The sequence below is a fragment of the Pimephales promelas genome, chromosome 2 (genome assembly GCF_988280905.1).
Source record: "Pimephales promelas chromosome 2, fPimPro1.hap1.1, whole genome shotgun sequence".
In the NCBI taxonomy this organism is placed as follows: domain Eukaryota; kingdom Metazoa; phylum Chordata; class Actinopteri; order Cypriniformes; family Leuciscidae; genus Pimephales; species Pimephales promelas.
In genome coordinates this window covers 48,400,980-48,473,068 of record NC_142770.1, presented here as the reverse complement: position 1 = coordinate 48,473,068, position 72,089 = coordinate 48,400,980, and the positions used below count along the sequence as shown (strand labels likewise).

Genomic DNA, 72,089 nt, shown 5'->3' with positions numbered 1-72,089 from the left:
GAGTGAATAAGTGCTTCCGCAAACAAACAAGCTGCAAGAAAAGGGGGCGTTTTGAGGTTTGAAATTCACCACTCACAACCATAAACACAACAAATGTGGTGACGTAATGGAGGTGCAACCAATAACGTTAGTGTATTGCTTCAAGCGCGAGAAAAATACTTTAAAATTACAGCATTCCCGAAGCAAAGAGAACAGTTCGAGGTTTGGAAACAGTTTTCTTCTGTTCACCTTATTTTGCACGACAACAAGGGTGACGCCATTGCGTTCGTTTTGTCATCTTACTCCCGTCTGAGAAAGACTTCAACTTCCGGCTCATGAGAGGGATGAGATTCTGCGCTAGTTGAAACGAACGGTAAAATGTGTCAAGTATTAAATGTTCAGTTAGGTGCTGCCATAACAGTTGGATTAAGAGGAGAGATCAATTGGACCAACTACGGTGTAACGAACATAATGTGAGGCGGTCAGATTGTTGTTGTGGTGCACTTTACGATTTAGCTACACCCACCACAGACGAGGAGCACCGGAGGCAATGGCGGAAGGCACTACATTTGGAAGCATAGGCTTGAAAGTGCCCAACTGAGGCTAAACACGGAAACGATTCTGATGAGAAAACGCAAAAGTGGCGTTGCGTCATCTTTTTTTTTTATTCTGCGTTTAGACGAGCGTTTTGTGTGAGAAATCCGCGTGCAAATGGAGACGCAAAAGTGTGTGAAATTCAATGTAGTATGCACTTCAGGCGGCTAGGAGTGCATACTACAACACCACAAAGTCCACGCGCCTGCGTACAACTTTCACCGTCAAGCAAACTTTTGCGTTTTTACCGTTTACACGGGTAAGATTTAAGATTTCCACTCTGGAGGGTGGTTTCACTTTTTTTGCTTTTTTGAGCCTCAAAAACGCCATCGCCGTGTAAACGAAAGGCACATCCGATAAAATATTTTTACGTTTTCACCCGCGAGCGTTCTCGTGTTAACAGGGCCTAAGGACGGGAATCCGATTGAGGAACACCCCAGAAATGGCTCGGCTACGATGTTCCGATAAAGAAGTCACGCCGGGTGTTGAATATTGTCAGATTCAGGTAAGCTAACTTGCCTAACTGTTATGTGCTTGTTTGCCTAACTTTAGATTCGTGAAGTCCGTTCTATGAATGCTTTTAAGATCAGTAACAAGCCGTAAACAAAATACAATGAATCTTGCATGATTACCATTGCCCACATATACATGTTATTTATTTAACTTTGTGATATTGACCTAAGAGTCTGAAAGAATGAATGAATGAATATTCACGGTAGTACAAGATAGTATGGTAACTTACATTAGTCTTACAATAGCTCACATTACTGCTATTGCACATTACGAGATGTAAACAACACTGGTCCAGATGCACTTCCTGTTTCAGTTTGTAAAAGGCTTCTTAATTTCAAATGTAAAGAAAATATCTTGAATATGTTTGTTTAACTTTTTGATTCAGTTGTTCTGTTGGTTGTACTTTAACCCAACGTTTATACAGTGTTAAAACTGAAACAGGAAGTGCTTCTGGACCAGTGTTGTTTACATCTTGTGAAATGGTCTATACAGAGATTGCTGATGCTAGCAGGCCAGCTAGCTACATCTCTCATTCAGATATTGATATTGACTTATGGCGAGTTAGGAGATTGTGTATTGTTTCGTTTTTAATTAATGTATCTTTCTCACACACTGTTCTGTGTAACTATGGGTGCCATCATCAATGAATTCTCCATGATCTATTTTAAGTAGCTACTAATGTAAAAAATGTTTATGGTTATAATATTTCCATAGATGCATCAATGAGAGTCAGTAATGCAGTGGATAACTATGAGGATGATCACATCCACATGCCCCACAGCTGTGATGCAGAAGCACAATGGGAGGATCAATCTGTCTTTGGCCACAACCTGATCTTCTCAGAGAGACTCTCCAGCGTCTTGATGCTCTTTAGCGAAAGTATGAGCAGCACAGACTAACGTTACATGAAGAATCTTACAACGCTTCGAAAAGAATAAAAAAGGCACATGACGTGAACATTGCGGTAAGTCCAATTATTGTTCTATAACGTGGCTGTAAGCCATAGTTCGGTTACAATTATTGTTTTGTCTCTTGCGGTTACTGTGATGTTCAGCTTATTCCAACTGAAAATTCAGTTTTGTGGTTCTTGAAGATTGTGAATCAATTTAATTGCTTTTTAATTTCAAACTTTACAGGAATCTGTAAGGCGCCTCCATAATTCAGAGAACAACCCACACAAATACGTTCCACAAACCAGGTAAGACTGTTTCTTATATACTATAGCCTAAATGTTAGTTTAATCTACTACTCTATGGATTTGGAATGCCAAAAGTGAATTTCAGTAATGATACTTGCAACTTTCCCCCCCAGAATAAATTCATCACATAACCTGGCTGTGACCACTTACCTCTTCGAAGAATTAAGGTCAACTTTTACAGACGTTGACCCTGAATGTGTAAAAGGTAATCTTAAAGATGTTGTAATCATTTTATTGTCCTCTGTTTTACTTATTTTTATTGCCATTACATTTATTTATGATATATTTAGCAGGTTGGAAGATGTATTTTGATTACTTGCCATGGCAACAAATGGCTCTAGCACGGAAGTATACGTCCACAACATACATCCGATTTGGTATCATTCCGGATGTATGCGGATATATACAAACCCATGGAATTTGACATATCCGGCCACTATACTCCTGGATTCTTCCGAATTTCAGCAGTGTATACAGGAGTATACTGGTCCGGATACACCTATTTTCATGCAGTGTGACTCGATGTGACTGGTTGCAATTTTCATACTAATCCAAATGAGTGACAAAACAACGCAAACGTTTTCCTGTTTACATGTTGTGATTTGTATAGTCACAGAATGTACAAATAACAAAGTCAAATGAGACACAGACATCTTTTAACCGTATAAAACCTGGGAACTATTCTCTGAAGGCGAAGCACTGCTACTTTGACGGAGTGATAACCGCATCACCTGAGACACGCCGTGGTGAGGAGCAGTGTTTGCTCAGAGTTTGGGTAACAATTTATAAATAGTAAAAGCGTAGTTTACAGTCATGGGTTTTCGCTCTATTGTAAATAGCTGCGACAGTAAACAGGGGAGGTAATACCATGTTTCACAGAATGGCTAACTTACTTACTCTGGATATTGATCCAAACACACCTAAATAGATTATCAAGGGACATTATGTTTGCTCAGTACATTTCAATGAGGAATGTATATTTTGAAAAAAAAAAATGGAATTTGCCACACGGACCATAATGTGCTGAAGGATACGGCCATCCCATCGATAGCACAGACAGGACAAGTGGATCACCTGCGGCTGAGGTAAGTGTTCCGTTATGTCAATCAATGAAACATGGTACTGTATTACCTGGTCTCCCCTGTTTATTGTCACAGCTCATACAATAAAGCAAACACCCATGATAAACTATGCTTTTCTATCTAACGTGAGTAATTGCTGACTCTTTACTCTTTACTCCAACACTGAGTGAACTATCTTCTCCTCGTCACGGTGCGTCTCAGGTGATGGTTATCACTCTGCCCAAGTAGCAGTGCTTCGCCTTCAGAAAATATAGTATTTATACAGTTAAAAGATGTCTGTGTATCATATGGCCTTGATATTTGTACAGTCTGTGGCTATACAAACCACAACATGTAAATAGGAAAACGTTTGCGTTATTTTGTCACTCATTTGTATTAGTATGAAAGCTGCAACCATTCACATCCAGTCTTTGTGCTAAGCTAGTGTAACCTGGCCAATACATTCAATATATTTTGAATTCAAATACTAATGACTACGCCACCTCGGGAGTTTCACCCAAGGAAGTCAAGGAACACAGGTTCGGTGGTGCAGTAAACAAAAAAACAGAGTCGCTTGGTACAATAAATAGATTAGTGTTTTTATTTGATTAAGAAATTCATTCCACTGGCATCAGGGAAGCACAATATAAATGACACTTTTATTTAAAGAGTAAAGTTAGCATTAAGTTAAGAACACGGCCTTTCTCCGGACACACTGGATCCAAACACAAGATCACATCAAATTCCAGATGGAAAAAAATATATACTGTAGTTCCCAAACAAAAACAAACAGAGAAAATAATTATAAAAGAAATATAACCATTACAAGGCGTACATTACCTTGGGGGTGGCAGCCTAGCAAAAAAATCAAATGTGCTCTCAACCACTTCAGTGTGCAAAGCAAACAAAAAGGGAAAGACGTGTTCCACCCTGGTGCTCCACACTCACGACAAATGTGTTCACCCAAGTGTCTAGCCTCCCCCTCGGCGCACTCAACCTTGACTGGAACCAAAAAAACAAAAAAAATTAGTGGGAACAGTACAGTTTACAAAGTTGCCACAACATTCAGGTAGACAGAATTATGAAATGGTTGACAGAATTAGTGGATACACAATTAATCCGCCTATCTCGTCAATATTGCGGTCCACTAAATACGAGTGCAGTCGGTAATTAGACAGAACACGATGGTGTATTTACACCACACGGCCAACGGCCCCGTCGCACTAGTCAACCTCGATGTTGAAATGGCATAACCAAAAAGAAACGAAACAACAGAAACCCCAAAAAACTACTAAATTCACATCACACCAAACCAAATCATGAAAAACAGCAGCACGACCTGAGTTGACCTCCATGTGGTATGCAGAGACTGCAAGATAAAACAAAACCATCAGGCAATGATTTATTCAAAGACAATACCAAGCCTTCTCTAAATTATACATACCACAAAAGAATTACACGTGCATCGCGTTGTCAGGATGCATTCGTGGCTGTTCTGATAAAACACACAAACCCCCGTTAAACTCGACTACGACGTAGAAGGCACACCACGACATATTGCGATAGCCGACATACCTTAAGCTTTCAGGTGAGTGCTTGACGCAACTCCGAGGGCACGCCGTCACACAGCTACAAGCAGTCACTTCAAAAATAAAACAAAAACTCTAAGCATTTAAAAACCACACTAGCCGAGCACAACTTCTGTCACCTACCCCAGCTACAGTGATGCGAAGAACCGGATGAGGGGCGGGGAATGACGCAGCCTACGTTCTAGGGCTTCCCATCTACGCACTTAAATACACTGCACCCATTTACTTCGTCCAACCCCTCTCATATAAAGGTCATGACGCCACCGGTGGATAAGGATTCCCCTCCTACTACATTCCACCCCCCCCCTTCTTTTATCGGCGCCCCGACGATAAGCTGATTCAAACAGGAAAAGTAGAGATGGAATTAATGGCCAACCTAGCATTTAATCTGGCTAACGCCAGGGCCTAAACAAAACCGGAACTACCTGAGACGCAGCCCTGGAAGAGCAAACAGTCCCTCTTGCGCCCCCCTGTGCCGTCTGAGGAAGATGGTACAAATTGGAATGTTGTCCCGCAGTCAAGCGAGCCGTCCGTCGTAAGGATGGTCGAGTCTCCTCAGGCACGGTTGGACCTGGATGGTCAATTGGAGCAGTAGGAGGGGTCAATGGCCTTGCCTCCCGGGCGGCTGGCATCACCGGAGGCAGCCTTTCGACCTCTGTTACTGTCGACCGATTACAAGAATCTCTCATAGGGCCAGCACTTGAACTGGGATCATCCGAACGTGCAGGCAATACCAGCCACAAATCCTCCTCATTCACATCCTCCTGAGATGGCTCCAGTGGTGCAGATGGTTGGTCCTGAGAGGTGTTCTGGGGCTCTGGCTGTAGTTGTGCTTTCAACATTGTCCGATGTACATGTCGTACCTTCCCAAGATCATTCACGGGTGCGATTGTGTACACCACACCTTTATCTTTGGGTACCCTCAGCACCTGATAATCCACAGAGCTCCACAGATCTTGAATTTTGTTTCGGCCCCTTACTCCAACATTACGCAGGTAAACGCGCTGACCCTCAGATAGAGGCATTTCCTTCACCCTCTTGTCGTGATAGTCCTTGCGACGTGCAGCAGCACTTGCCAGTCTTTCTCTAGCCCCCTCAAATGCGACCTGCAGTCGACTCTCATGTTCCTGAATCCAGTCATGCACTGTACCGGTCCCGGACTCCCGTACTCTGCCCAACAAGAAGTCTACTGGTAGTTGGGGATCTTGACCAAACATCAAGAAGTGTGGAGACTCCCCAGTCGACTGATGTGGAGTAGTGTTGTAACAAAAGACTAGCTGAGGAAGGCAGGATGCCCAGTCTCTTTTTCTTGAAGCAGGTAGGGTGTGCAGCAGGTTATGCATTGTCCTATTGAAACGCTCGCATTGACCGTTGCCAGCGGGGTGGTACGGTGTGGTTCGTGACCGTGTAACTCCATACAGATGGCAAAGTTGTTGAATTAGGTTGCCCTCAAAACTACGACCCTGGTCGGAGTGGAGCCGGCTAGGTACTCCGAACTTGTAAAACCACTCGGTCACGAGAACCTGGGCCACCGTAGAGGCCCTCTGGTCCCGGGTGGGTATGGCCACTGTAAACTTACTAAAAATGTCTGTCATGACAAGTACATTTTCTAGGCCGTTATTTGAGGGCTCCAACACGGTAAAGTCCATGGCCAAAATCTCATTGGGCCGTGAAGCCAACAGATGTCCCATGAAGCTAGGGGCAGAGGGGTTTATATGCTTCGCCACCTGACACCTCTCGCACTCCTGGCACCAGCGCTTTACCTCTGCTGCCATTCCGGGCCAAAAGCAGCGTTGACGGACCAACTCCATTGTCCGTTCCACCCCCTGATGCCCATGATCATTGTGTAGCTGGGTAAGTACCTCTTGCTTCAACGCTGCTGGTAGGACTACTTGAAACACCTCCTCACCCCCATTAGGTCGAAAAGTGCGACGGTGTAAGACCCCATCAATCTCCACCAGACGATCCCAGTGCCGTAATAACGCCAACGCCTGGGAGGATAGTGCTTGACGCATCGTTAAACCAGGGTAACTCTTCTGTTTTCGAAGGGTCCAAATCGCTTGAATAACAGGGTCTGACCACTGGAGAGAACATATATCAGAGGCAGAGTGATGGGGTAGGGCGAAGATGACCGTTTGAGTTACCTGAGATGATGGTATCACTCCGGTCTGTTGGAGTAATTCTGGAACAGAGGTGGTGATGTTCTCTGGTTGATACTGTCGGGATAACGCATCCGCGTTCCTGTTTACTCTGGACTTACTTACCGGTATCGAATCTCATAGTCAAAACAGGCCAATTGGGCCACCCATCGCTGCTCCGTGGCCCCCAACTTAGCCGAGGCAAGATGACTCAAGGGATTATTATCGGTGTAGATGATACACTTTTGCCCTAAGAGATACTCACGGAACTTCTCAGTGACTGCCCATTTCAGGGCCAGAAACTCTAATTTCATTGAACTATAATTAAGCATGTTACGTTCAGGGGGACGAAGACCACGACTTGCGTAGGCTATTGGCCGGACCTTGCCGTCCTGTTCTTGCGACAAGACTGCTCCCAGGCCACTATGACTAGCGTCTATTTCCAGGATGAAGGGTAGTGTGAAATTGGCATATGCTAATACTGGGCTGGAGGTAAGTTTAGCTTTCAATTCCTCGAAGCTCCGCTCACAGGCTTCTGTCCAGGCCTCCGCCAATCCTTGTCCGGTCCTTTTCCGGGCCTTGGTACCAGTCAACTCTGCTACTAACGGGGAATGACGCAGCCTACGTTCTAGGGCTTCCCATCTACGCACTTAAATACACTGCACCCATTTACTTCGTCCAACCCCTCTCCTACTACACTAGGCTAGCGGTGGCTGCGTCAAACAGACTTATAGCACGCACGGAGATGAAAAAGGTATGTATGGACTTATCTAACTCTGGGGGATAAGGTGAATAGGCTAAAGTACCAAAAAGTCGGAGTGTTCCTTTAATAGATTTCCCGCAGTCTATGTCGTAGAGTAAAGATGAAGAAAATTCACTCACAGTTCTTGAATGGAAAACGTTCAGATAATCTATAGGCTACTGAAAGCAGATTTTGTTTGTTGTTTGTTATGTTTCTATGCTCCTCTTTATTATTTGCTACTTGCTTAAATGTTTTGAAATTATATTAGTTTAAAATTGTTAACATACTGTTTTAATTATTTTTTAGAAAATGTGTAATTATTTAAAAAAGTAGGCCTACTTAAGTGTGGGGTGGTTTGAGTATGTATAGAATCGTTCTTATCCTTACAGATGTGTTGCCATGGTCTGATCAAACATACTGTGGATCACACATATTTTTGTGTGGTATTGAAGCTAACCCAATTTCTGTGCCTTTACACTGGGTTCACTTGCGTTCTGATTTGGTTTCAGGTCAGTTCCGTGTTGCGGTGGTGCCTACATTGGCAGTGGAAGGGGTAGCATTATTATTAGGAAACGACATTGCTGGAGGTAAGGTGTCCCCAGCACTAGAAGTAACAGACAGACCTCAGTCTAATGTCTCTGACAATGTTCTATTTCAGAAGTACCCTCAAGTGTTCCCTGCATGCGTTTTAAAACGGGCACAGGCTCGTATGCAGGGGGATACAGTGAATCTATCTGACTCTATTCTTGAACGGGTTGAACCTGTAGTTGTAGAACCTAAACCAGAGGAGTTACTTTCTGTGCAGGCTTAGAAAAGGGGGTGCAGAGTCGCTCCCCAGTTAGATGTGTTGTCATCCATCACACCAGAGAAGCTGATTGAGTGGCAAAAAGAGGATGTCAGTCTTAAAGGGTTAGTTCACCCAAAAATGAAAATTAAGTCATTAATTACTCACCCCCATGCTGTACCAACCCCGTAAGACCTTCGTTCGTCTTCGGAACACAAATGAAGATATTTTTGATTAAATTTGAGAGCTGTATAACTACCACATTGGCTCCTAAGGGACTGCCTCTTGACGGCCCAAAAAGTCAATGAAGAAAATGTTTAAATATCCCAAGTGACTACCGTGGCTCAACTATATGTTTATCAAGCGACGCGAATACTTTTTGTGCGAAAAAACAAACAAAAATAACGAGTTTATTCGACTATTTCTTTTCTTCCTTGTAGGCCAGACTGAGACTTCCTTATAGATTTCCACGACGCATGCGCGAGAATTGCGATCTAAGCAGATCGCAAATCTCGCGCATGCGTCGTGGAAATCTAAGGAATTCTCGTTCTGGCCTACAAGGAAGAAAAGAAATAGTCGAATAAACTCGTTATTTTTGTTTGTTTTTTCGCACAAAAAGTATTCACGTCGCTTGATAAACATATAGTTGAGCCACGGTAGTCACTTGGGATATTTAAACATTTTCTTCATTGACTTTCTGGGCCGTCAAGAGGCAGTCCCTTAGGAGCCAATGTGGTAGTTATACAGCTCTCAAATTTAATCAAAAATATCTTCATTTGTGTTCCGAAGACGAACGAAGGTCTTACGGGGTTGGTACAGCATGGGGGTGAGTAATTAATGACTTAATTTTCATTTTTGGGTGAACTAACCCTTTAATAAATGTTTTGATTCTGTGGTCTCTCTCGAAAAGGCAAAAGTACAGGGGGCTGCTTACCTTGTGGACGCTGGTGTTCTAATGCGCAAATGGACTGCACATAATACCGGTGAAGACTGGGATACAGTTTGGCAGGTAGTCGTTCCATCTCCACTACGACAGCAAGTATTGTCACTGGCTCATAACCCTGCATGGTCCGGACATTTAGGGGTAACTAAAACTTACAACAGAGTCCTCCGACATTTCTTCTGGCCAGGATTAAAATCGGACATTGTGAAATACTGTAAAACCTGTCATGTCTGCCAACTTGCAGGAAAAGTGAACCAACCTGTTCCTTGTGTGCCACTTCAACCGATTCCCGTGATTGGAGAACCGTTTGAGCGGGTGATTGTTGATTGTGTGGGTCCATTGCCAAAAACTCGAACAGGTAACCAGTTTCTGCTTACCATTATGTGCAGTGCCACTCGGTATCCAGAGGCTATTCCTCTCCGGACAATTACAGCTAAGACGATTATAAAGAGTCTGATCAAGTTCTTTTCCACCTTTGGTCTCCCCAGAGTGATCCAGACGGATCAAGGAACTAATTTTATGTCCAAACTGTTTTCTTCTGCATTAAAAACATTGTCCATATCGCATCAGGTCTCCAGCGCTTACCATCCAGAGAGTCAGGGGGCTCTTGAACGCTGGCACCAGACCCTCAAAACTATGCTGAGGAAGTATTGCATGGAGACAGGTGCTGATTGGGATGAGGGTGTGCCCTTTGTTTTGTTTGCTGTAAGGGAAACGGTGCAGGAATCTTTAGGGTTCAGCCCAGCTGACCTCGTGTTCGGACATACACCTAGGGGTCCGTTAAAAGTGTTAAAGGAGCATGTTTTATCTGATGCGCCTAGCAGTGCCCCTAAAAATGTGTTGCACTTTGTAAGTCAGATGCGAGAGAGGCTGCATGCTGCCCGCATGCTAGCTCAGGAGTCTCTCTCTTCTTCTCAGTCTCGTATGAAAAGACAGTATGACAAACAAGCAAAAGACCGTGCGTTTTTGCCAGGGGATCAAGTACTGGTTTTGTTACCAATTCCAGGTTCATCATTGTCTGCCAGTTTTTCTGGGCCATATGTTGTAGAGCACAAAGTTAGTGATACTAACTACATTATTAAAACACCAGATCGCAGGCGCTCTTCTCGTTTGTGTCATGTTAACATGCTGAAGGCCTATCATGTGCGTAATTCTTCCGACACTCCCTCTAGTGTTCCAGTCCAGTCTGTAGGATCCAGCGTGGTGTTGGTGGTACCTGTGCCTACTGTGGACCTAGAGAACAATGATGGTTTGGAATTGCGTCTCTCATTACAACAGTGTAAACGACTTAGTAATTCAGAGATGCTACAAAACTTGCCTTCGTTGATGGAACATTTGGATGGTAGTCAAAAAGATGATCTTGTGTCTCTAATACAGTCTTTTCTTACTGTGTTTCAGGATGTACCTAAGAGCATGTCTGTTTTGATGCACGATGTGGATGTTGGCAGTACAACTCCTATTCGCCAACATCCCTATCGGGTAAATATAAAAAAACGTGAGTTAATGAAAGAAGAGGTTGACTATTTGTTAAAACATGACATGGCAAAACATAGTCACAGTGCTTGGAGCTCTCCGTGTATTTTAGTTCCAAAACCGGACGGCACGTCCCGTCTATGCACAGATTACCGTCGAGTCAATGCAGTATCGGTGCCAGATTCTTATCCGCTGCCCAGGATAGAAGACTGTATTGACCGGATTGGTTCGGCTGTTTTTGTAAGTAAACTTGATTTACTTAAAGGTTATTGGCAGGTGCCTTTAACCCCACGTGCTTCTGATATTTCGGCTTTTGTGACTCCCGATACTTTTGTACAGTATACGGTTATGGCGTTTGGAATGTGCAATGCACCCGCTGCATTTCAGCGTTTAGTTAACATTGTGTTTGATGGCGTCCCTAACTGTACAGCTTACCTTGACGATGTAGTAGTATACTCACCCACATGGGATGAACATCTATCCACGTTGAGGTTGGTGTTCCAACGGTTGGAGAACGCTTCGCTAACCCTCAACTTGGCTAAGTGTGAATTCGGTAAGGCTACTATAACATATCTGGGGAAACAGGTGGGTCGTGGGCAAGTGCGTCCTATTGCTAGCAAGGTGGAAGCTATTGCTAGCTATCCTACCCCTAAGACACGTCGTCAGTTACGTCGTTTTCTTGGAATGGTGGGTTATTACCGGACTTTTTGTAAAAACTTTTCAACGGTAGTAGCACCCCTAACCACTTTGCTTAGTCCAAAAATATCTTTTAAATGGTCTGCAGAGTGTAACTCTGCTTTTGAGTCCGCAAAAGCACTGCTTTGTAACGCCCCTGTGTTAACCGCTCCTAATTTTGACAAACCTTTCAAATTGGAGGTAGACGCCAGTATGGTGGGGGCTGGGGCAGTCCTTGTACAGGAAGATGAGGATGGTGTAGATCGGCCAATTAGTTTTTTTTCCAGGAAGTTCAATCCATGCCAGTCTCGGTATTCTACTATTGAACAAGAAACGCTTGCTTTATTGTTGGCCTTACAGTTTTTTGAGGTATATGTTGGTTCTAGTGTTGAGCCTGTAAAAGTATTCACAGACCATAATCCTCTTACATTCCTCGAAAGAATGTACAATCAGAACCGTCGTCTTATGCGGTGGGCTCTGATTCTACAGGGATATAATGTCTGCATCACTCATGTCAAAGGAACATCTAACGTTGTTGCTGACGCATTGTCCCGTGTGTACCAAGACTAAATGATGTGCAAATGGTGGTTTGCACAACTTTTGGGAGGTGGCATGTTACGTCCCCAGAGAACTGGGTACGTATTATAGTGATTTTATTTTCTGGCATTGCTTGTGGTTCTTGTGTTTTTCTTCCTACAGGTAAGATGGCTTCTGTAACCATTCCAGCAGCTGATTGGTGGTTTAATGGCAGATTGGATCTTGGAACTCCTCCTACTCGTCAGTGGCTGCAGCTGGCTGGGCTCTTTAAAAAGCCTAGTTTTAGATCTGTTCTTTCTCTGCTCTGGGCTTTGCACACTGTTCCTACTGTTGGTGTGGTTGGTATCCCTTTTTGGGGAACCTTGTGATTTGTAGATAACTTTATTGTTGTCTATTTTGAGATTAGGATTGGAACATTTGACAATGCTTTTGATAATGTTGTAATCTGATTTGTTAGCTAGTAACACACTAGTTTTGTGTTCCACTTTTGGAACTTGAGCAGCAGGACTGAGTTTGTTGTTTGTGAATTATTATTATTATTATTTGTGTTAACTTCTCTTTTCTTGTTCTTTGTTTTATAGGGAGTTGGGGGAGTAGATTTAGAGCTACCCCGGGGAATACATCACCCGTTGGCATACTTCTCTGTCTATAAACACCAGTTAGACCTGGGCGGACCACCATCTGTAATTTTGGTTAGGGCGCCTTGATTGTGTGACAGATAGGTGATGTGTATAATTAGTGTAGGTTAGGGGTGGGGTATTTTTGTTTATTTCTTTTCTTTGGTTCGTCCAGCTCTCCCCTTTCTCCCTTAAATTTGTTTATCATTTACATTATTACCGTGACAAAAATAAAGAAACACAGTTTGTACGGTATTTGGAATTTGTCTCCTTTTCTCGCACCACGACTCCATTCCTCTTTTGCTGGCATTTGTGGGTCTGAGCAGAGGGTTCTCAGGTTCCCCTCCCTTTCAGGGGGCTGGAACGTAACAGCAGGATACAGGTGAAACTCAAAATTAGAACATTGTGCAAAGTTATAATTTTGATGATTATGGGTTACAGCTTATGAAAACCCCAAATTTAAAATGTCTGAAAATTAGAATATTACATAGTCTAATCATGCATATGTATATGTAAATATATTAGTTTCACCTTTTAATTTGAATTACTGAAATACATGAACTGTTGCACGATATTCAAATTTTCAGAGTTTCACCTGATTTGTCACACACATTGAGGGATTGTATTAACCAAATTAAAAGTTTACACACAAACATAAACAAACACAATACATCCCTTCCTTTGAAATTAAAAAAAAATGATGAAATGTAAAAGGCAATAAAAACTGGCACATAACCTCACAGAGTCGCAATGTGCTGAATTAGAATCACTTAAAAAAGATTGGATTTTAGTGATTCAAAATGCTGATAACGGTGGAGCACAGGTAATATTAGATCAACATGATTATGAGTCTGAAATTCGGAGACAACTCTCCAATACAGTGTTCTATGAGAAGTTGAAGAGCAACCCTGTATCCCAATTTAAAACATCTCTAGATGACTCACTAAACCACCTTTTAGAGTTGGGACTGTTGACTAAAGTTGAAGTAGATTATATGTTGAACATCCCATTACAACGGTTTTATACACGCTTCCTAAAATTCCTAAAGTTTATAAAGACTTTCCCCTTGAGAGGCAGTTGGTTCACTCACAGAAAGATTTCAGCCTTTGTCAATTTCTTTTTTTCAACCTTTAGTCTCATAATGTATGGCCCTCTTATATCAGAGACACTATGGACTTCATTGAACTCTGAAACTCTATTTCTGTTACATTAAATAACTCTTCTGTTCTTTTTTGTGACCTTGGGTGTTGAATCTTTATATACAAATGTATCATTCCAGGGTGAACTAGAAGCCACAAAACATTTGCTCGATGTTCTAATTGAATTGACCAAATTGGTGTTGTCATATAATTATTTTTTATTTGGGTCTGATTTTTATATACAGATTTCTGCTGACATTATGGGTTTGAAATTTGCCACCAGTTTGCATCCCTGTTTTGGGGTATGTTTGAACGATGCTTTGTGCAGCCAGATTGTAACCCTTTCTTAAGACATATTGTACTATGTATGGAAACAAAACATTGATGATGTTTTTATGCTATGTAATGTGAGACTTAGTTAGAATTGTTAGATTTTCATAGACTGGTTAATGATATGTATTGTTACGTACCCTAATGGCATAGAGGAATGAGGATTTCTTTTCTTTTCTTTTTTTTAGATGTGTTCATGTATCAGGTTTTGAAACCAGCTATCATAAACCTTCTTATTAATACACTTTTACATCCTGCATCACTAAAACGTTCCTTATATATCTTTCATTTTAGTCGTATAAGTTGTATTTTCTGTAGAGACAAACACTTCCAACATCAAGCAGCATTTTTTTATCAGATAGGTTTAGAGCAAGAGCATATAAGAAAGAGTGGATTTAGTCTGCTGCAAGTCATTTTATGAATATGTCACAATGTGAGTGTCTGGTTAAAAGGCATCTTGGACCATCGAGTGAAATTATATATTCAATATACACCACTGGCAAAAGACATAGAAGGTGTTTTTCTTTAAACTTTAGCAAATTGTGGACACATACCCTAATCTCAAGAAATGCTCTGAAAAACCACTGTGTGTGGTATGCAAGAGATCACCTAATCTTCGCAATATTTTAGTTTGAGTGGATTTAACCCCTCCCTCACATTATGATTCACCACGGCAACAACACCCGACAAAAACACGTCCACATATGGTGCGTTCAAGTCATCTCTTAATGTCGTAAAGATCTCATCTCAAAACCTCAGTTTTTGGAACCGAAAGTTGAGGTTCTCAACTTATCTTTACTTACTTATCCTTAAACATAACCGGGTAAGTCACATAGCCTGCTTTCTGAAATACCCCCAGCCCCTGCTCTATGCTCCTATAATCCCTAATGTACAATGTAGCTTTCATATTGTGGTTATAAGAATATGTTGTGGTTATGAAGTTATGATAAATTTGTATATTCCAGCAAGATATTTTGCTGTATTTCCAAGTTAAAGGAACATAATCATAAAAAGCTTCTGCAAAATTAAAACAGCTGTCACCATTATGTTCTGTTGGCTTACTCATTGCTTTAAGTTGTTTTTATTCTCATGTATTCCAGAAAGAAAACAGTACATGTTCATGTTGGTTTATGTATGTTTATTTAACCATTTTATTGTAATCACGTAATTAATACAATCAACTGTAAATTTCAATAAGGTACAAAGATATTTATACTCCATATCAACAGTTTCTGGCTATTTGTTGATTTTATACCAAACCTTTATAAACACCTATGTGTGATGATAGTATGCATTATATCCCCATCTAAAGCAGTCTCTAGAACTTGTTAGAACAGCAGAATGACATTATTTAGATATTATGGCTATTAGTATAATCACAAAAGCATCCATGAAATTCAACATAGCCATGCTATTCCACAATATCCCCCTCAAGTTGGTCCTGTATTACATGCACTAAGAACATTTTTAAACTTTAAAAGTTAGTAAAGGAAAAAAAATAGTACTACTACATTATAAAATTAGAATTAGTCAGACTTAAAAGCATACAAAACTTTTCCCTTTAAAAAAGTGAAATAAGAATAGTATGTTGTCCTGAAAAAGGTTATTTAGTATAGTTTTAGTAACTGAAAAATAACTGAAAGTACTTAAACAATATTCAACATGCAAAACACAACAATGGTAACAATTAAATTTAATCTAATGTAAATTATCAAGTATAATCAATTGCAGGATACAGGTGAAACTCAAAATTAGAACATTGTGCAAAGTTATAATTTTGATGATTATGGGTTACAGCTTATGAAAACCCCAAATTTGAAATGTCTGAAAATTAGAATATTACATAGTCTAATCATGCATATGTATATGTAAATATATTAGTTTCACCTTTTAATTTGAATTACTGAAATACATGAACTGTTGCACGATATTCAAATTTTCAGAGTTTCACCTGATTTGTCACACACATTGAGGGATTGTATTAACCAAATTAAAAGTTTACACACAAACATAAACAAACACAGTACATCCCTTCCTTTGCAATGAAAAAAAAAACCCTCAGCTTTCTTGTTGCATCACTGCATTAATAGGAAATGAATTACAATAATATATGAAATAAAGTGTCAGACCAAATGAAACACCGATCACCATAATAGTGAGTTCAAACAAAAACCTTGGAAAACCAACATCCATTTATGAAGTCAGCTCATGTGATGTTCTTTAAAATTTTCATTTGTATTGACAATTGAACATTTAAAATGACTTTGTAAAATTATTGAATCCAGAAGTGGAGGAAATAAGTGAAATGTCTATTAAGAATTGCCCCGCCTCAAACATCTTTTTTTTTTCTTAACAAAATGGCTCAAGGCATAGTATTGGAATAGTACAGATTACTAGATTTTTAATTGTTATATCAGCATATATATCACATCTTCTGAAGGAGACCTGTCTCCAAAGCACAACATATGCTAATGATGTTCTATTTTGATTGTTTCAGCAGGTTTGCAGCATTAACTCATTGCATTATCCGTCTTTTTTTCTGGAAATATTTGATGTACTATCCCAGTCAATTTTCTTCTTTTGCTCTCTTCTTGATCTTTTCCAGTGCTTCAGCCTTTTTAGGCTCATTTATTTCCTCCATCTTCTCAATCAGAAAATCAATGTGCTGAATTGTGTTCAGAGAAACAGCATTGAGTGCGATCATCTCCAGAGTTTCCACACAGTTAAAAGCTTCCATTACCAGCTTTATTTTCTCAATCTGTAATTCCTGCAGTTCTTCTTTCAGCTTCTGGACCACAGACACACTGCCCCCAATCTTCCCATCATATTCCTTCTTTAAATCTTCATATGTCCTCGTCTCCTTCTTTGTCTTTGTTACATATATTTTTGCTTCTTTGACATGTTTGGTGTAGTGGCATTTCTTTGTGCACACTGTACAGTGATTATCTTTCATCACACTACACCACGAGAGATCTTTGACCCACCAGCAGTCTGGATAATGACAGTTCTCCTCACAGACACTGCAGCACATCGCCTCATATGCCACAGCAGGATCAATATCAACCTTCTCTTGATAGGACACTTCAACTTCATACTCAAAGTTCTTATTGTTCTTGACATATTTCTGGTTCTGATTCAGAGCTTCCTGAGTTTGTTTCAGCTCATTTTGTTTTTGTTCCATCATTTGAACTCGTGATTGGAGATTGGAGATGTTTGAGGTCAACTGCTTCCGTTTTTGTAAAACATGCTGAGTCATCACTAAGGATTTTGGTTTTATGTTTTCAAGAAACTTGAACAATCCTCCCATTCCTCTAAAACTGAGATTCCATGATTGTTCATGGATCATTTCATATTCTTCATCAGCAGAGTCTGCCTGACAATTGTCGAACAAGAAAAACACTGGCTTACTCTTGTCATTCACTGCACACTTGATTTTAGCCTCTTTAACAGCTGTCAGGGCATCTCTTGGTGGCATTCCATTTGAGTGTGTGAAGAGCAAAACAATGTTTTCAGCAATATCTCTTCCAAATAAGGACTGAACAGCATCAAATATGTATTGTTGAAACTCTGAGAGTCGATTTTGTGCTGCTTTAATCACCAGACACACTGCATCTACTTCATTGATCCCTTCTTTGGATCTACTTAAACTAAGCAAACTCATGGCAATATTTTTATCTTTCTCAACTCCACGTGTGTCTCCGTATCCTGGACTGTCGATGATTGTTAGATCAGTTTGACTCTCTTGTAGATAAAACCCATAAACAGTGATGCTGGAGGTCTGACTGTGAACTGATGTTCGGTCACTCTGATCATCTGTGATCTCAAACCAAACCTTGTCTTTTCTCTGAACACCCAACATGTAGTTGATCATCGTGTTGATTAGGGTTGTTTTTCCAGTTCCTGATTCTCCCACCATCAGAATGGTTTTATGGGTTTTTTTTGTGTCTCTCTCACCAAAGGTAATTTTCCTGTACGGTTCAGATTCATCCAATCTGTCTGAACTTTTTTGCAGATGATATTGAGCTGGATTTCCATCTTTAATTAAGATGGCTTTCTTGATGACTTCCATTTTGTTCAATTCTTGACTTAAACTAGTCATTTTTCCCCTCTGTAATGTTATAACAGAAAAACATGTTATTTTAAACTGCTTGTAATATGTTATGGCTGTACATATATTTCTTTTATCAAACAACTTTAATTCACATTAACATTGTATGTTAACACATCAAGCATTTACCATACAGCATGAAGTTGAGGACATTGGAAAAATGAATATTATTTTAATATCAAAAATGGGTTCGAAAAATGGGCGAGACAAGGCAGGCAAAAACATAGTTTTTTTTTTTTTTTTTCACTGGTCAATTTTGAGATTTTGGGCTATTCTTCAATAACATGCCTTTCAGACTTATGCTGAAAAAAAAGTCTAAAATACACATTTAGGTCTTTATTTTACTACACTTTGTCTGTTTGCGTGTGTAGATTTTGCCTAAACTCATCAAAAGTTGGCATTCTAAATCATAACATCGCTGTCCCTGCCATCACATATACCGTTAGAAAGCTCTCCCTCTCATTTGTAATGCTGTCGGATCCAAATATGGAACAGGTAATTTCCTGTTTATCAGCAACCAATCATGAAGTAAAATGGGTGTTCCGGGCAAGATGGCGGAGTGAGTGCATGTGCGTGATGGAGCTGTTCACCCTAAGACATGCATATTAGTGAATCATAGTTACTTTAGATTTGTTTTTGGAGATACATTAACACTGAGTTGAGTGCACCGTCTCTATTTATTGTTAAACTTGTATCATGTAAAATTTTCGCTTCTTAACGTCACACGTGAGGAAAACCTCGGCTAATGGCTTACCTAGCTAGCAAACCACTACTTCAGCAGCATGCAGGTACCGATAGACAATCCGCTTGTCAACAACCTACACGACTACTGTATGGCGGATGTTTCCGGTGATCTCCCTCGGGGACCCAGATTTCCCCTCTCTCCCCATAACTCCTTCCTCAACTCCCTCCAAAAAAAATGAAGCCGCGGTGCTCCGTGGATCTAGACAGTGCAGATATTGTGCAAAGAATCTCAGTCATCTTCAACACGAGAATCGACTCTCTGGAAAAGAGTAAGGAGAAAATGATTTCCAACAATACTCTAAAGATTGAGGGGCTAAAGAAGACTGTTGATTTTGCCTGCGCTGAGATTCGTGAAGTGAAAGGTAAAGTGACACACATTGATGACCGAGTCAACATGGCAGAGAAAAAGACGATCCTTCTGGAACAACGAATCACTGAGCTGGAAAACTATTCGTGACGTTGGAACCTGCGTCTCTACGGTATGGCTGAAAACGTAGCAGATCAAAACGTCCACCAAGAGGTTATACACATCTGCCAGTCAATCCTACCGGAGCACAAGGCCAAACTCCCTGATGTTATTGACTCAGTGCATCGTCTGGGACAACTAAAGAAAGGTACCACCGAGCCTCGAGGGATAATTCTACAGTTTAGTGCTCGTATTTACCGCGACACTGTATGGAAGGCTGCAAAGAAGTCCACCTTCCTGCAAAACAACAAGCTACGTTTTGCCGAAGACCTGTCCCCAGCCGTCAGAGAGCGAAGAATGGTGTTGTGGCCACAGGTGGCTAAAGCGCGAGAACAAGGGAAGGCTGCTTACTTCGTGGGTGGTCGTGCTTTTGCCAACGGGGCTGAACTTTTTCCAGTTACCTGAAAGTGGTAAACGTCACACCTGTTAACATGTGCCTTAAGTCGAGTTAAGCCATAATATCCTTAATACTTGTCATCCACTCTGTTTTTCTAAGGGAAAAAATGTGCACTTTATAAGAATTTTGAGCACTTTAATGACACTCAACTTAACATACCTTCAAGACAACTTTTATTACTCCTGTTCAATTTATTCAATATTCAATATTCTGTAGGCTAACATTTTATGTCTACTGATTGCTAATAACTTTGTGTTAAGTTGTCGTCTGAAAACCTAGATATCTCTTTAGTTTTCACTGTATCACTAAGTTTCGTTTTGCACCTTTCATTTAAGTTAAGTGGTGCAGCTCCTTACAGTATGGTTAAAGTTTAATTTAATCCAAACTTTACTTTTTGCATTGTTCTATTTGTTGTTGTTAATACGTCTTTATCTATCATTACTCTTAATGCCAGGGGGATAAGGAATATTGTTAAGCGCAAGGCGTTATTTTTGTTTGTCAAGCAGCACAAATCTGATTTCTGTTTCATTCAAGAGTCACACTCAGTTCCGGAAGATGGTAGATTATGGAGATCCCAGTGGGGAAATGATCTGTGGCAGGCTCACGGGTCTGAACATTCTGCTGGTGTTGCGACTCTAAAATATAACTTTCCAGGAACTATTCTTCTATCTGTCACTGATACTTCAGGTCATTTTATTTTTCAAGTATTAACCATTGAAAATTTTACATTGATAGTTATCAACATATATGGTTATAATTCTAACCATGAGACGACATATTGCATGAGACTTTAGAGAAACATATACAAAATTCCCTTAATAACTTTCCAAATTCAGGTATAGTAATAGGGGGGGATTTTAACATGATTCTGGATCACAATATTGACTGTTGGCCTCCACGTGTTTCCACTGCAGTAAATGCTAATTTAACTTTATTTATGCAAAAATTTAATTTGGTTGATGTATGGAGATTTAACAATCCTGACATAAATGCTTTTACTTGGAGTAATAGAAGTGCCACCAGACGTTCACGATTGGACTACTGGTTAGTTTCTGATCATTTGAATATTGATAAAATCTCAGTTAATATCATCACAACCCCATTAACAGATCATAATGCTGTCTACATATCTATCCCATTACAATCTGCCCCTTCCTCAAGATGTAGGAATGCCTACTGGAAATTAAACAGTTCGCTTCTAAAACGTGATGAGGTAAAATCAGACATTAAAAAAATAATATTGAAATTCTGGAATAAAGCAATATCCGAGGGTGCTTTTGGTAGCAATTGGGAACTTCTGAAATTTAAAGCTGGCCAATATTTTAGGTATATTGGTAGTATGTTATCTAAAATCGTAAATTGAAGGAAGAAAGAGTGGTCTCTAATATATTTACCTTTTACCAGAAGGACCCTGCAGATATATCAGAAGAGGAACGGTTAACTTTAATTTCGGAACAACTTAAATTAAATGAGATTTACTCCAACAAAGCAAAAGGTGCCTTTATAAGGTCAAGAAAAAGATGGATGGAAGAAGGGGAGCAGAACTCTGCCTATTTTTTCGGCTTAGAAAGATATCATGGGAAACTTAATTTAATCAACTTAATATTAATAATACTGTAACTGATAATCCAAAAAATATAGCTTTTTTTCTGTGCGGAATTCTATAGAAATCTATACAAATCCAAATATTGCCATCAATCATCCACTAAATTCTTGAACTCTCTGATCGTCACTCCGATCTCTCAAGATGATAGGAAACTCTGCGATGACCCTATAACTTTGCAGGAAATTACTTTTGCAATTGAACATTGTAAAAATAACAAATCTCCTGGAGTTGATGGCCTGTCTGCAGAATTTTATCAGGCTTTTACACAAGACTTAGCGCCCTTTCTGCTTGAAGTAATATTAGAAAGTATTGAAAAAAGTTTTCCCCCCTCACTGACCCAAGGCTTAATTACGTTAATCCCCAAACCTAAAAAGGATTCACTGTTTATAGAGAATTGGCGACCTATCTCTTTATTCAACACCGATTACAAAATTTATGCCTCAATTATTGCAAAATGTTTAAAAAATGTTTTCGACCCTATTATTGATGATATCCAATCAGGTTTCATGAGAAATAGACACACCTCAAATAATAATCGGCTTGTCTTATATAATTGATTATTCATTTTTATGTCCTGATGATAGCTTTATCTTTTTCTTAGACTTCTATAAAGCCTTTGACACAGTAGAGCATAATTTTATATTTAAAACCCTTGAGAAATTTGGTTTTGGGGATTTTTTTTTTTTTTTTTTTTTTGTAATGCTGTTAGAACATTGTACTGCAATGGCAATAGCTCTATCAAATTAAAAAGTGGGACATCACTGAGATTTGAGTTGCAAAGAGGCACCTGACAGGGCTGCCCTGCCTCCTTTTACCTATTAATTTTGTGTACTCAACTTCTTTCCACTCATATTAAAAATAGTGCTTTAAAAGGTATTTCAATTGCAGATAGAGAAGTTATTCTCTCCCAACTAGCAGATGATACTACATTATTTTTTAAAAATGCCAGCCAAGTACCAATCGCTATCAAAACAATAGAGTTATTTTCCGCAGCTTCTGGACTTTGCTTAAATCTGAAGAAGTGTGAACTTTTTCCCTTAAAGAAAGCGATACCTCCCAGATCTCTGTAGCATACCGATCAAAGATTATTAAAAATGAGGAGGATAGATGCTCTGTAAACTTTAATTTAATTAGTGATAAGACAAAGAAAAAGTTAAATCAATGGCTGCAGAGGGATTTATCCTTGAAAGGACGAGTTTTGTTGACAAAGGCAGAAGGTTTATCCCGTCTTACATATGCAGCTATCCGCTTATTTGTCAACAAAAAAGCTCTGTAATTCAATTGATAAGTTTCTTTTCAATTTCATTTGGAAAAACAAGACTCATTATGTGAAAAAATCTGTTATTATGAACACTTTTGAACGTGGTGGTCTAAACTTTCTTGATTTTACAACCCTCAATTATACTTTTAAAATAAATTGGATAAAATCCTACATCTACCTGGAATTTTATTCCAAACTATATTTTAGGTTGGTGGTCTAGATTTTTTACTTTTATGTGATTATAAAATAGAAAAAATTCCCCTAATTTTATCGAAATTCCATAAACAAATGCTCTTAGTATGGTCATTAATCTACAAACATAATTTCTCCCCACATAGGTGCTTCATCTGGAATAATCAGCTTATTAAATTCAAGAATAAATCCTTATTTTATAAAGCCTGGTTTAATAATAACATTTTTCTAGTAATGGTTTGTAATGCTAAATTATTCTGAATTCCTTCGAACTTTTGGCATTCCAATCACCCCAAGAGATTTCGCAATTGTTATGGATGCCATCCCTTCTGGTATCTTAACTCTCTTAAAAGGGACTGGAAAACCCGTTTGCCTACCAGCTTTGGACCCTAAGTTAACCTCAGTTGGTAATATTTGTTTCGCAATCACAACGAGGAATAATAATAGGAATATTCACTCTTTATTCCAGAGAGATGTCACATGCATCCCTAATGTTGTTCCCTATTAGTCTAACTTTGTTGATAACCTGAATTGGGGGATTATTTGGACCCTTCCTTACAAATACCTCCTTAAGAAGAAAGTAAGAGAAATCACTTTCAAAATGATACATAGGTATTATCCTGCTAAGCAATATCTTCTGAGGTTTAAGCTTGACATTTGTGTTGACAGCTCTTTCTGTGGACTAGTTCCTGAAACAATGGTACACCTGTTCTGGCAATGTCCCTAAACCATTAGTTTCTGGAAAGATCTGTCCCGATATATATTTCTGTTAAACTCATCTCTGATTTTTCTTTGCTATGGAGGGATGTGCTGTTTGGTCTCCATGTTGACAAAGGTAAAAAACAAAAAGAAATATACTTAATTAATCTATTGATCATTTTAGAAAAATATCATATTCACAAAGCCAAATTTAGTAATTCAAAACCTTCCTTTATTGCTTTTGATAATGAGACGGAACAGTACATCAAAATGATCCATTTATGATTCACAAAATAAGAAGGCTGCTAAAACCATTCAGTTATGCTCCATCTTTAATGTATTAATGTATTTATTTGAAGCTCCCCCTGGCTCTGTTTTTGTTTAATATTGTGTTTTCTGTATTAATGACTTTATTTGTGTCTTACTGTGTGTACTGTTTTGTTAAGATTTAATAAAAAAAAAAAAAAATGAAGTAAAATGGCCGATTAACTCGAAATGCGCAATCTCATTGGCTAATGCCAATTTCTGACAACGTGATTTGTTCAGAGTCGTCAAATGACGCGCTCTGACATTATATAGATCACATATACATATACTATAATTTACACACTAGGCCTATATCTACAAAACAATTACACATTTCAGTTTTTGTATAATATAATACTAAACAAATCTGTAATTGTGGGATCCTAAAAATGATCCAAAATGCATATTTGAGAAAATACATAACGAGCCAATGTTTAAAACTCTGCTTGCCGTAGCTCGATTTAATGCGGTAAGCTTGTAATAATGTTTTTAATTCCAGTGGTACTGGTGGATTTCCACAGGAGATTCAAGCATTTCTTTGCGTCATTACGTCACATCTGTACACATAAAGAACAGTCTCGGCTAGTAGACTATATTAAGTCATTACGTCACATTGTAGCCTACTAGCCGAGATTTATAGTCTTTTCTCACAGCACTGGATATAATTAAATATCATTTGGTTGGCGGATCCAGAAAGGTTCAAACGACAATCACCAGCGACAACAGATTCACCCGCTGTAAAATGCAAAAGACTTCGTTCGGACTTCACAGTGGCTACAGAAAAAAAAGAGACTGCAAACGGACCCATGCGAAAACAAGGATACATATCGGAAGGACATTACATGTAGTCACGCAATGCTTGCTTACGTTGTTAACATTAACAACTTGAGAACAAAGCATAATTTGCACAGTTTTGCGTGATATGATAACTGATTCAGCGCAATTTACTGCAATGTCAGAACCAGAACAAAAGTGGATGTTTTTTACTTGTTCAGATGAAATTTTCCGGTGAAAATTCTTATGTTGGTCATACTTCTAAAAAAAATAATCTGTGACTCTGAATGCCAGTATCCACACCGGCGCGGTGACTGACAGCCTCACACTCTCCTCAAACATTCTGATCATCAGTGCTTTGCCGTGTCGAGGGTGTTAAAGTACAACTCACGTAATACACATAGATAGTTTTGAACAGGCTGGTTATGTATTTTCTGAAATATGTATTTTGGGTCATTTTTAACCCAAAAAAAGCTACGGACTGCAGCTTTAATTTCAGAGTTAATTCAACAGCAGTGATGTAGATTCAACAACAAGTTTAACGTTGATTCAACAATATTACCATTGATTATATTTGTTAATTTCAATATTGATTCAGCATCTGTGATGTAGAATCAATCATAGTGTAATGTTGATTCAATAGCATTACCATTTTTTGTTAAACAGCTTCAACATTAACTGAGGATGCAAGAGTGATGGTGATAAAATATGCACTCTGTAATGCGAAATCAATACTATTACCGTTGATTTGTTGAAATCTAAACACTATTTCAACATTAACTGAGGGTGCAAGAGTGAAACTAAAGCAACATCAATTTGTAACGTTAATTCAACACAATTAGCGTTGACGCATAAACACAGACTGATTGTTTCAATGGTTACATGCTGGGTATTCACAGATTTAAACTTTCCGGACCAATAAATCGAGCTAAATGTTGTTAAAACATGAATGACACCCATTTACAATCATGGTAACGCAGACACTGAGCTACAACTCAATTTTCCTCAAAACAAGCTTTATAATATTAAATTGATCTAGAAGTTAGTTTACACATCACTGGTCTCCCACTCGTCACACTTCAGCACTTAGTTCGACAAGTAATAGCACATAAAATAAGTAGGCATATTCTTCTCACAAATTATATTGTTTTTGAGCTTTTTTTTTAGCCAAAGCTAGCTTTGCATGATAGTTGCTTATTGAATTTGATAGCAATACATCTGTCACGGTGTTGAGCAGGCAGACGAGCAGACTGAGTCCAGAATCACGATGAAGATATATTTATTATATAAATACAGGCATGAAGACGGGGTACACCAAGTAACATCAAACATTGACCGACAAAGACAGACTGAAGGAGGGAGAACTAAATACACAGAAGAATCAAACATAATGAGGTGAAGACAGGTGAAACAGATGAACAGGACGCTGAACGGGAGGCTGATGAGGGAGTGAGTTCAGGTGTGCAGACGAGAGGATCATGGGAAGTGTAGTGCTGGAGACGCGGACAGGATGGTGCAGACGAAGGGCTGTGACAACATCGTATAACAGTGAAGTTATTGATTATTTTTCCAATAAAAGGTGAAGTTATTTAAAAAAAAAAATTAATAATCATAAAAATTGTACAATTTGTGTTGTAGTATAACCAGCAGAAAAGCAGTGATGTGTGAACTGAATTTGGTGTCATTACAGTGTTTCAGTGAAGTTATTGAATATTTTTCATAACAAAATGTGCAAACGGGTTTTGGTTTTGCACTTTGCAGATGGTCCCTTATTCGAAACTTGTCTTTCAACCACCTACTTTGAGACATTTATATTACAAAACTCTTTGTGGAAAATTGGGTTGTAAATCGTGGTTGTGACGCTGTGCGGAGAAATAGTGCCGAGGCTGGATCCAAACGCAGTGTAGCTTTATTAACAAACTTAGGAACAGGATACTAGAAGCAGGACTCGAGAATTCAAAAACACCAATGTTCACATACATAAATTCAACAACCAACAAAGACAGGGCAGAAACACAGGGCTTAAATAATCCAGGACAAACGAGCTAGACAAGGTAACAAGGGGGCGTGAGAAATGAGAAACACCTGGGATAACTAGACAGGGAACAACTGAATACAAATTGACAAGACACAAAACCACATCATGACATAGCCCACCCCCTATGGGCGGCTCCTGACGCCCATAAAAAACAACAAAAAGTTCAGGAGGGCGGTGAAGCGGAGACGGTCTTGGGGGAGGGACGGAGGGCCAGGCCCGTGCAGAGGAACGGGACCAGGAGGTAGCCAAGGCGGGCCTGGGCCACAGAGCGTGGGCATACCAGACTGGGCCGGAGACCAGGGCGGAGCAGGACGAGGCGGAGGCCAGGGCGGAGCAGGAAGAGGCAGAGGCCAGGGCGAAGCAGGACGAGGCCAGGGCCAGGGCGGCGCAGGACGAGGCCAGGGCCAGGGCGGAGCAGGACGAGGCCAGGGCGAAGCAGGACGAGGCCAGGGCGGAGCAGGACGAGGCCAGGGCCAGGGCGGAGCAGTACGAGGCCAGGGCCAGGGCGGAGCAGGACGAGGCCAGGGCCAGGGCGGAGCAGGACGAGGCGAGGTCCATGTCTCCATGGCCCTCACAGGGTACCTACTGCCCCCCCCCCCCCCCCCAAAAAAAAAAATACTTGGGGAAATCCACAGGGATTTGAAGGGCACAGCTTGAACAGAGCTTGAAGGGCACAGGCAGGGCGAGGTGCAGAGGCGGGGCCGGCAGGGCGAGGCGCAGAGGCGGGGCCGGCAGGGCAAGGAGTCTGGGTACGCTCACTGGGGCCTGGCGAACCGAACGAGTCCTCCTTCTCCTCCTCCTGCGGCGGCGCGTCACAGGGCTAGACACACTCGCTGGGCTGGACAACTCACTCACTTGAACAGGAGATTCAGCGCTCACTTGAACAGGAGATTCAGCGCTCACTTGAACAGGAGATTCAGCGCTCACTTGAACAGGAGATTCACTCGCGGGGCTCACGTGAAGCACGGCTGGGCTGACGTGAAGCGCGGGCTTGTTAATGCACAGGTGAAGCGCAGGCTCGTCGTGGCTGACGTGAACCAGCGGTGAAGACGACGAGGGCTTCGCGGGTAATGTGAACTCGGGAGATGTCGAGTAGAAACGAGCCAGTAATGGAGAAGAGGTCCTCCAAGGAACAAGCCCGAGCTATATACCGGTCAAGAGTCCAGTTGGGTAGGTCCCGCGGCATCCATCGAGCGATCCCATAATCCAGCCCATTCAAAAACAGGCCCATGAGCTGGATATCATCTAGCGCTCCCAGATGGCAAATGGACAGTACCTTTGGACAGACTGGCCCTCTTGCAAGAATGACGACAGGTATTCTCCCAGAGCCCGGTTGCTGACAACTGCTGGACCCATTTTGAGGTTGGTTGTTCTGTGACGCTGTGCGGAGAAATAGTGCTGAGGCTGGATCCAAACGCAGTGTAGCTTTGTTAACAAACTTAGGAACAGGATACAAGACTAGAAGCAGGACTCGAGAATTCAAAAACACCAATGTTCACATACATAAATTCAACAACCAACAAAGACCGGGCAGAAACACAGGGCTTAAATAATCCAGGACAAACGAGCTAGACAAGGTAACTGTAGTGTTAAGGGGTTTTAGAGGAGAGGAAGTGATGTTGGAAGGGGGGCTGGAAAAAGGGCACTTTAATAAAGTCATGCTATGACCACACAGGAAGCACTTAACTCTACAGTAACAAGGGGGCGTGAGAAATGAGAAACACCTGGGATAATAACTAGACAGGGAACAACTGAATACAAATTGACAAGACACAAAACCACATCATGACAGTGGTCTACGTTACTATGATTGTAAATGGGCGATATAAACGATATGCAATATAAACGGTACAAAATTGGTCTACGATATGGATTTTAATTCTATTGCATCGCAATAATGCATGTTGACGCAAACTACCAGCAAAATTTAGAGCCACGAGCTGCATCCAACTGCAACACATCATCGTATTCGTCATCTTGAATAAACATGGTTGAAATCGAAAATGGAAGAGCTGGTTAAAAAACCAGTACAACATCCATTGGTTTCGGATTTAAGCCATCCAATGAGCAGCAGCAAATTATACTCTGTAGGGGTAACAGCTCTGACTAACGCCTGTTTCACACATATTCCGTTTGCAGCGAATAGGGTGTTTATTTTTTCCGTACCCATGTTAACAGGCCTGGATGCGGTGCGGCAATGCGTACAGGTGCAGTGCGTATACAGCAGTGCAGCGGTCGTTTCGAAACAGTCTATTTTTGCTGTGCTGTGCGTGCTGAATTAAAGTGACAGCGCATGGTTCATGGTCAAAATGAACATGGATTGATATGAAAATATAGTAATCTTAAAAGTTTTTTACTATTTTTCAATCATTTTCTTTTTAACTTTAACCCTTGTAAACTGTTCGATTTCTGTGCACACCGTTTATAGACCGGGTCAAATTGAGCCTAATTGGATTCAATACAATTCCTTAAAAATCACACTATGAAAAAAAACCCCCAAAGATTTAGATACAAACTGTAAACTTTTAATATCAACATTTGTCAAACATTACAAAACAACATTTCTGAAAATATAATTCATGAAAAAAAAAATTAACCATATTTTAAAACAGTTTTATTCTGACAAAATTTGGAAATAAACAGTATACTAACTTTTATGCATATATTTTACGTTTAAATTTTTTTTTTTTTACATTTTATGCTTTGAACATCATAACTGAACAATTCAATTTATATATATATATATATATATATATATATATATATATATATATATGTATATATAAAATGAAGTATAATGAAAATGTTTCATTCTAATGTGCATGTGTATCTAAAAGTGCTCTAACCAAACACAATTGAAAAAGCTAAAATTACAGTGTTTAATTATTTATCAAATTTATCAAATTATTTGCAAATTACAGATGAAAATCTTTGTCAGACACAGAGTAAAATAAGCTCTCATTTCTATATTCAATCTGAAATACCTAGCTTTTAACCAAAATGTTTGTGGGATTTTCAAATGCAGCATTACAGAGTCAAAAAATTTATAAAAAACATTTATTGTATGTATGTTTTTGTTATGTTTGGTTTCTCAATCCCCTGTGAGTGAATAATGAGCTTTCGCACAATTTTGCTTAGTGTGGCATGAGACTTCAACATAGAAAGCAGAAAAAATAGCTCCCAAAGATTGACAGTAAAATAAGTAATTAAATGTTTTTTATTTTGTGTCTGTACAGTTGCTATTGAATTTGACCTATTGACCTATGGGGGTCAAACTGACCCGCGAACACCACAAACGTAATATTATTATTTTTTGTATATGTCAATACACAGCAGCATGTTCAAACTTTGCATGCATGTTCATGATGATAGATAAAAAAAAAAGTCACAAAATATCAAGAAAAAAAACAAAGGTTTAATATTATTTCGGGTAACTTGAAATAAATAAATGATAGCTCATTTTTGCCATCTCTGGCTGACAAAATATTTTTCTGTATTGAAACGTATGGAAAAGCTATTTTTTTTTTTTTTTGCTTAATACGGTTGTAAAAATACAAAATAACAACATATAACCAAACATTGTTATTATTTTGGGTTGGTACAGTTGCTTTAGAGCTTTAAAATATGTGGGTCAAATTGACCCGCGAACATCACAAACGTAACAGTAATTTTGTTTGTATATGTCAAAACACATCAGCATGTTGAAACTTTGCATGCATGTTCACCATGATAAATGAGAAAAAAAGTCACAAAATATTAAGAAAAAAAAAACAGTTAACCAGTATTTCCAACAACTAGAAAATGTAAACGGGTTAAACTGATCTGCAACATAACACAAGGTAATTAAAGCAAGGAAACTACACAGTAACATTACCTCAGCAACACGGCATAATGGATGCACTTGTCTCTTTGTGAAACAAGTTCTTTGTGACTGCAATATTTCTTGTTAAAAAAAAGATTTAAATGCAAAAGAAAAGGTATGAGAGAGGTGTTTTTGTCAATTGTGATTTAATTTAAAACGTTTGCGATGTTACCATAAATGTATAAATGTTTTGCCACTTGCTTGAGCAACTTAATATATAAATCTATGTAGAAGGAATACTACGTTTTTAAGCGTAGGCCTATTAAGTTTAAAAGTGAATAGCCTAAGAGTGAAAGAGTGCGTATTACTACTGTCTGTATACAAATAGAATCGCAATGCTGAAACTCTTTTATATTATTTTATAAAAGACACTGATAATAAAAATAGTGATTTGAAATAAAAATAGAGGATTAATGTTGTTTGTCGTCCAGCCGTAGATCAGTTGCACAGTGCAAACGCATGTGAAAGCACAATAGCGCGTGCTGCTCCTGCACCACACACACACACACACCGCAACACACACCACATATGCACTGCACACGGAGTATATGTGAACAGGCATGCACTAAAGTAAAGAAACCCAATACTTTAAGCTTATTCTTTGTTAAAGTCTCTGCAGCTAGTGTACTTGAATTTTATTCATCTGCAACATTATGTTGTATAACTACAGTTTTGCATAATAAATGTTCTCAAAACGTTTCTTTTTAAAACAAATACATTTAGCAGTTTAGCTTTCCTTAATGTCTATCTAACCTGTTGTGATGGTTCTATTATAATTTATATATCGTTATATATATCGTGATATATATCGTTATCGCAAGAGGCTGCAATGTATATCACAATATGGATTTTAGGCCGTATCGCCCATCCCTACTCACAGGTAATCGGGGGAACGTGGAGGCATAAAGTCAAGGGAGAAGCCCATAGAGTTTTAAATTTTAAACCCGGAGGCAAGCAGTTGAGTTTGAATTTGAAAGCACCACCTTTTATTATGTTACAAATTTTTTTAGTGAGATTTGTCCAATGCTTGTATTATTTGGTTCAAAAATGTAAATAAAATGTTTAAATGGAAAACTCATGTTTCCTTGTTTACCTAATAAAATGAGGGCCTATATTGTTTTTTGTATAGGTGTATGTTATAGTTTTTAAATGTTTCTATTAGACCTAAATAAGTGTCAACCAGTTTACATTACTATTTGTGACATCAGGTAGCCTATTAAATTATTTCTTCACCCCCGCATTGTGTGTTCATGTTATAATCTGCGTATGTAGCCTTTATGGGATGAAAATAGTTTCAAATATTAAACATTCATTGCTGCATTACTATAAAAAAAAAATAAAAATAAAAAAACTGCTTTAAATCTGTGCAATAGGCTAGAACCTGCAGCAGGCTTAATTCAAAAATTATTAAAAATACCCAGCAGAGAAGTGATATAAACATTTGTTTAAATACGCTCTTGAGCACATTAATAATTTGCCATAGATCGACATAACATATGTTTTAGTAAAAAAACAACAACAACAAAAAAAGTTTTTGCAATATCAGTGATTTCATGCAGTCATGCCCATTGCTCACTAAAAGTGGCAAACTGCTCTAAAAACTGCTCCCAAACTAAAAAACTGCTCAATATTAAAGCTTATAAAATATTACTTTTTGTAAAGCTGATTTGAAACGATATGAATTGCTTCTTTTACTTGGTCCTCCATGAGTGCGACCAAAGGAGAAACCACAACGACCACAAGCTTTTCATTGCGTCCCATCTTCTTAGCGACCATCGGAGCTACGTTATACTTTTGCCGAATCATTTTGGAAGGACGTCAAAAATATCTTTCCGATCGACAAATGCCTTGATTGCAGTTTTCTGTTCGTCTATTAAAATTAATGCGCTGTCTATTTATTTTACAACAGACATGACAGCGGAATCTATACATCTCAATTCTCCAGCTGCAGTCATCTTTGAGGGAAACCAGTTAAGTGCTCTTTGATAACGTGTCGTATAAAGCCCGCCCTGGCAATTTGATTGGCCCGAACATTTTTTGACTGATCATAATTACTCCTCAATGGATCGAGTCCAGACCGAACTTCCAGACCAAAAAATGTTGTGGGCGGGGTTCGGGCTGGCATCCAGGCTGGCCGTAGCGAGTAAACGGGAGGAAAATGGTTCAACACGTAAGCTATAAAACCTGACAAATGTGTTAGGTGTCGCCCAGCCCGCAGCTCTGCAGATATCTGTCAGCGAGGCGCCTTGCGCCAAGGCCCAGGAGGAAGCGACACTCCTAGTGGAGTGGGCCGTCAACCTGGGAGGGCAAGGAACGTCCTGGGAATCATAAGCCCAGACAATAGCATCCACTAGCCAGTGGGCTAACCTCTGCTTGGAGACAGCCTTCCCCTTCTGCTGGCCTCCGTAACAGATGAAGAGCTGCTCTGAGGTCCTGAAGCTTTGCGTTCTGTTTACATAACAAAGTAGTGCATGTATGGGACAGAGAAAAGCCATGGCTGGGTCTGGCTCCTCCAAGGGCAGCGCTTGCAGGTTCACTCCCTGATCTACAAATGGAGTTTTAGGAACCTTGGGCACATATCCGAACCGGAGTCTCAGAACAACGTGAGAAAGGCCCGGTCCGAACTCTAGGCACGATTCGTCGACCGAAAAAGCCTGCAGATCCCCGACCCTCTTGAAGGAAGCCAGAGCCAATAGAAGAGCAGTCTTTTCATACAAAATGTTTAGCTCTATATCATTTAAGGGCTAAAATGGGGGTCTTTGAAGCGCTCTCAGCACCAGGGCTAAGTCCCAAGAGGGTACAGGGTGCAAATCACGAGGGGGAGTTCACTTTTGAAAAAAACTTTTGCTTATAATTTTCTCACCCCCATGTCAAAGATGTCCATGTCTTTCTTTCTTCAGTCGAAAAGAAATTAAGGTTTTTGATGAAAACATTCCAGGATTTTTCTCCATATAATGCACTTTACTGGTAACCAAACGGTTCAAGGTCCAAAAGAAACTTTCAGTGCAAACTGTTCAAAGGGCTTTAAACGATTCCAGACGATGAATAAGGGTCAAAGTTTAAGTTTTATAAGCTCAAATGGTCGCCTTGCTCTGTTCTGTGAGGCGCGTTCGTGACTCTCCTGTTCGAACTCGTTTATCAAAATGAACTCATCTTTTTTGTGTCATTTGGTTCATTCAACAAACAAAATTAACGAATTGACTCTGGAAAAGATTCGTTCATTTTGATGAACAAGTTCGAACAGGAGAGTCACGAACGCGCATCACAGAACAGCAAGGCGACCATTTGAGCTTATAAAACTTAAACTTTGTTATTTTTTTAAAATGAATGATCGTTTCGCTTGATAAGACCCTTATTCATCGTCTGGAATCGTTTAAAGCCCTTTGAACAGTTTGCAGTTTGCACTGAAACTGTCTTTTGGACCTTGAACCGTTTGGTTACCAGTAAAGTGCATTATATGGAGAAAAATGGAATGTGTTCATCAAAAACCTTAATTTCTTTACGACAGAAGAAAGAAAGACATGGACATCTTGGATGACATGGGGGTGAATAAATTATCACCAAAAGTTTTTTTAAAATTGAACTACTCCTTTAACGAATCTGATGATCAGGTCGTGCTTCCCTAACGAGTTTCGGTCAATCACATCATGATGGGCGGCTATTGCGGCCACATATACTTTGAGGGTGGAGGGAGACAGCCTTCGCTCCAACCCGTCTTGTAAGAAGGAAAGCACGACACTGATCGGGCAAGTTCGGTGGTCTTCCCAGCGGGAAGAGCACAAAATGACCAACAGGTTCCACTTCAACGCATAGAGGGTTGAGCGCAACCGGGATGTGAACAGCACGACGCGACCTCAGAAACTTCTGACTCCATAGGAGGAGATGACGGGCGAGTTGCGACATACGGCAGGAGCGTAGACCACAATGATGATTGATGTACGCAACGGCCGCAGTGCTGTTTGAATTGACCAGTACGTTCTTGTGACGAAGCAACCCTTTGAGGCGGCACAAGGCTAATCGTACTGCTTGCAACTCTAGGCAGTTGATATGCCAATGCAGCTGAGGCCCCGTCCACAGACCTGAGACTGCATGCCCGTTGTACGTGGCCCCCCATCCAATGGCTGAGGCATCTGTGGAGACTACAGCATGCCTGGACACCTGGACTAGGGGCACTCCGGCCCGTAGAAACGCAGGGTCCGACCAAGGGATGAAGGTTTGGCGACAGTGGGGGGTGACTTTGAACTGGAACGTGCCACTCTGCCACGCCCATCTCGGGACTCGATAATGAAGCGGAAGCGCTGAAGCGGTCTCATATGCAACAGGCCAAGCGGTGTTACTGCGGCTGCGGCTGCCATATGCACCAGGAGCCTATGAAATTGCTTCAGTTTGACCGCTGACCTGCCTCGAAAGGACCTGAGGCAGTTGACCACTGACTGGACGCGCTCCTTGGTGAGGTGCGCAGTCTGGTTGACCAATTCCAGCTCCATATCGAGATAAGAGATCCTCGGCGTGGGGCAAAGTTTGCACTTGTCCCGGTTGACCTGAAGCCCCAAATGGCAAAAGGGAGGTTCTGGAGCACCAGGTCCCTGTGATCGCACAACAGATCTCGCGAGTGAGCCATTATGTGAACGACATGTTCTCTCATGGGAACAATGGCCACCTCCACGACCTTCGTAAAGATGCGGGGCGACAGGGCCAGGCCGAAGGGTAGGACCTTTTACTGATATGCCCGACCCTCAAACGCAAACCGAAGAAACGGTCTGTGTCGAGGCAGAATCGAGACATGAAAGTACGCGTCCTTCAGGTCGATCGCTGCAAACCAATCCTGGGGACGGATGGAAAGTAATTGGAAAAGTAACCTTTGTATATATTCAGCGTAGCACTAATAGAAAGGCTATTAAAACTGTCAGTTTATGTTCTCTCTTCAAAATATTTGAGTAATGTAAAGGCCCGTACACACCGGGACGAATATCAGCGCGCGTTATTCGTCAGCGTTTTTCAACGCGTTTTTTGTGTTCACACCCAAGCGTTTTTCGCTGACGATGAGCTGAGTGAACATGCAAATTCATTCCCTGACATTAGATGGCGCTTAATGTAAAACAGAAATAATAATAGAATACTATACTAGGATGATCATAAACATGCTTGTAATAATAGAATACTATACTAGGATGATCATAAACATGCCGCCCACACCACAATGACGTCATTTTTGGCGCGCGCCCTTCGCGCTCTTGCAAACGCGTCGAGTATAAACAAGGCTTGAGGCGTTCCCCATTGCGTCATTCGACGTATTGTTGAGTTCCCTTCGAAAGGGAACAGACTATTCTCTGCTTATGTAATCCATTTGAAATGTGCATTTCTCTCTGGCTCATTCACAAGTGATCGCGAGTCAGGTCAAGAAAGACTATCTCTTGTTTTATGTTTTAGAAAAACACATGTTAATTGAAGCCAAGAAAGACGGTCTTTTGTTTTATGTATTTATTTATGTTAAGTGAATAAAAAGAGAAAGACTGTCGGTCTTCTGGGCTGTGACATTTCTGCTTTTCTTTTGTTTAAACCGATTCTCAAGGTCGGACATCCGGGACTTTTACTCCTGTGCGCGCATAGCAACGCGGCGAAGGGTAAAACAAACAAGCCCCCGCCATTAAGCTACACGAAAGCGGGAGATAAATACGCGTCTAAAATGAATCTAAATAGAAATGTAATCTCAAATGAATGGACAAATTGAGGGACAAATCAAAGAATAACAAAATAATACCACTGCAGGGATGGCCACTCAATTTTCTGCTATGTTATGACATTGCTATGCATAATGGTCGGCAGCTCTACACCGATAAGCAACAATGAAATGCACTAGTATTTTTGTGTTAGCCTTTTTTGGCTTTTTTCTAATAAACTGTGTCCCTCACTGACATTGTAGCTACAAGTTGTGCCACTGACAGACTGAGCTCATTACAGCAACGCCACTTTGTAACACAGTGCTTTTGAATGAACAGTTTTGTTTTAATGAATAAAAAAAATCGATAACATAGTTAATATGTAATCGATGCTTGATTGGTATTTAAACATGACTGCAAGTGTAGGACACATGGTATGTACACATGGTGTTCAGGGGATTTGATGAGGTGGGCCATGCTTTTGGGTTGTTGTACCAAGACTCAGCTGGATGCCGATAGGGACAAGATTGTAATGTTAAACCTACAAGCGACAGCTTTCTGTTGTACCTGGTCAATGCAGGCGCTAGGAGACTGTCTATATATTGATACGACATTATGTAATAACAGATGAAGAAGATATAAATTCATATAGTTAGCTGCTAGCGCCTTTCACAGACATGTAACGTTAGCAAGTCACAAAGCCTTACATGAGTGTTTTATTATTCACTTCTCACCACCGACATATATACATCCGCATACACAGATATCATTCATTATTAATACAAAGTAGTCCGTTAGTATCCATAACTGACATAATCCACAGCAAAACTTCTGTGAATAGATACCTTTTTGATTTGCCTCGGGCATTCGGTTTGTTTTACCCTTCGTGGCCGGTTGCTATGCAGGTCACATGATTAGTGACGTAACGCCGACCGCAAGAATACATTTATCCATTTGTCCTGTTCTGTCAATCTGCGTGAAATATACAATTGAGCCCATTACAAAGGGCAGAGGAAACGGGTCGATTCTCTCCCGATAACAGTCCAATTAGCGGTAAATAAACATTTCAACTTTAAATGTATGAAATAATAGGATTTTTTCGCTTATTCGTTTTCTTTTGGACATTCATATGTTGGTGTTTTGATATTATTTTAAAAAAATGGCGTAAAAGGTTATTAGCCTATATGTTACGATAGTTATTAGGGCCCGAGCACTAACAGTGCGAGGACCCTATTGAAACTGTTAGGATTATTTTATTTTATTTTATTTTATTTTTTTTTATTTATTTTTTTTTCTGCAAAGTAAGTGCCATTTTCGGGGCCGCAACATGCTCAAAAACTTACCAAATTTGGCACGCATGTCAGGACTGGTGAAAAATTTCGTATTTTGTGGGTTTCGCAGATGGGCGGGGCAAAATGGCACGCTAGCGCCACCTAGAAAATTGGAAAAAATTTGCCCCTCGTCCACGTTCAACCTACATGCACGAAATTTGGTGGGGACGTGTATCATATCAAGACGCACAAAAAAGCCTCAAGAACCCATACCCTAAACTCGACAGGAAGTCCGCCATTTTGAATTCGGCGACCGATTTGGGACGATTTACACACTCCGTACTTTAACGAACTCCTCCTAGGGATTTAGTAGGATCAACTTCAAATTTCTGATGTGCCTTCTAAAGGCATTGACGATGAAAAGATGTGCTATCTGCGCGTTTTCGTCGATGGGCGTGTCCGTGGCGTCGATGATTCGCCATGAAACAGGAAGTTGTAGTAACTTGGCTGTAAATGCCCAGATCTGCACGAAATTTAACACATTTGACAAGAGTCCCGCCCTGATCAAATCTACATGCCGACATTCACCCACAGTCATAGCGCCACCTGCTGGCAACAGGAAGTGGCCTTTAACGAAGCAGTGTGGCAAATGCACAGCCGCACTGGCTGAGCTGCAGAAAATGAAACGCGGCCGCCTCAGACCCCGACGTGCTACAGGTGCGAGGGCCCGCCCATCGCTGCTTGCAGCTTTAAATTTTTTTATTTTTTTATTTTTTTTATTTTTATTTTTTTCTGCAAAGTAAGTGCCATTTTCGGGGCCGCAACATGCTCAAAAACTCACCAAATTTGGCACGCATGTCAGGACTGGTGAAAAATTTTGTATTTTGTGGGTTTCGCGGATGGGCGGGGCAAAATGGCACGCTAGCGCCACCTAGAAAATTGGAAAAAATTAGCCCCTCGTCCACGTTCAACCTACATGCACGAAATTTGGTGGGGACGTGTATCATATCAAGATGCACAAAAAAGTCTCAAGAACCCTTACCCTAAACTCGACAGGAGGTCCGCCATTTTGAATTTGGCGGCCATTTTTGGACGATTTACAGACTCTGTACTTTAACGAACTCCTCCTAGGGATTTAGTCGGATCGACTTCAAATTTCTGCTGTGCCTTCTAAAGGCATTGACGATGTAAAGTTGTGCTATCTGCGCGTTTTCGACGATTTGCGTGTCCGTGGCGTCGATGATTCGCCATGAAACAGGAAGTTGTAGTAACTTGACTGTAAATGCCCAGATTTGCACGAAATTTTACACATTTGACAAGAGTCCTGCCCGGAACTAATCTACATGTCCACATTCACCCACAGTCATAGCGCCACCTAGTGGCAACAGGAAGTGACCTTTAAAGAAGCAGCCCCCGTCGCATGTTTGACCGACATGTACGTAATTTCTGTGGTACATCTACCATGTCCAGACGCACAGAAAAGTCTCTTGGAGCGATGCCCTGAACTCAACAGGAAGTCGGCCATTTCTAATTTTACCGCCATTTTTGGATGATTTACTCATAACGTACTGTAACTAACTCCTCCTAGGGATTTAGTCGGATGAACTTCAAATTTCTGCTGTGCCTTCTAAAGGCATTGACGATGTAAATTTGTGCTATCTGCGCGCTTTCGTCGATGGGCGTGTCCGTGGCGTCGATGATTCGCCATGAAACAGGAAGTTGTAGTAACTTGACTGTAAATGCCCAGATTTGCACGAAATTTTACACATTTGACAAGAGTCCTGCCCGGAACTAATCTACATGTCCACATTCACCCACAGTCATAGCGCCACCTAGTGGCAACAGGAAGTGACCTTTAAAGAAGCAGCCCCCGTCGCATGTTTGACCGACATGTACGTAATTTCTGTGGTACATCTACCATGTCCAGACGCACAGAAAAGTCTCTTGGAGCGATGCCCTGAACTCAACAGGAAGTCGGCCATTTCTAATTTTACCGCCATTTTTGGATGATTTACTCATAACGTACTGTAACTAACTCCTCCTAGGGATTTAGTCGGATGAACTTCAAATTTCTGCTGTGCCTTCTAAAGGCATTGACGATGTAAATTTGTGCTATCTGCGCGCTTTCGTCGATGGGCGTGTCCGTGGCGTCGATGATTCGCCATGAAACAGGAAGTTGTAGTAACTTGGCTGTAAATGCCCAGTTCTGCATGAAATTTTACACATTTGACAGGAGTCCTGCCCTGAACAAATCTACATGCCCACACACCCACAGTCATAGCGCCACCTACTGGCAACAGGAAGTGACCTTTAACGAAGCAGCGTAGCAAATGCACAGCCGCACTGGCTGAGCTGCAGAATATACAATGCGGCCGCCTCACACCCCGACGCGCTACAGGTGCGAGGGCCCGCCCATCGCTGCTTGCAGCTTTAATTTTAGGCTGTTTACATTGGAAAATAACTGAGATTCTGCGGCACCCCTAGCCAGTTGTCACGGCAGCACCCCAGGCCGCGGCACCCACTTTGAGAACCACTTACATATGGGTGAATAAGCTCTCTGACAGTGTCATATGGGTTATGTAATGTCATTTTTATTAAAACATATTATTAAAATATAAAAACACGTCTGTATTAAAGAAAAAAAATATTGATAAACACACATGTAATTAAATGTAATTGGAATGTAATTAAATAACACTTTGGGTGTCTTGTTCATTATATTTATTTTCATATAAAAGCAACAGAACTTAAATTACATCCAGCTTATTAGCAGCACCATGCACGAGCGTGAATCCCGTGATATCCGCCTTTGATCCCGGACCGATCTCACAGCTGTCTGATCCACTGCGAGAAGCGAGTCTGTCCGGCTTTCCTGCGCTTTTTTCACTCCTTCTCTCACAGCCGCCTACTCTCGCATACATTTCAGGCGCGGCAAAGGGGCGCATCTCAAACAAGCCTTAATAATACAGCAAACCTGTATTATTATTACAGTGGCAAGGGGGCGCATCTCAAACAAGCCTTAATAATACAGCAAACCTGTATTATTACAGTTCTGAAGGAAAATCAAGTAGCCTACGTAGGAGGGCGGAACAAGCTAGAAACCACCCCCAAATGTTTCAAAGTTATTCTTGCCACTATAACTTATGGCTTCCCAAAGACAAGTTTATTTGCAGACAATGTTGAGCCCTGATATATTTGTATGATTCATTTAAGCCTTTTCATTTGCTTGTCCTTCGGTTGGTCATTCACTTTTTTTTATAAACATGTATTTATTGAATTTTTACAATTAACAAGGATTACATTTACATTTAACAAATAAATTTAACAAAGCGTTTAACAATCAAACTATAAAAGAAAAGAATCCACTCCCCCCACCCCCAAGAAAAAAAAAAAAAACAACCAACGCACTGGATAACGACATTATATAATAATCATACATAGCTTAGGAAATACAGGCAATTAGGTATATATGACCTTCAAGTTTCCAGAGTTTCCTCGGCCTCACAATTCTCCAAAAATGCAAGAAAGGGATTCCAGATCTCCTTAAATTCGGCTGATTTCTTTTTCATTGTGTATGTTAACTTTTCAAGGATAAGGCATGTTGATAATTCTTTCAGCCATCGACCAATAGAAGGGCTCTTGACATCTTTCCAACAGAGAGAGATCAAGCGTCTAGCTTGTGGTTGGTCATTCACTTGTCCGAGTAAAAAAATATGCTTGTCCAGGAAAAAAAAAGTTTTTTTTATGCGTGTTGTAAATACAATTTATTCCAAATCAATATTATCATCACTGTTGACACATCCTATTTAAATCTGCATATGTATGATATTTTAACCTTTATAAAGGGCATTTTACCCTAATCATTTTCAATATAGCCGCTTCATCTTTCATTTCAAATTCTTAAATTTGATCAATACATTAGGCTAATATAGAATAATAAGATGCTAAACGCACCAATCAAATGAAATAATTTACACAGACAAAAATACAACTGCATCACGTAAAATTTAGATCTTAAATATTTTTTGAACACAAAGAAATGTAAAGAATCATACTTTTAAACACGAAACTAAACCACCAGGCCTAGGTGGCGTCAGGCGACGTCTTAATGAGCGAGTCATTTATTCAAACGAGTCGTTCAAACGGCTGATTCAGGAATGGAACACGGTTGAGTGTTCCTGTGAGATGCGTTATGGCTCTGCTGTGATCGTTCCAAACAACAACAAATCAATATTGCGTCTTAAATGCAAGTGACTTAATATTAGCCTAATATAATTGTTTATTGAACTGTAATATAAATCAATGTCACATTTTGAATTGTGATGGTAGCCGATTTGGGGCTCTTGATCCACACATGCTAGCACGAAACTTATATATTTTAGTTTTGTAATATGCACGCAAAAAATTTTTGGCGTGTAAATGGCACGAGAAATAACTTTAAAATTAGTTTCAAGAGATCTGGCTCTATAGGCTATAAGCATACCACCAATAATAAGGGAACACATTTTTTCAAGAAAATACTATCAGTTTTTCTACTTCAAAATGTCAAGTTTAATTCATTGTGTTACTTGTGGTTTCTTTGTAATTGTTTGTGGTACAGGCCTAGCAATTTTGATGTGAAATTGTTTTTACTCCCAACTTTTCCCCCCTATAGGCTAGCCTATATAGCCCAAATATCAAAATTAAATGGATGAAGACGAGAAAGTATAACGCCCAAGTAACAGTAAAATTAAAACAGACAAACTAAAAAGGCAGTGGATATATGATGATGTATTTTTACCTTTCAAAGAACAGAAGTATAGAATATGTCTTAACTCGTTCAAACGGTGGAGGTCTTCAAGGTTACCCAGGAAATTGATGCTAATAATAAAAAAAAAAACATGTAAATAAATGTAAAAAAATATTTACCTTATTTCTCTTATGCATTGTATATACAATATTAGACTATGTTATAATTCAGTAAAATTGTACTTACAATATGTTCTGTGTAAAAGTCTGTCCTACTTCAACCGATAAGAACTAGGCTATACAAAGAACAAGATCAGAAAGCGCTTTTATAGGCTACGAAGCCAACACCTATTACTGAAGATCATGTGATTTATAGGAAAATATGTTATGCTTTTACCTGCCGGACACAATAAAGTTCAAAACTGCATGCAGCCACAAAAGCTGCAGCCACAAACTGCCCGTTCTCGATTTCCAAGAAATCACATGACCTTCAGTAATAGGTGTTGGCTTCGTAGCCTATAAAAGCCCTTTCTGAGCTTGTTCTTTGTTCTCATAATCAGTTGAAGGACAGACTGTTTTACACAGATGATATTGTAAGTAGATCATTTTACTGAGTTCTCACTAAGTTTTCATTAATTTTCTTCATTTAGAGCTGCTTTTAATGCATAAAATCTGTTGCAAACTGTAAGTTTTTCATGACAAATAGTGCTCATTTAAATGATTGCTTAGCCTTCAGTTCTCTAGACAAGCCTGAAGAAACTAAATAAACTTTTTAAAGTTTGTCTTTTGGTCAGAATTTCAACACTTAATATAGCCGGAAATTTTTAGTTTAATCTGATTAACGAAATATTATGATAGCTTCAAGGGGTCCGTGTACGTTGCGTTGTTTTTTCAATAAATATTGAAAGTAGAAAACGGTGCATTTATTCGTTTGTCTTTTCCTTTTTTCTTTCCTTTTTAAACGAAAATATGGCTTGATTTTATGTTTATAGGTCTGTAGAAAATTATGTAAGCTTGTTTCCGCCACTGAATTAAAAAAAAAACGATAATTATGATTGAATTACAATTGAGTTTAGATCTCAAAATTCAGACTTTATCAGAATTGCTGGATATAAACTCGCAATTGACAAGGTTATAGCAATGGATGACTTATTCTGTTGCACGGAACTGCGGAAGAACTGAAAGCGGCACGGGTTGAACTTTGGTTAAACAATCAGCGGATAAGGGGGCATTTCATGCCCACCCACATGTGGAAATCGAATATTCAAAGCGTTTATCCATTTTATACCCCTGAACCTTAATCATAAAATCAAGCCTAAAAATCCAGACTACTTTCGATATTAAATCGAAAAACGAATGAACACTGACCTTTCCAGATGTGACATGTTAACATTTAATTTTAATGTAGGCTATATTATATTCTAATATTTAATCAAAGCATGGTACAAAATTCAACCAGTTTAGGGCAAAGCGAAGAATATCCAATGACCCCCCTTCTGAACGTCTGATTAAAGGATAAATTACATGGCATAATATTTTATGTACAATGAATGTATAGCCGTTTGTAGCATATTATGCTGGCATTAAATCTACCTAATGATGTGTGATGCATTCTTTATACTTAAAAAAAACTGCAAGATATTTGCATATTTTATATTTTTATTAGTGGGTAAGTTGTAATATTAATTTGAAAATAATTGTCCTTTTGTTTTCCTAACATTGTCTTCATATCTAAATACATATTTATTTGTAAAATAAATGTCTTGCATATAAGGTTAACTGGACTGCAAGAGTAAATTTCCCTGCTCATGGTCACCATCAAAAGGCATGGAGCACATGAAGACCTTTGTTTCGTTTTATTAGCATTGCACTGTACTCAAATTTCTAAGTCATCAGTCATGTGCATGTAACAGCACGAATTATCGGCAATATTATATTTGTAAGTTATTTAATTTACTATGTATGTTATTTAATCTATTATGTTGAATATCAAAGCTTTTTAATAGCTATTGGTTAATGAGGGATTTTTGGACACATCAATGATGAGTAAATTTTTTATTTTTTTATTTTTAAGTAAAAAGATTAAATTAGACCCTTGGGTTGAGATGGGATTGGCACAGAATGCCCCAGGTAGAATGTCATTGCTAGTGTTATTTTTTACATTTAATAATTGCAATTAGTTAAGTGAAAATGTTACATTTACATTCATAGTGTTGCTATTATGACATATCTTCAATTTTAATATGGGCAAATAAATATGTAAATATTCATATTTATATAGGCTAAGTCAAAGAATATTTTTACTTTTCAAATGAATATCTTGGGTTTATGCTTTGTCTGACACAGATTATTCCCTTATTCAACTAAATTGTCAAAATTCAATTTTAAATAGACTTTTAATCAATTAATATTAATAAGAATTATATCAAAAGTAATTTCTACTACAGAAGTTTAGAACTCAAAAATGCTTTGCAGAAATTTGCCTTATTTACCTATAGCCTTTATTTAAGATGACTCAATTTCATATATATATATATATATATATATATATATATATATACAGTATCTATACAGTATATATACATACCGTCCTTTACAGTTGGAATCCATTTGCCGCTTTTTCCATTAGCACCTCAATGCAGTGCATGAGATCAACGGGGATGGGTCGGACCAAGAGCGATTAGGGGTGGGTTTAGGGATCAGGGGGCGGAGTTGGGTAGGTTTAGGTGTATTTAAGGTGGAAGGAGTTGGATCTGGATCCGACTCCTCCCCGTGGATTTCATGTTCTGCAGTGAGAACCATCTCGCTTTTTTTCAAAGAGATATAGTCGTTTTATCAAACAGGCAGGGTTCAGTCAACAGCGAACAGGGGTGTGTCAGGCAGATGAGAGACAGGCAGTAGATCAGGGGCCGTATTCAAAGAATTTTATACCACTAGGAGTAGGCCTACTCCTAAAATCGCACTAAAATATTTTAGCTAGGAGTTTTCTCTTAAAAGTTATTCACAACGCCTTTCAGACCTAGGCTTAGTAAGGAAAAATGACCACTCTTAAACTATTTTGTGTATGTGTGTGTGTGTGTTTTTTTTTATACAATATATAACACACACATACAGAGGATCACGTAGTATTATTAGGGCCCGAGCACTAACAGTGCGAGGACCCTATTGAAACTGTTAGGATTATTTTTAGGGCCCGAGCACTAACAGTGCGAGGACCCTATTGAAACTGTTAGGATTATTAGGGCCCGAGCACTAACAGTGCGAGGACCCTATTGAAACTGTTAGGGTTATTTTTTTTTTTTTCTTTTTTCTGCAAAGTAAGCGCCATTTTCGGGGCCTCAACATGCTCAAAAACTCACCAAATTTGGCACGCATGTCAGGACTGGTGAAAAATTTCGTATTTTGTGGGTTTCGAGGATGGGCGTGGCAAAATGGCTCCCTAGCGCCACCTAGAAAAATGGAAAAAATTAGCCCCTCGTCCACGTTTAACCTACAAACACGAAATTTGGTGGGGACGTGTACCATATCAAGACGCACAAAAAAGCCTCAAGAACCCATACCCTAAACTCAACAGGAAGTCGGCCATTTTGAATTTGGCGCCCATTTTGGGACGATTTACACACTCAGTACTTTAACGAACTCCTCCTAGGGATTTAGTCGTATCGACTTCAAATTTCTGCTGTGCCTTCTGAAGGCATTGACGATGTAAAGTTGTGCTATCTGCGCGTTTTCGTTGATGGGCGTGTCCGTGGCGTCGATGATTCGCCATGAAACAGGAAGTTGTAGTAACTTGGCTGTAAATGCCCAGATCTGCACCAAATTGTACACATTTGACAAGAGTCCCGCCCTGAACAAATCTACATGCCGACATTCACCCACAGTCATAGCGCCACCTGCTGGCAACAGGAAGTGACCTTTAACGAAGCAGCCCCCGCCACTTGTTTGACCGGCATGTACGAAATTTCTGTGGTACATCTACCATGACGAGACGCACAAAAAAGCCTCAAGAACCCATACCCTAAACTCGACAGGAGGTCCGCCATTTTGAATTTGGCGGCCATTTTTGGACGATTTACAGACTCCGTACTTTAACTAACTCCTCCTAGGGATTTAGTCGGATCGACTTCAAATTTCTGCTGTGCCTTCTAAAGGCATTGACGATGTAAAGTTGTGCTATCTGCGCGTTTTCGTCGATGAGCGTGTCCGTGGCGTCGAAGATTCGCCATGAAACAGGAAGTTGTAGTAACTTGGCTGTAAATGCCCAGATCTGCACAAAATTTTACACATTTGACAAGAGTCCCGCCCTGAACAAATCTACAATGCCGACATTCACCCACAGTCATAGCGCCACCTGCTGGTAACAGGAAGTGTCCTTTAACGAAGCAGCCCCCGCCGCTTGTTTGACCGACATGTACGAAATTTCTGTGGTACTTCTACCATGACCAGACGCACAAAAAAGCCTCAAGAACCCATACCCTAAACTCGACAGGAAGTCCGCCATTTTGAATTTGGCGACCGATTTGGGACGATTTACACACTCCGTACTTTAACAAACTCCTCCTAGGGATTTAGTGGGATCAACTTCAAATTTCTGCTGTACTTTCTAAAGGCATTGACGATGTAAAGTTGTGCTATCTGCGCGTTTTCGTCGATGGGCGTGTCCGTGGCGTCGATGATTCGCCATGAAACAGGAAGTTGTAGTAACTTGGCTGTAAATGCTCAGATCTGCACGAAATTTTACACATTTGACAAGAGTCCCGCCCTGAACAAATCTACATGCCGACATTCACCCACAGTCATATCGCCACCTAGTGGCAAGAGGAAGTGACTTTTAACGAAGCAGCCCCCGTCGCATGTTTGACCGACATGTACGAAATTTCTGTGGTGCATCTACCATGACTAGACGCACAAAAAAGCCTCAAGAACCCATACCCTAAACTCGACAGGAAGTCCGCCATTTTGAATTTGGCCACCCATTTGGGAAGATTTACACACTCCGTACTTTAACAAACTCCTCCTAGGGATTTAGTCGGATCAACTTCAAATTTCTGCTGTACCTTCTAAAGGCATTGACGATGTAAAGTTGTGCTATCTGCGCGTTTTCGTCGATGGGTGTGTCCGTGGCGTCGATGATTCGCCATGAAACAGGAAGTTGTAGTAACTTGGCTGTAAATGCCCATATCCGCACGAAATTTAACACGTTTGACAAGAGTCCCGCCCTGAACAAATCTACATGCCGACATTCACCCACAGTCATAGCGCCACCTAGTGGCAACAGGAAGTGACCTTTAACGAAGCAGCGTAGCAAATGCACATCCGCACTGGCTGAGCTGCAGAAAATGCAACACGGCTGCCTCAGACCCCGACGTGCTACAGGTGCGAGGGCCCGCCCATCGCTGCTTGCAGCTTTAATTATTATTATTTTTTTTTTTTCTTTTTTCTGCAAAGTAAGTGCCATTTTCGGGGCCGCAACATGCTCAAAAACTCACCAAATTTGGCACGCATGTCAGGACTGGTGAAAAATTTCGTATTTTGTGGGTTTCACAGATGGGCGGGGCAAAATGGCACGCTAGCGCCACCTAGAAAATTGGAAAAAATTAGCCCCTCGTCCACGTTCAACCTACATGCACGAAATTTGGTGGGGACGTGTATCATATCAAGACGCACAAAAAAGCCTCAAGAACCCGTACCCTAAACTCGACAGGAGGTCCGCCATTTTGAATTTGGCGCCCATTTTTGGACGATTTACAGACTCTGTACTTTAACGAACTCCTCCTAGGGATTTAGTCGGATCGACTTAAAATTTCTGCTGTGCCTTCTAAAGGCATTGACGATGTAAAGTTGTGCTATCTGCGCGTTCGATGGGCGTGTCCGTGGCGTCGAAGATTCGCCATGAAACAGGAAGTTGTAGTAACTTGGCTGTAAATGCCCAGATCTGCACGAAATTTTACACATTTGACAAGAGTCACGCCCTGAAAAAATCTACATGCCGACATTCACCCAATTCACCCACAGTCATAGCGCCACCTGCTGGCAACAGGAAGTGACCTTTAACGAAGCAGCCCCCGCCGCTTGTTTGACCGACATGTACGAAATTTCTGTGGTACATCTACCATGACCAGACGCACAAAAAAGCCTCAAGAACCCATAACCTAAACTCGACAGGAAGTCCGCCATTTTGAATTCGGCGACCGATTTGGGACGATTTACACACTCCGTACTTTAACGAACTCCTCCTAGGGATTTAGTCGGATCAACTTCAAATTTCTGCTGTACCTTCTAAAGGCATTGACGATGTAAAGTTGTGCTATCTGCGCGTTTTCGTCGATGGGCGTGTCCGTGGCGTCGATGATTCGCCATGAAACAGGAAGTTGTAGTAACTTGGCTGTAAATGCCCAGATCTGCACGAAATTTGACACATTTTACAAGAGTCCCGCCCTGAACAAATCTACATGCCGACATTCACACACAGTCATAGCGCCACCTGCTGGCAACAGGAAGTGACATTTAACGAAGCAGCCCCCGCCGCTTGTTTGACCGACATGTACGAAATTTCTGTGGTACATCTACCATGACCATACGTACAAAAAAGCCTCAAGAACCCATACCATAAACTCGACAGGAAGTCAGCCATTTCTAATTTTACCGCCATTTTTGGATGATTTACTCATTACGTACTTTAACTAACTCCTCCTAGGGCTTTAGTCGGATCGCCTTCAAATTTCTGCTGTGCCTTCTAAAGGCATTGACGATGAAAAGTTGTGCTATCTGCGCGTTTTCGTCGATGGGCGTGTCCGTGGCGTCGATGATTCGCCATGAAACAGGAAGTTGTAGTAACTTGGCTGTAAATGCCCAGATCTGCACGAAATTTAACACATTTGACAAGAGTCCCGCCCTGATCAAATCTACATGCCGACATTCACCCACAGTCATAGCGCCACCTGCTGGCAACAGGAAGTGGCCTTTAACGAAGCAGTGTGGCAAATGCACAGCCGCACTGGCTGAGCTGCAGAAAATGAAACGCGGCCGCCTCAGACCCCGACGTGCTACAGGTGCGAGGGCCCGCCCATCGCTGCTTGCAGCTTTAATTTTTTTTTTTTTTTTTATTTTATTTTTTTTTCTGCAAAGTAAGTGCCATTTTCGGGGCCGCAACATGCTCAAAAACTCACCAAATTTGGCACGCATGTCAGGACTGGTGAAAAATTTCGTATTTTGTGGGTTTCGCGGATGGGCGGGGCAAAATGGCACGCTAGCGCCACCTAGAAAATTGGAAAAAATTAGCCCCTCGTCCACGTTCAACCTACATGCACGAAATTTGGTGGGGACGTGTATCATATCAAGACGCACAAAAAAGCCTCAAGAACCCATACCCTAAATTCGACAGGAGGTCCGCCATTTTGAATTTGGCGGCCATTTTTGGACGATTTACAGACTCCGTACTTTAACAAACTCCTCCTAGGGATTTAGTCGGATCGACATCACATTTCTGCTGTGCCTTCTAAAGGCATTGACGATGTAAAGTTGTGCTATCTGTGCGTTTTCGTCCATGGGCGTGTCCGTGGCGTCGATGATTCGCCATGAAACAGGAAGTTGTTGTAACTTGGCTGTAAATGCCCAGATCTGCACGAAATTTTACATATTTGACAAGAGTCCCGTCCTGAACAAATCTACATGCCGACATTCACCCACAGTCATAGCGCCACCTAGTGGCAACAGGAAGTGACCTTTAACGAAGCAGCCCCCGCCGCATGTTTGACCGACATGTACGAAATTTTTGTGGTACAAATAACATATCCAGACGCACAGAAAAGTCTCTTGGAGCGATGCCCTAAACTCAACAGGAAATCGGCCATTTCTAATTTTACCGCCATTTTTGGATGATTTACTCATTACGTACTTTAACTAACTCCTCCTAGGGATTTAGTCGGATCGACTTATAATTTCTGCAGTGCCTTCTAAAGGCATTAATGATGTAAAATTGTGCTATTTACGCATTTTCGTCGATGGGCGTGTCCGTGGCGTTGATGATTCGCTATGAAACAGGAAGTTGTATTAACTTGGATGTAAATGCCCAGATCTGAATGAAATTTAACACATTTGACAAGAGTCCCGCCCCGAACAAATCTACATGCCGACATTCACCAACAGTTATAGCGCCACCTGCTGGCAACAGGAAGTGACCTTTAATGAAGCGTAGCAAATTCACAGCCGCACCGGCTGAGCTCCAGAATATGCAACGCGGCCGCCTCACACCCCGACGCGCTACAGGTGCGAGGGCCCGCCCATCGCTGCTTGCAGCTTTAATTTTTCTTTTTTCTTTTTTCTGCAAAGTAAGCGCCATTTTCGGGGCCGCAACATGCTCAAAAACTCACCAAATTTGGCATGCATGTCAGGACTGGTGAAAAATTTCGTATTTTGTGGGTTTCGCGGATGGGCGTGTCAAAATGGCACGCTAGCGCCACCTAGAAAATTGGAAAAAATTAGCCCCTCGTCCACGTTCAACCTACATGCACGAAATTTGGTGGGGACATGTATCATATCAAGACGCACAAAAATGCCTCAAGAACCCTTACCCTAAACTCGACAGGAAGTCCGCCATTTTGAATTTGGCGACCAAATTGGGATGATTTACACACTCCGTACTTTAACGAACTCCTCCTAGGGATTTAGTCGGATCGACTTCAAATTTCTGCTGTACCTTCTAAAGGCATTGACGATGTAAAGTTGTGCTCTCTGCGCGTTTTCGTCGATGGGCGTGTCCGTGGCGTCGATGATTCGCCATGAAACAGGAAGTTGTAGTAACTTGGCTGTAAATGCTCAGATCTGCACGAAATTTTACACATTTGACAAGAGTCCCGCCCTGAACAAATCTACATGCCGACTTTCAACCACAGTCATAGCACCACCTGCTGGCAACAGGAAGTGAACTTTAACGAAGCAGCCCCCGCCGCATGTTTGACCGACAGGCACAAAATTTCTGTGGTACATCTACCATGTCCAGACGCACAGAAAAGCCTCTTGGAGCAATGCCCTAAACTCAACAGGAAGTCGGCCATTTATAATTTTACCGCCATTTTTGGATGATTTACTCATTACGTACTTTAACTAACTCCTCCTAGGGATTTAGTCGGATCCACTTCAAATTTCTGCTGTGCCTTCTAAAGGCATTGACGATGTAAAGTTGTGCTATCTGCGCGTTTTCGTCGATGGGCGTGTCCGTGGCGTCGATGTTTCGCCATGAAACAGGAAGTTGTAGTAAGTTGGCTATAAATGCCCAGATTTGCAGGAAATTTTACACATTTGACAAGAGTCCTGCCCTGAACAAATCTACATGCCGACATTCACCCACAGTCATAGCGCCACCTGCTGGCAACAGGAAGTGACCTTTAACGAAGCAGCCCCCGCCACTTGTTTGACCGACATGTACGAAATTTCTGTGGTACATCTACCATGACCAGACGTACAAAAAAGCCTCAAGAACCCATACCCTAAACTCGACAGGAAGTCCGCCATTTTGAATTTGGCGCCCATTTTGGGATGATTTACACACTCCGTACTTTAACGAACTCCTCCTAGGGATTTAGTCGGATCGACTTCAAATTTCTGCTGTGCCTTCTAAAGGCATTGACGATGTAAAGTTGTGCTATCTGCGCGTTTTCGTCGATGGGTGTGACCGTGGCGTCGATGATTCGCCATGAAACAGGAAGTTGTAGTAACTTGGCTGTAAATGCCCAGATCTGAATGAAATTTGACACATTTGACAAAAGTCCCGCCCTGAACAAATCTACATGCCCGCATTCACCCTAAGTCATAGCGCCACCTGCTGGCAACAGAAAGTGACCTTTAACGAAGCAGCGAACCAAATTCACAGCCACACCGGCTGAGCCGCAGAATATGCAACGCGGCCGCCTCACACCCCAACGCGCTACAGGTGCGAGGGCCCGCCCATCGCTGCTTGTAGCTTTAATTTTTTTTTCTTTTTTCTGCAAAGTAAGTGCCATTTTCAGGGCCGCAACATGCTCAAAAACTCACCAAATTTGGCACGCATGTCAGGACTGGTGAAAAATTTCGTATTGTGGGTTTCGCGGATGGGCGGGGCAAAATGGCTCGCTAGCGCCACCTAGAAAATTGGAAAAAATTAGCCCCTCGTCCACGTTCAACCTACATGCACGAAATTTGGTGGGGACGTGTATCATATCAAGACGCACAAAAAAGCCTCAAGAACCCTTACCCTAAACTCGACAGGAGGTCCGCCATTTTGAATTTGGCGGCCATTTTTGGACGATTTACACACTACATACTTTAACGAACTCCTCCTAGGGATTTAGTCAGATCGACTTCAAATTTCTGCTGTGCCTTCTAAAGGCATTGATGATGTAAAGTTGTGCTATCTGCGCGTTTTCGTCGATGGGCGTGTCCGTGGCGTCGAAGATTCGCCATAAAACAGGAAGTTGCAGTAACTTGGCTGTAAATGCTCAGATCTGCACGAAATTTTACACATTTGACAAGAGTCCCGCCCTGAACAAATCTACATGCCGATATTCACTCACAGTCATAGCGCCATCTGCTGGCAACAGGAAGTGACCTTTAATGAAGCAGCCCCCGCAGCTTGTTTGACCGACATGTACGAAATTTCTATGGTGCATCTACCATGACCAGACGCAGAAATAAGCCTCAAGAACCCATACCCTAAACTCGACAGGAAGTCCGCCATTTTGAATTTGGCGACCGATTTTGGAAGATTTACACACTCCGTACTTTATCAAACTCCTCCTAGGGATTTAGTCGGATCAACTTCAAATTTCTGCTGTACCTTCTAAAGGCATTGACGATGTAAAGTTGTGCTATCTGCGCGTTTTCGTCGATGGGTGTGTCCGTGGCGTCCATGATTCGCCATGAAACAGGAAGTTGTAGTAACTTGGCTGTAAATGCCCAGATCTGCACGAAATTTAACAGGTTTGACAAGAGTCCCGCCCTGAACAAATCTACATGCCAACATTCACCCACAGTCATAGCGCCACCTCCTGGCAACAGGAAGTGACCTTTAACGTAGCAGCATAGCAAATGCACATCCGCACTGGCTGAGCTGCAGAAAATGCAACACGGCCGCCTCAGACCCCGACGTGCTACAAGTGCGAGGGCCCGCCCATCGCTGCTTGCAGCTTTAATTTTTTTTTATTTTATTTTATTTTTTTTTTCTGCAAAGTAAGTGCCATTTTCGGGGCCGCAACATGCTCAAAAACTCACCAAATTTGGCACGCATGTCAGGACTGGTGAAAAATTTCGTATTTTGTGGGTTTCGCGGATGGGCGGGGCAAAATGGCACGCTAGCGCCACCTAGAAAATTGGAAAAAATTAGCCCCTCGTCCACGTTCAACCTACATGCACGAAATTTGGTGGGGACGTGTATCATATCAAGACGCACAAAAAAGCCTCAAGAACCCATACCCTAAACTCGACAGGAGGTCCGCCATTTTGAATTTGGCGGCCATTTTTGGATGATTTACAGACTCCGTACTTTAACGAACTCCTCCTAGGGATTTAGTCGGATCGACTTCAAATTTCTGCTGTGCCTTCTAAAGGCATTGACGATGTAAAGTTGTGCTATCTGCGCGTTTTCGTCGATGGGCGTGTCCGTGGCGTCGAAGATTCGCCATGAAACAGGAAGTTGTAGTAACTTGGCTGTAAATGCCCAGATCTGCACGAAATTTTACACATTTGACAAGAGTCACGCCCTGAACAAATCTACATGCCGACATTCACCCACAGTCATAGCGCCACCTGCTGGCAACAGGAAGTGACCTTTAACGAAGCAGCCCCCGCCGCTTGTTTGACCGACATGTACGAAATTTCTGTGGTACATCTACCATGACCAGACGCACAAAAAAGCCTCAAGAACCTATACCCTAAACTCGACAGGAAGTCCGCCATTTTGAATTCGGCGACCGATTTGGGACGATTTACACACTCCGTACTTTAACGAACTCCTCCTAGGGATTTAGTCGGATCAACTTCAAATTTCTGCTGTACCTTCTAAAGGCATTGACGATGTAAAGTTGTGCTATCTGCGCGTTTTCGTCCATAAGCGTGTCCGTGGCGTCGATGATTCGCCATGAAACAGGAAGTTGTAGTAACTTGGCTGTAAATGCCCAGATCTGAACCAAATTGTACACATTTGACAAGAGTCCCGTCCTGAACAAATCTACATGCCGACATTCACCCACAATCATAGCGCCACCTGCTGGCAACAGGAAGTGACCTTTAATTAAGCAGCGTAGCAAATTCACAGCCGCACCGGCTGAGCTGCAAAATATGCAACGCGGCCGCCTCACACCCCGACGCGCTACAGGTGCGAGGGCCCGCCCATCGCTGCTTGCAGCTTTAATTTCCATATATAATTATTATTAAGTTAATCACCAAATTTTTCTCCACACTCTTATTTTTGTATAACAAAAAAATATATATATATCTTTACCAGATAGACGGTGCATTTAAATATCAGGGCCCGTATTCATAAAAATTCTAAAAATCCTCTCAGAAAACTCTTAATTTAGCTTAAAAACTTTGAGTCTTAGCTTAAGAGTGATTCGGGACCAATCTGAGAGCAACTCTGAGTAAGGAAAAGACAGAAACTCTCATCTTAGTGGGTCTGCAACACATTTCTTCTCCCTCTTCATCTTTCTACCATCTCTCCTCTGCTAAAGAAACTCTTAAGCCTCAAGTCCTCATCCGTACTCCTAAAAATGTTGACCTTAAGACCTCTTTTAAGGGTTAAGATGCTTTCTGAATTACTTTTTTCTTTACTAGGATTTTTTCTTTAATTGTAAGAGTAAACGTCCACATTTCTAAGAATTTTTTTTTTTTTTTAATTTTGACACTAGGAGCTACTCTGCACTAAGATTCTTTATGAATACGGGCCCAGATATTCAACATCAATCCAAAACAATTGGGTAAATACACATTCAAAGAATAAATGTTTTATTGATTCTTCTTCTGTGTTACAAAAGATGCATGTTGTCTCCATATCTCTAAAAAATGTTAAGACTACTTGTCTCACTGGATAAATCAAATTAATAATCTTATATGTAATTTCTTTAACTTTATTAGTAAGACACTATTTACTGGGTAAACTCCAGTCCAGACCTCTTTCCATTCAATTGGATTATACAATGAGTTCCAAAAAGGTTTACATTTAGGCAATAATGTAGTCCTACATAATTCTCAAATATACAGTAAATGTTATTGCATTTTTTATCTATAATTTTATTAAAGGGATAGTTCACTTTGAACAGATACTGTATGTGATATGTGTTTGATATGTTTTATATATATATAAGCCGGTGTATATATATAAAGAGGGTTATTCTGCACGACGTGCAAAAACTTAACCCCCGCTTTGACTGTCGAAGAGAAGTGTGCTGAAGAGCTTTTTGTTAAGTTTAAGTCAGTAAAAAATGTGTTAATGTACATTGAACCTCTGTGCTGAATATTGTTTACGATTTCATATGACTGTTTACTAAAGGAAAAAGGGGACTCTTATTATGAAGTTCCCGGAAGTGTGGGGGTTGTTGTTTTTGAGCGTACACCGCGGTGGTGTTACAGGCAATGTGATCGAATAAACGGAGGATTGATTCTAAAGTGTATTTTTTTTGAGTAACATTTGCATCAGTGAGGGCTCTGCAAAATATATATATATATATATATATAACAAACACACACACACATCTATCTATCTATCTATCTATCTATCTATCTATCTATCTATCTATCTATCAATTACAGGAACGTCTGTCTGTCTGTCTGTCTGTCCGTGTGTGTGTGTCTGTCTGTTAATCGCATATCTCTTGAACTCTTAGTCCGATGGATCTCCAACTTCACAAGTGTCTATGGGCACGAGTAAGTGCAGTGCCGAGTTTGAAGTTCTTTGGATTAGAAATGCAAAAGATATCGCTAAAAGAGGCACACATTGGCTTTTGCCATTCTAGCCGCTGGCCACTCCCCCTCTCACACTGCAAACTGACTGAGCACTGCGCTAGCCTGACTATGTCAGACTTCCTACTTCCGCTAATTTCATTTCGCTCCTGTAGTCAGTCTGAGATAGCGGCCTATTTTTCAGTTTTCCACCGGCCTGAAAACAGCCGGCCAGTCAACGAACAGAGGGCGGGCTGAGAGCCGTGACGTAGCCGCTAAGCGCCGAGGAGTACATTGTAGGTTAGAGAAATCGAAAACCGAATACCGAAACAACCGCAGAAATGGGAAACAAGACATGGGATGCAATTCGCTCTGTTATGGAGAACATTCCGGGGTTTTTCAAACTGAAGCAAAAGTCGTTTACAGCCACTCCAGTATTTCGCTCGCATCATCAGTGTTTACAGCTAGGACTGGCGCGTGCAGACGTTTTTAATTTTTGCAAATCATTATAACAAGGACAAATATTAACACTTCAAGCTTAGGCATTTAGGCTACCCATTTTTTTCCGGCTAATTGTAGTAATGACGGATCAGACCTGTTTGGCCATAACTATATGCATAACTATAAGGACATAACTTACCCCCATTCAACGTCAGTTCTCTGTCTTTTACGGCCATGACAATAACGCCGGTTTCCTCGGCTGTGAACGCTCCTGGGCGCGCTCTTATTATCATAATAATAATCCACCATATTTCGTTTCGACATCCTGCTGCATTAGTCCCAGATATGTGATTCATGAACAATCTGTTCATTGTGTATGTCACATGACAAATGAACGTAAGACTCGGAAGCAAGGTAAAGTGATTTATGTTCCCTGTAAATCATTTTTTACTGCATTATGATTTCTTAATTCAGAATATGATCAACATTGCGTAGGTGGATATGATCGGGGAATTTGGCTGTTAAAACATTAAACCACTTAAATAAACAAAATGACTCGAATGACTCTGAAAATCAGTAAAATGAACTTCCTATTCATGACTCGTGAGGCGGCCGCAACTCAGTAATATAAATAACCTAGTTTGTGAATTGTTCATTCCCGGTTGGCACACATTTTGCAGCCCTTACAAAAGCGCCGCTCCCTGTTTACAGTGGAAGCTCGATCATAGATTTGAGTTCGATGCATAATGTCTCGATGCGGCCTTGTCGGCGCATAACATACGTCATAAATAAACTTATCTGATTGGCTTACGGGTAACCAATGATTTTAAACTTCAGAGAAGCGCCCCCTTGCGAGAGAGAAAACACTTCTCTATTATGCCATTCCAGACTCTGTCTACGAAGCAAAGTGAAGTAGCAGAGTCTGGTATTACCAGGCTAGCACTGCGCAGGACCACAGACAGAGGGATGAAGAAAGCAGATTTCCTCCCTGAATCGTCACGCTTATTCATTTGAGCACTAACACACCAAACCAAGTTAACAATTGCTAAAAACACACGGCCATTATTTTGCACGGGCATTTTGCACTATCTATCTATAAATTGCAGGAATTCTATCTATAAATTACAGGAACGTCTCTGTGTGTGTGTGTGTGTGTGTGTGTGTGTGTGTGTGTGTGTGTGTGTGTGTGTGTGTGTGTGTGTGTTTGTGTTAGTCTGATGGATTTCACACTTGACGGGTGTCTTGCTACGGGTGCAGTGCCGAGTTTGACGTTGTTTAGATTAGCTACAAACAAATAAAAATGTCACTGAACTTTTGCTGTGTATTTCTAACAATGAGCACTCAAACACACCAAACCAACAATTACTAAAAAAACACACAAAAACTGATTTTGCACGGGCACTTTGCACAAGTATATATAAAGACAGAGAATATTACTTGCTTTACCTGATTAGAATGCTACCTTGAAAAACAAAATTAATTAAATCTCACCCAACAGAGAAATCCCCCTGCCCACTCCCCACACAGGATTGTCCTCAAACAGAGCACTAATCTGTTTATTTTATTATTTTATACAGAAAAAAAAAATATTTGTAATTCAGATGAGAATGAGGTTAGTGTTTTACAATATTAAGGAAAGCAAATATATTGAAATATAGCACATGGATTTTAAATTCATTCAGCTTCAATTACCAATTTGTAGTTTACCAATTTATCTTAGTTTTATTTAAAGCAAACTATACATTTAAAAGATTAGGGTTATATGCATATTTTGTCATTAAAAAAAATACAAAATTGTTATGCAAAAAGATAAGGACATGCAGGAAAAATCTACAGTCAGCCACACACACACACACACACACACACACACACACACACACACACAAACACACACACCAGCAACCCCCCCCCCCCCCCCACACACACACACACACAGACACCGATACAGACAAGATACATATCCAAAGTACAATATCTGACTTTCTTTTGGTCTGAGCTGCTTACTGTTAATTAGAAAGTTGATCGGCTTGACGAGAACAATATACGTGGCAAGTTTTGTAAATGTAGGTAAAACGAGCAAAGTTATAACACATTTTATGTGTCCTTTTTTAGTCATAAAATTCATTTCCTCACCACGGCCAAACCGTTGGAGATATCAAAAATCCGTCCGGAATTGAGCATCATCAATGTCTTGACTTCATGCACACCGAGTTTGGTGGTGATTGGTAAACACATGCGTTGTAATTTGATGTATTTCTCCTAGGAGATTTATTCAAACAACCCATAATTCCTAACTTCCATTTGAACTGTCGTAAAACTTAGAGCACGAAAGTTGTTTGGCCTGATGTGATCTATAAGTGTACAGAGTTTCATATTATTACATGCAAGTGTGTTTGACTCTTTTGAAGAGTCTCAAAAGCATCCTAAAAGAATGGTAAAGTTTGATGCATTGCCACGGCAACAGTTTCAAAGATATCAAGAATCCATTCACACGTCTTCATCTGCCGTGTATTTACATTATACAGATGAAGACTGAAGCAAATCGGGTAAAAATAAGAGGGTGATTTCAAAGCATTTTGAAAGTGACACACTTCCTGCTGCCAGTTGGTGGCGCTATAACTTTGACTCACAATAGTCACATCCATGTGATCGGCCTCTTAAAACGAAAACACTGCTGAAGTTTCACCAAGATCAATTAATGTATGAAGAAGTTATGACACACTTCCTGTTTCACGTTTCTCGCCATAATTTCATTTCCTCGCCACGGCCAAACCGTTCGAGATATCAAAAATCCCGACACAAGCTTTCATCCTCAATGTCTTAACTTCACGCTGACCGTTTTGTGTTTTACAAAGAACCCTAAATAGCCGACTTCCTGTTGGGCTGGGGTAAAAAGTAAAAGTATTAAGTATATATGAAACGATGAGTTCTACGTGTGTACCGAGTTTCATATTATTACATGCAAGCGTGTTTGACTTATGGACCAAATTTTCAGACCCCGTTCAAGGGGGCGCTGTCGATCCCCCCTGCCAAGCCCGGGTACCATCTTCAGCCCGGCCCTGATGGCCGCGGGTTCTGACCTGTGTGCAAAGTTTCAAAAGTTTTTGAGCACGTTAAGGGCCCCAAAAGTGCCTGAATAATCGTAAGAAAAATAATAATAATAGAAAAGAAGAATAACCTCAAGGAAAACAATAGGGCCTTCGCCCTTTCAGGGCTTAGGCCCTAATTAAAGTTTGATGCGTTGCTATGGCAACATTATCTTAGATATTAAATAATGCTTTCACAGGTCTTCATCTGGCGTGTGTTTACATTATACGGATGAAGTTTGAAGCAAATCGAGTAAAAGTAAGAGTGTGATTTCAAAGCATTTTTAAAGTGAAACACTTCCTGGTGCCAGTTGGTGGCGCTATATGTTTGACTCACAATAGTCACATCCATGTGATTGGCCTCTTACAACGAACACACTGCTTAAGTTTCATCAAGATCAGTTAATGTATGCAAAAGTTATAACACACTTCCTGTTTCATGTTTCTCGCCATAATTTTGTTTCCTCGCCACGGCCAAACCGTTCGAGATATCAAAAATACCCTCGCAAAATTTCATCCTCAATGTCTTGACTTCACGCTGACTGAGTTTCGTCGAATTTGGATCAGAGGGAACGAGGGTTACATCCGTTGCAATCCAATTGAGGATGGTGGTCTAATGCACTTGACTTTAATACTGCGAATTCCGTATTTAAGAATAAGTAGATAAAGAACTACTTGAACTCTAAAGGAAACATTTGGAATACATTTGGAAGATGGGGGGTTTCAATTTTTTTTTAGGTGTATTTTTGACGTAAATAAGGTTCCGATAAAGCTTTCTTCTTTTCATAAACAGGTTTTTTTTTTATTATGGATGCTCATTTATAAGCCTAACTTTTCTCCACACACATCTTTGATTTGGAACAATAAATACATTACCTTTAAAAATAAGTCTTTATTTTATAGAAACTGGTACAAGAATGATATTATTTTGGTCAGACAGTTATTTAAGAGTAATGGACATCATTTTAATTACTGTGAATTCCTGAACTATTATAAGATCCCTGTAACTGCTAAAGAGTTTGCAGTAGTATTTGGTGCCATTCCTAGTGGCCTTATTCAATTTTTTGTATGTATCTTCTGAATCTATCTCCACATATACTACCAATAAATATATTATTAATAAAATTATAGACAAAAAATGTGATAACTTTTATATTAGAGAATTATGTAGGACTACATTATTGCCTAAATGTAAACCTTTTTGAAACTCATTGTATAATCCAATTGAATGGAAAGATGCCCGTATTCATAAAGATTCTAAGAATCCTTTCAGAAAACACTTAATTAAGCTTAAAAACTTTTACGTAGAAGTCTTAGCTTAAGAGAAATTCAGGACTGATCTGAGCGCAACTCTGAGTAAGGAAAAGATAAAAAAAAACTTTCATCTTAGTGAGGAGGCGGGGCTGACCCCGTTGCTATGTATGCCACAATCTTTTGAAGACTGTGATTGGTTGGTTGTCCAAGAAGGAAAAAAAGAGCAATTTTAAGTATAGAGTTTACTCACACATACATACACACACACACAGACAGACAGACAGACAGACACACAAACACATTATATTATGTATATATAAATCCCTTCTTTTTTTTTTACCATGCTGTTAATTTCCCATGGTATTTGATTGGCTTAGAACTATAAAAAATGTTCCACTCTTTCCAACACTGATTGATCTCTATTCAAGTGGTGGTTTGAATGTTGGTTTTAATATGACAAACAAGGAATAAAAGATTAGAAAGCCAAACTGGACAGAAGACCAGTGTTTACTGTTAGTCCAGTTAGTGCATGAACACTAGGCCATCATTAAAGAAAAAAACGGAGCAAGAAGCAGACGTGGGAGCTTATAGCGCACATTATTAACGGTTCACGCCCCTGCTTGTGCGCATCAGGGAAGCCTGGTATATTCATAAATGCTGTTTTTTTGAGCCTGCACGGTGGGACATAATAAGGTGGGATATAAAAACTGTGACATAATAAGAGGGTCTGAAAGTGCTGTAATTGTTTGTAGGATCATTGCTGACAGAAGGTTGTGACAGACCCAAATCATCACTGCGGCTTTATTGCATTTTGCCATTTGCCAAATATCTTAATGTAGTGATTACTTTCATTTCTGCCGGTATGGCACTGCGCTGTGTCAGAGATATTTACTTGTCTCTAATAAGATCAGTCACAAACATGATCCCTGCACGATCTCATACCGTCTTAGTAACTCACTGTAATCTATTGCAACACATTTCTTCTCCCTCTCCGTCTCTCTGCCATTTTCTCCTCTGCTAAAGAAACTCTTAAGCCTCTTAGAAGTCCTCATCCGTACTCCTAACAATTGACCTTAAGACCTCTTTTAAGGGTTAAAATTCTTTCTGAATTACTTTTTTCTTTATTAGGATTTTTTCTTTAATTTTAAGAGTAAACGAAGGAAAGAATTTTCTTAGAATTTTGTCACTAGGAGCTACTTTTTGCATTAAGATTCTTTATGAATACAGGCCCTGGAGTTTACCCAGTAAATACTATCTTACTAATAAAGTTAAAGAAATTACATAAGTTATTATATAAGATAATTCATTTGATTTATCCAGTGAGACAAGTAGTCTCAAGATTTTTTAGAGATATGGAGACAACATGCATCTTTTGTAACACGGAAGAAGAATCAATAAAACATTTATTCTTTGAATGTGTATTTACCCAATTGTTTTGGATTGATGTTGAATATCTGGGCCCGTATTCATAAAGAATCTTAGTGCAGAGTAGCCCCTAGTGTCAAAATTCTAAGAAAATTCTCAGAAATGTGGACGTTTACTCTTACAATTAAAGAAAAAATCATAGTAAAGAAAAAAGTAATTCAGAAAGCATCTTAACCCTTTAAAGAGGTCTTAAGGTCAAAATTGTTAGGAGTACGGATGAGGACTTTTAAGAGGCTTAAGAGTTTCTTTAGCAGAGGAGAAAATGGAAGAACGATGAAGAGAGAGAATAAATGTGTTGCAGACAATGGATGACAGTGAGTTAATAAGACACTATAGATGAGATCATGCAGGGATCATGTTTGTGACTGATCTTATTAGAGACAGGCTAATATCTCAGACACAGCGCAGGAATGCCATATTGCCAGAAATGAAAGTTATCTTAAGATATTTGGCAAATGGGAAAATGCAATAAAGCAACAGTGATTTGGGTCTGTCACAACCTTCTGTAAGCAGTGATCACACAAACAATTACAGCACTTTCAGAACCTCTTCTTGTGTCGCAGAAGAGGCCACTGGACATTCCCATCTTGCAGGCTCAAAAAACTGCAGTGATGAATATAACAGCTTCCCTGGTGCGCACAAGCAGGGGAATGAACCGTTAATAATTTGTGCTACAGGCTCCCACATCCACTTCTTGCCCCGTGCTGTGACACCCTGACCGAATTTTCCTTTAATGATGCCTAGTGTTCATTCACTAACTGGGCTAACAGTAAACACGGTTCTTCTGTCCAGTCGGGCTTTCTCGCCTTTCTCGTTTTTTATTCGATGTTTGCTATATTAAAACCAACATTCAAACCATCAGTTAAATAGACAGCAATCAGTTTTGGAAAGAGTGGAACAATTTTTTAAACATTCTAAGCCAATCAAATACCTTAGGAAATTAACAGCATGGTAAAAAAAAAAAAAGTATGTATATATATACATAAATATAATGTGCTTGTGTGCGAGTAAACTCTATCCACCTTTTTCTGCCTTCCCGTGATTCATAGCAGATTCAACTGACGTGACGGTTTTCTACTTCCTGCTGTCTGTTTTTCACTAATTGTATCTTAATTGCAATTAATGTTTCATCAACCAATCGCCTGGTTTTAATAAATAAGAAGTATATAGTAAACAATAGATGATCATGACGGAGGCGAAAGCGCGCAAACTGGACTTTGGTCTCATGAATGAAACTCTGCGTAACGTTTTGGCTAACCTCACAGGCCTGAGAAATATATAGACTATGCATCTTTGAAAGCAGATGTAGACAGGAGTCAAAGGGCTAACCAGCCTAACCTTATAGTACTGTTATTCTGCAGCAGTCGGGGTGATAGAAACTGTCGGATATTTGCTGGATTAGGGAGATGGTGCAGTCATGCATCAGCTATCCTTTGGAAGTTATGAAGCAAAGAAAAAGATTCATTCACAGATTCATTTTGTTTTAATCTGTGATTTATTAAAAAATAACGTGATCAGATCACATTTGAGGAATGTTTTTTTTTTCAATTTAGTTTAGCGATGTGGGGATGACACAATCTAAAACACATGGCAAAAATGCATAGACCAGACTGGAACCGGAAGTTGACTACCGACATCGTCGTCATGGCGGCGCCCATTGTTTAGCGCAGAAAAGGGTGGATACTTAAAAGGCTCTTTTACCAACCAATCACAGTCTTCAAAAGATTGTGTCATAGCAACAGGGTCAACCCCACCTCCTCACTAAGATGAGAGTCTCTAGGGGTGCTTCTCATTTCTTATTTGTGCATCCTCGTTTCTTTTCCTCGCTTCCTTTCCTTGCGTCTCAGCTCCACCCCCTGTAGGATGCGAGGGAAGGAAGCGAGGAAAGGAAATGAGGATGGAGGAATCGAATAAAAGTTTTTTATATAGGCCTACTTTGGAATACTTGATCACGTGAGCGTCACTTCACTGTGTCATCAGCAGCGCTAAGAGGATCTGCCCTTATGTTGTTGAAGTTTGGTTATTTAATAAATTCATAATAAATAGCCTAATAATAAAGATCGGCTACACTGTTAAAATATGTGAGATATTGTGGTTTTGATAAACATGATAAACATGACACAATATAACATCGCGACTACATGAAAAGACTGTTTACTGTTATAAAAAAAACTGATTTGTGAGCTTTAGTGGAACTAAAAGTGTGAGAATAAGCACGAAACGCACGTGATCGTTGTCATGCGGTGAATCCGGCGAATCATGGAACAGCTGTGTCGTCATCAGAGCTTGTTCAGCCGCTCTTGAGAAACTGCGCTGGCTGAGTCCTCCGGCTACTCTCGAAACACTCTCGCGGTACTTTGATAGCATACGTCACAGTCACGTGGAGTCAGCGCTGCATTAAGTCGGACAAAATTTCTATGCGTGCACTGCTTCAAGTCAGCCACCGATCGGTCTGCGCAGAGCTGCATGAGGTCGAACAAGCCTTCTGTCTTTTCCTTACTCAGAGTTGCTCTCAGATCGGTCCCGAATCGCTCTTAAGCTAAGACTCCTACGTAAAAGTTTAAGCTAAATTAAGAGTTTTCTCTGAGGATTCTTAGAATCTTTATGAATAGAGTGCCGAAGTGATGACGTCACTTCGTAGGACAACTCGGAAGCAAGCGGCGCATGGGTTTCCTCAATCGAAAAGATATGAATTTTCCCTATAGACTTTTGGAAAATTAGAAAAAATAAGATCTGTGTTTAACAAAGAGTTGTGACCCTTACACGTTTTGTCTATCAAGATAATCTTTACAAGTTAATCCACAATTTATACATTTTGAAGCCTGTATAAAAAACTTTTGCAAAATAAAAAAAACACAAGCAGACACAATAAAGTTTAAAAAAACACAAGCAGGTTATAACTGTGGGTTTTATGTCATAGATCAAAACGTGAAAATATTTCGAGGCTTTGTTCACCACAGACCTTATTTCAGGCGAATTAGCAAAAACCCATTCAAAAATCCGGGAGTGCTAAAATGCTGACTCACTTCCGCATTTTGGCCTACAAAGTGACGTCGTAACTTCGGCACTCTATACAGGCCCAGGTGTCAGTAATCAGCACCAGGTGGTGACGGTGCCCTCTGGTGGTGATCAGAGGGAGCCACAGAGGCAGGATATGTGACAGTAACTGAAAGTGTGGGTCTACGATGTGGTGTTGGCTTGATTATAAAGACTTTGTTATTAATCATAAAGACCTTTATATATATAAAAAGGTACCCTTGCTTCACTAATACAATAAAAAAAATACACATTGAACATTATTCTGTTTTAACAAGCTGTGCAAAATAATGTTTTTTTTTATATAACTTTTCAGAGAGGAAAATGGCTACTTTAAGACAAGATTTATGCAAAAAGGAAAACATGATCTTAATCGAAGATGGAAATCCTGCTCGATATCGTCTGCAAACAAGTTCAGACAATTTGGTTCAATCTGAACCATATAGAAAAATAACATTTGGTGAGAGAGACACAAGCAAACCTTATAAAACAATTCTGATGGTGGGAGAAACAGGAACAGGAAAAACAACCCTGATCAACACGATGATCAACTACATGTTGGGTGTTCAGAGAGAAGACAAGGTTTGGTTTGAGATCACAGATGATCAGAGTGACCGAACATCAGTTCACAGTCAGACCTCCAGCATCACTGTTTATGGGTTTTATCTACAAGAGAGTCCAATCCATTTAACAATCATCGACACACCAGGATATGGAGGTACACGTGGAGTTGAGAATGACAAGAAAATTACCATGAGGTTGCTTACTTTAAGTGGATTTGATGACTTGGTTCGTGAAGTAGATGCAGTTTGTCTGGTGATTAATTCAACCCAAAATCAACTCTCTGGCAGACAAATATACATGTTTGATGCTGTTCAGTCTTTATTTGGAAGAGATATCGCTGAAAACATCATCTTGCTCTTCACACGTTCAACTGGAGCTCCTCCTAAAAATGCTCTGAAGGCTGTTAAAGAGGCTGAAATCAAGTGTGCAGTGAATGAACAGAATCAGCCAGTGTTTTTCCTGTTTGACAACTGTCAGTCAGAAGCTGCTGATGAAGAATATGAAATGATCCATGAACAATCATGGAATCTCAGTTTTAGAGGAATGGGAGGATTGTTCAAGTTTCTTGAAAACATTAAACCGAAATCCTTGCTGATGACACAGCTTGTTTTTCAAAAATGGAAGCAGTTAGAAGAAAACATCTCCAATCTCCAATCAAAAGTTCTAATAATGGAACTAAAACAAAATGACCTGAAACAAACTCAGAAAGCTCTGAATCAGAACCAGAAATATGTCAAGAACAATAAGAACTTTGAGTATGAAGTTGAAGTGTCCTATCAAGAGAAGGTTGATATTGATCTCTCTGTAGCCAGTGTGGCGATGTGTTGCAGCGTCTGTGAGGAGAACTGTCATTATCCAGACTGCTGGTCTTACACCCCTCTCTCATGGTGCATCAAGATGAAAGATAATCACTGTACAGTGTGCACAAAGAAATGCCACTACACCAAACATGTCAAAGAAGCAAAAATATATGTAACAAAGACAAAGAAGGAGACGAGGACATATGAAGATTTAAAGAAGGAATATGATGGGAAGATTGGGGACAGTGTGTCTGTGGTCCAGACGCTGGAAGAAGAACTGCAGGAATTACAGATTGAGAAAGTAAAGCTGGTGATGGAAGCTTTTCAGTGTGTGGAAACTCTGCAGATGATCACACTCAACGCTGATTCACTGATCACACTTCTGCACACTGATTTTCTGATTGAGAAGATGAAGGAAATCAAAGAGCCTCAAAAAGCTGAATCACTGGAAAACATCAAGAAGAGAGCCAGAGAAGGAAAACTTTCCCAGGAGAAGGAAAACTATCCGAGGAGCACTATGATGCATAAATGACTAAAAAAATAAAGAAAATGGAGTGACAATAAATAGTGTTCATCCATGATATGCCTAAAAATAAAAATATACTAAAATGTATTTGAAATACATTTATTTTATGCTAAGTATACTACAAATACATTTACAAGTACATGTATGTACTTAATACCCTGCAATTGTAATTAGTATAGCCTACTAAATTGGTATACTTTAAGTCTGCTAAATTGGAACAACTAATTGTGTACTTAATGCACTTTAGTTATCTGTTATCTTAAAATAGTAAGGCTATCTTAAAGGTGGGGTATGTGATTTGCAAAACGGCCGGCCCCATTTGAAAAACATGGACGCGCAATCAAGCACGAGCGAAAACTCAGATGCATAAATACAATCGCTCACATCAGCTTCCTCCCCAAACAGGTTGTTTAGCTAGCTATACATATGGCTGGGCTATAACGTTAGAACAGCTACAATTCTCAAGCGCATATCGTCAGTAAATACAGTTCCCTGATTAGTAGTAAATGTTACTAGTCAATCGGCTTCTCACCTGTCAAGCAGAAAAAAAATGCCACGCATCTGTTGGTAGTAGAACGGGACACGTGCGCGAGGGGGTTGGAGGGAGGGGGGCATGGTAAGACCGTTTGATTGACGCATTTTCTGTCCAATGATATTAGATGGTTCTTGAAAATGATTGGCTGGAGTTTTTCGAGTCCTGCCCGTTCCACAGATGATTAAATTGCTTAATTTTCATTTCAGTGCTTCTAATTTACAGCCAGTAAGTGGGTTACGAATAGGATTTCAAGTGATTTTGAAAAAAATGGTTAAAAAAGAAAATCACATACCCCACCTTTAAATAGTGCTGAAGTTCAACTAAAGATAAACTTAAGTATATTTGATTGTGCTGAAGTGGAACTATTGCAAGTATACTTTAGGTACACTTTAAATATCTTGTATTTAAGATATTTAATCATATGTTATCGTTACTAATAATGTTATTAATATTAAGAAAAGTACTCCAAATAAAGTTTAATTATAATATTTATATCAGTCTCAGTTATATCAAGTCTCAAGCAATATGTCAGTAAATATATTCATGGGTTTGTAGTATAGGTAACATGAAATAAATGTAGGCCTATTTAAAACATATTTTGGTATAGTTGTTTCACTATAGGGCAGACTCTCCAATTATTTCCTCTGCATGTTTTCTCTCCATCACGCACCTAACTCAGAAACTCTTAAGGAAATCCAAAGTTACCAAAACTCATAAATACGAGTTGTGCTGATGTTCTTGTGCATTTGATCTAATCAGTATATTCTTTCTGAGATGACTTGAAAACACTGTAACTGCCTGCTAAACCTTAACACCCATTGGCCTGCCCAGCGTCTATCATTGGTTGAACCAGAAGTTGACATGTCAGACCGCTATGCTTGATCTATGTTTCAAACATGATCTATTTCAAACACGCCATAAAGACAATGCCATCCCATTCACCAACAATGCTGTGCTTTATCTGAACAACCAAACGCAATAGATTGCACACTAATGGTAATCTGTGTTTCGGATTTGGCACATTTGTCAGAAGGAAACTCATTGCAGCTAAAGACACAAGTCTCGCCATGTATTTCAATTCTGAGAATGATTAAATTATTTTAGATGATGCTATGTATTGTTTTTAGATGAGACTTTCTTTTTGTGCAAATCAAAGAAAATAGATAATTTGATTCTGCCAACAGGTGCTGTAATGGGAGAATTTCCAAACACAACTTTTGCCTACAGCGCAAATGTAACGAGCAATTTGCAATAAATTATATTAAATTTGCAATTAAATACTGAAGTAATTCTTTAGTGTTAAATCCTCTGTTGACCTGTTATTAAATGTCCAATACAATTGACTGTATTTGAGTTGGTGTTGCCACTGGTAAAACGAATGAGCTTGTGTCGCAGCAATCCGGGTTCAATCCCAGTCTGTAGTGGTTCCTACATTCATTGTACATAATCTGTTCTCATTGTCTCACTGATGTTCTCCAGATAAGTAAGAGACTGGTATACTGGTGGGTGTCAGTAAAAGGCAAATTCTTAAGCTGTTCCATAATTTATAACATCACTTTATTGTATTTGAAGCACACAATATTGATTATAGTTCAAGTTTACTTGGAATTCCATTGCAATGTGTTTAAAAGCACAAAAATATGTTATCAGTATAAAATTAATGTATGTTCAACACTCTTAAAGTGTAATTGAAATGAATTGTGATGTCACCAAAGTACATTTGAGGTTTATGCTGAGTGAATTATGCATTTCATAACGTAATTACAAAAGTGTATTTAAAGCGTTTAAAGTCTACTTAAGTATACTTGGAATAGTTCCACTTTAGCACAAACAAGTATATTAAAAAACAAATTTGGTTGAACTTCAGCACTACTTTTGGACAACTAAGATGCTTCTAGTACAAAATTAGTCGTTACAATTTAACAGAAAGTATACCTATTTATAGTGGGCTTCATACATTTATACACTGTAAATAAAAAGTCCCTGTTAATTTACAGTAAACTACAGGCAGCTAGATTTGCCTGTAGAATGCTGTAATTTTACAGTGTAGCTACTGTAATCTGCAACAGCAGTTAATACTGTAAAAACATTACAGGGGTGTGCTGTAGAAAATATAAGCTGTACAGTATAATACTGTCAGGTGGTTGTTATTTTAATGTTCCTAATCTCCATTATTACTATAAAATGTATTAAAGTACTTTAATCACTGCTGTTCTTAAAGGTGCATTGCGCAACATTTCATATTAAAAATACCCGTTTTCTAACCCATACATGCTTAAACAATTGCCTGATGGGCTGAATGAGCCCTTCTCTGATCACTGCGATTGCCTCTATAATCCTGTACAGTGAAATAAACACTTCAGGAGGTGGTCTGGGCCGCATTCCAGATGAAACTGAACATGTGTAAATGCATCTGGTTGTTGAAACCACATATGTACATTTTACTACTCCCAAAAATGCTAAAAAAATAAACGCATGAGAGCGCGTGATAAGCTATATGTCATGTTATTTTTGTCAGATATGACGACACGCATCACCTCAGATGAGCAGCTGTATGGAACAGCCAACGCGTCGCAATCTATCGCAAATCAAAGTGACAGTAAGTCGCAGACGCTTAACCTTAACTTCATTAAAAGTAAAGAAACTGATCTTACCAGGGCTGTTGCCACTCTCTCTTATTGCTGTCTTTGCTGATTTTGAAATTAGCCGATGATCAATAAAATTCAGCTCATATCTGTTGCTTTCAATGATGTGCACTTTTATTAAATCTGCATAGCGCGGTAATTAAAGATCGGATTTATATCCGTTTTGCAAAAACACATTTATGTGACCAGGTGTAATGGAATCGTTTTGATAAATCAGATAGCTATCCGATCTGAGAAAACGCATTAAGTGGCCAGAAACAGCCCCTCAGAGAAGACAACTCGAGCGACACAACTTTAGTCAACTTTCCACAAAAGTAGAACATGGATTCAAAGGGGCTGTTTACACCTGGGGCCTCATTTATAAACGTTGCATACGCACAAAAGAAGGCGCACGCCGCTCTCTACGCAATAGTTGGTATTTATAAAAAGCAAACTTGACGGTAAAATGTGCGGTCCTTCACACAAGCTCTGACCCAGGCGTACGCACAAAAACGGGTGAAATGAGAAATGGCGACACCGTCGGCAGTTGGAAAAAACACGTGAAAGTGTGTGAAACTGTAGACGGTTGTGTAAAATAAATGGCAATACTGCCTCATAAATAACACGAAGACTTCACAAAGCAAGTCTTACAATTAACAGCCTACACGAACACCCGTTTGATCGATCTGTAACAGAAATGCAAATTAACACAAAGGCCTATTTCCAAAAAGAAAGAAATATGAAGAGTTCAGATGCAAAAGCCTCTAAATGCCATTTGAAATTTTCTTCTTTAATGATGATTTTTATCAAACTTGTATATTTAAGTTCAGTAATTTCACTTAAATAACAATTAATAGGTAATTATCATTGCCATTTAAGTGAAATCACTGAACTTAAATATACAAGCTTGATAAAAATGATCATTCTAGAAGAAAATTTCAAATGGCACTTAGAGGCTTTTGCATCTGAACTCTTCATATGTTCTTCAATAATATTGGCATATACAATTCATCCACGGAGCAGATATAGCATTTAGATAGTCAGTCAGAAAGATAGATAATTGAGATAGATAGATCGATAAATAGATAGATGTATTATTTGTCCACTGGGGAAAGTTGTTTTCAGCGTAAAAATATCTTCATCAGCTACGGAATCATGGTATTCATGCATATGCCTTTAGTTTGTTTTATTTTTGATAAAATAACGTATGACGTATGTCTCAACCATTCAGAAAGCTGCAAGAAATTACATTTGCGCTGAACTATTTCCCATTTAGATTTTAACCGACATCCGTAGCTTGTCAGATGCAGAATTAAATGGATGTAAATAAAATGTCCCAGCATCATGACGCTTAGTGGCTGATCTTGCGCTCTTAGAAGATGTGGCGATTAAATGGAAGGATTCGGAGTAAACGCATCATCTTCACAACAAAAGGTATTCTGTCCTCTGCATGCGTGTATGTT

General features: G+C 40.0%; 2 protein-coding genes and 1 long non-coding RNA gene across 9 annotated transcripts; 2 read left to right on the top strand and 1 right to left on the bottom strand.

The window, feature by feature from the left end:
* Positions 1-244: 244 nt before the first annotated feature.
* LOC148997683 (uncharacterized) lies at positions 245-2,596 on the top strand. Of its 3 annotated transcripts, none has more exons than XR_016146371.1 (6): positions 245-352; positions 977-1,078; positions 1,801-2,050; positions 2,223-2,284; positions 2,398-2,489; positions 2,575-2,596. It is a non-coding gene; the product is annotated as an uncharacterized LOC148997683 (long non-coding RNA). The 3 variants fall into 3 exon arrangements; XR_016146372.1 differs by lacking the exon at positions 245-352 and adding an exon at positions 442-832; XR_016146370.1 differs by lacking the exon at positions 245-352 and having other exon boundaries at positions 442-1,078.
* Positions 2,597-15,435: 12,839 nt separating this feature from the next.
* On the bottom strand, positions 15,436-42,714 carry LOC148997682 (uncharacterized). Of its 4 annotated transcripts, XM_089119076.1 has the most exons (4): positions 42,672-42,714; positions 42,477-42,556; positions 19,982-20,031; positions 15,436-18,420 (listed from the first exon to the last, which is right to left on the bottom strand). In XM_089119076.1, exon 4 carries the CDS (start codon positions 18,409-18,411, stop codon positions 16,879-16,881), a length of 1,533 nt encoding a protein of 510 aa, XP_088975202.1. In that variant the 5' UTR covers positions 18,412-18,420; positions 19,982-20,031; positions 42,477-42,556; positions 42,672-42,714; the 3' UTR covers positions 15,436-16,878. The 4 variants fall into 4 exon arrangements, with proteins under 4 accessions (XP_088975202.1, XP_088975199.1, XP_088975200.1 ...); XM_089119073.1 differs by lacking the exon at positions 19,982-20,031 and having other exon boundaries at positions 42,672-42,690; XM_089119074.1 differs by lacking the exons at positions 19,982-20,031; positions 42,672-42,714 and adding an exon at positions 19,175-19,423.
* A 195-nt stretch (positions 42,715-42,909) lies between these two features.
* LOC148997681 (uncharacterized) lies at positions 42,910-69,280 on the top strand. Of its 2 annotated transcripts, XM_089119072.1 has the most exons (3): positions 42,993-43,017; positions 55,306-55,374; positions 65,894-69,280. In XM_089119072.1, exon 3 carries the CDS (start codon positions 65,902-65,904, stop codon positions 67,471-67,473), a length of 1,572 nt encoding a protein of 523 aa, XP_088975198.1. In that variant the 5' UTR covers positions 42,993-43,017; positions 55,306-55,374; positions 65,894-65,901; the 3' UTR covers positions 67,474-69,280. The 2 variants fall into 2 exon arrangements, with proteins under 2 accessions (XP_088975197.1, XP_088975198.1); XM_089119071.1 differs by lacking the exon at positions 55,306-55,374 and having other exon boundaries at positions 42,910-43,017.
* Positions 69,281-72,089: the final 2,809 nt, after the last annotated feature.

Coding starts and splice junctions, on each gene's coding strand:
- LOC148997681 (XM_089119071.1), top strand. CDS start 65,902: ATGGCTACTTTAAGACAAGATTTATGCAAAAAGGAAAACATGATCTTA.
- LOC148997682 (XM_089119076.1), bottom strand. CDS start 18,411: ATGACTAGTTTAAGTCAAGAATTGAACAAAATGGAAGTCATCAAGAAA.